Genomic DNA, 72089 nt, shown 5'->3' with positions numbered 1-72089 from the left:
GAGTAAAGGGGGAGGTCATTCTCCCTCTCTGCTTGCCCAACTCTGGGTTCCACCGCTCAAGAGAGACAGGGAAGTACTGGACAGAGTCCAGTGGAGGACCATAGGGATGATTGGAGCCCTGGAGCATCTCCCATACGAGGAAGGGCTGAGAGAGCTGGGACTGTCAGCCTGGAGAAGAGAAGACTGAGGGGAGATCTTATCAATGCTTATACAAGTAAATATCTAAAGGGAGGGAGTCAAGCGGATGGAGCCAGGCTCTTTTCAATGGTGCGCAGCAACAGAACAAGGGGCAGTGGGCACAGAACTGAAACATAGAAAGTTCTGTATGAACATGACAAAAAACTTCACTTTGAAGGTTACAGAGCAATGGAACAAGCTGCCCAGAGAGGTTATGGAGTCTCCTTTTGTGGAGCTATTCAAAACCTGCCTGGACGCTTCCATGTGCAACCTACTTTAGGGAACCTGCTTTAGCAAGGGAGTTGAACTGGTCAGGTCATTAGCTAAGCATTTTCACAAGGGATGAGCAGGAGACTGCAAGCTACACTTCTAAAAATCTGCACCAGCGGAGGTGACCCACTGTTTCACAGCTGCTGTGACGGTATCATTCCTGGAAAAACGTTGCCCATACAGTCCAACCTTTACTGTGCTCACATCCACTGTTTGGTCCCCATAAAAGTTCAGCAGGCATTAATGAATGTCAATGAGTGCCATTTTTTCCACGCGGATGAGTTCTGTGAAACACACCTTTGCTTCAGACATACTTCCATATCAGATGCCATCTGGTCAGACTGCTCCTCTGCTGCCATCTGTCACATAGCAACAGAGTGTACTGCAATATTGGTGGGAAGGTTACACCTCTAAAGCCATACCACCAACATCTGCCTCTGATTTTGTGTGCGAACATAATAAAATAAGAGGCATTACTTTTGGAGCAGCCTTTGTATTATTGATGTTGACTGTGAAGCTATTTAGAAAAGATTCCTAACATCTGCCATGCAACCTACATCCCTGTGCTGGAAAAAGGACACTGTATGTAATGCATTAAGCTATTAGAGACTCTGAAATTATCCTCAGTAATAAATTATCCTGTACTAAAGGACAGATCAAGATAAAACTTCTCTTGAGATTAGATTCTGTAATGTTTTTGGGACGACAATACCAGGAACTGCATAGGATTGGTTGAACAATGACCTATTTGTAAAAGAACATATAACCGGTAGTTCAACACAAGCTCAAAAAAAGAGTAGCAGCTTGTGTGGGGGCGTGGAAATACACCTAAAGTGTGACGTCATTTCTGAGGCTTGTTCCTGACCTCGACAGCCAAAGCTGAAGTGAGTAGTTGGGTTCATCATTTTCACATTTTATCTGTCTGGCTACGGGCCCATCCCAGGGCCTGAGGGCTGGGGAGGGCCCAGGGCACGTGGCATCCCAGGGTGGCGTGAGAGAGCTGCCTTTGCTTAGCTTTGAGAAGGCTCAGGGAGGATCTGTGTGTTGACTACAGCTGCCTACTGGGAGCATGGAAGGTGCAACCTGATTTTTCTCACAGATCCTCAGTGCTGGAAAGATGAAAGGCACTGGGCTCACACTGGTGCATGGACAGCTCCCAGTCAGGCAATAGGAAAGGACTGCCACCGCAAGAGTGCTCAGATGTTGAACTGGCACCCAGAGAGTTTGTGGGTCTCCGTCCTCCCCAGGGCATCCAAACTTAACTGAGCTTCACTGAATCAAATCCACAGAACCAGCAATCAATCTCCAAATGTGTCATCTGCACCAAAGGCCTTCATCAAAAAGGATGAGCCAAAAGGAAAAATGCTATGACTTAGCTGAGAGGTGAAACCTGTCCCCATTAGTCCACCGGCAGCTGCTGCCTCCTGCCATCTCGACAAGGCATGAAAGGGAAACACTGCAAACATCCAGGAGAAAGGGGCACATTGGAATCACCTGGTACCGTGTTAGCATAGGCACAGCAAGCCATCACCTGAAACATGAATACAACTGGCTTAGCTCTTTGTTCAGCGATAGTATGTACATACTCCTGGCACATCGTTTGTAATTTAGTCACTGCATGGGAAAAAAACACCTCAATTTCCTCATCACCTGATGGTAGGGTCTGAACACTTTCACGCTGCTTGAGGTACATAGGGGTCAACTGCTGGGGGACAGCCACCTACACACCTGTGCCCCTGCCCCTACGTACTCTGAGGCTCCTAAAGATTGCAGATATTGAATCTGTCCAAACTGCTTTTGTGCGCTGCCATGGAGGGCCTGGCATCACTTTCAACCACCCATTCTGTGGCCAAGGAGAGAACAGGCTGAGGACAGCAACCACTAATCGGCCTTCCCATCCTCCAGGTGGAAAACCCCAGCACCAGGCCCCAAGGACCTCACAGGCCCTCCAACACACCCCAGTACAGGCCCAGTGCAGCTGCCCAGAGGACACCAGGCCCTCTCCTTCACACCCCTCTCCTTTGGCATCAGGGCAGAAGAGATGCCACCTTCTCATGCTCCGAGGCCAGAGGTGAGGGAAGGGAAAGGACAGCCCATACAACCCTTGAAACTCAACCGTTTTTAATGTCTGCATCTCCCATGGCTGCCTGAGAGGTGTCAGTATGCTTTGCCCACTCTCTGCTACTGTCAGCGCCAGGATGGCTCCACTCCAGGCAGCTGCAGGGTGCTTGAGAACATCCTTCTCTGACCCTCTTGGTATATTCTTGCAGTCGCCTCACAGAAATGGCCATGGGCCCCAAATCCCCAAGTTTTGGACAGCACGTGGCACTCAGAATCCTTTTGCTATGGCCACTGAGCCTTATAAACATGGGGACCCTGCATCCAGAACCGCAGTCACTGAGTGGACAGAGCCGGTGGCAGTTTGTCTCCAAGTGAGATATACAAGAAGTTTTTCTTTCCTGGAGTGAGGATGAAGCATCCACCTTTCAAGAAGAGGTGGCTGATGGAAATGGGCGATGACATTGAGCCCATGGAGGTGGATCCACCTGACAGTGATGGAGAGCCCATGGAGGCAGATCCACCTCCGGAGGATGACCTGATGGAATTGGATCCACCTCCATCAGGGCAGACCACTCACCACACCATCACTGTCAGGCCAACCAGAAAGAGACCATGCCCCAGAGATCATCGCAGGAGTGCCAAGGTCTGTCCACCTCCTTCCAAATGGTTACCTCTATGCCAGTGCTGATCCTTTCATCCCATAAGTTTACCCTTACCTGGGAGAGGCCCAGCTCAGAGCCATCCTGCTTGTTCACGTGGAGCCTCCATTTCCTGGTCATTCTTCTTTTCACAGCCAAGGCTCCTACAAGCCCGTCCTTCCCATTTCTCTCCCTCATCCCTGCCCAGGTCCTCTCATATCTTCTTCACCAAGTCTTGAGGAAGAGGCCAGGGCAGGGACTGCCACCCTCTGAGCTGCTCTGCCAGGGCAGCAGGAGTCTGGCGGAGGGACCTTGAACATCGCAGGGGTACAAGGATCCCATAAGTTTACCCTCAGCTGGGAGAGCCCAACTCAGGGCCATCCTGCGGGCTCACATGAAGCCTCTGTTTCCTGATAATTCTTCTTTTGACAGCCAAGGCTTCCATGAGCCCATCCTTCCTGTCCTCCTCCCTCATCCCTCCGCAGGGGAAAGGAGGGGTGAGGAGGGGTGAGAAGTGACAGAGGCAGCTGTTCCTGTGGAGAAGCAGACTTTGGTTCAGACAGAAAGAAGTGCTAAACTTCAGCAGGAAGATCCAGTCCAGATGCTTCATTTGGACTTTTTTTTTTCAAGATTGGACAATCAACAATGTAACAATACAAGTAAAAATAGCAATTTAAAAAAACACAAAGTAAAATAAACATTTTTTCTTTTATAAAAAGAAAGACAATAATTGTCTCTCTTTTTTTGGAACCTTAGAGTTTTTATGTAGGTTCTTGCATGCCCTCCTTGTCTCCTGCACACAGGAATGCACCCCGCAGCAGGACACGCTGCCCTCATTTCCAGCCTAAGGAACAACAGCCGCAGTACACTGCACACACCACTGAGGCTGTCCCTGCCTCAGCACCCTCTGGTACTTGCAGGGGATATTTAACATACACATCATCAAGAAGGTAGGAAAGAGCCTGTTTTGACTGTAGAAAATGTAGTTCCACAGAATCATAACACGATACTTTACTTTCTCTCATTAACCAGTAATTAACTGGTTAATGAATAGAGATGCTTGAACTGGAAACAAGAATTAGCATTTGTTAGGACAAACACAGGACTAAAGCAAAACATTTTCATTTAAATTAATGACAGCCCCTCCCTGGGTGGCAGTCAGAGGAGGTTACAGTGGCCATGTCCCACCCATGGCCTGGCCCAGCCCTCCCTGCAGCTGCCCCCTGCCCCGCGCCATCATGGCAGCAGCTCTGCCCCACAGAAAGGCCCGGCCCAGCTCAACAACCACCGCACAGTGGTGTGTGATCAGCACTGCCCAGGCTGACACCAGGACACGGAGAGGGCACAGGGCAGTGCTGACTCAGTTATGGCAAAAATTGTGTGCAGTTTGATACATTGGCTACACACAGTCCCGAAAGAGTAAAATATCCTTAAAAATGTCTGATAAATACCTTGAGAGCTCACTGAGAATGGAAGCCACCAGACTGATGCGTTAGTGTTACAAACACAAGATCAAATATCCCACTGGTTCTATGTTTTTGTTGCTCTCTCTTTTTTATGATTTAATAATTTTTTAAAGAAAAGTATTACTTGTGAGGGCTGCTCCAAATTAGAAGTAGAACATTTAGATGTTGTACTGAGGGGTAGGGTTTAGTGGGAAATATTGATGATGGGTGAACGGTTGGACTGGATGATCTTAGAGGTCTTTTCCAACCTTGGTGATTCTATGATTCTACGAAAAGTAATGCCTCCTATTTTATTGTATCAGTCCACAACATCAGAGGTGGATATTGGTGGTGGTATGGCAATAGGGGTTGAACCTTCCCACCAATACTCCATTACATGTTGTTGCAGTATGACAGATAGCAGCAGAGGGGCAGTCTGACCAAATGGTGTCTGACGAGGAACTGTGTATGAAGCAAAGATGTGTCACAGAACTCCATTTGGAAAAAATGGCACCCACTGACATTCACTGATTTTTGCTGAACTTTTATGGAGTCCAAACAGTGGATGTGAGCACAGCGAGGCAGTGTGTGGTACATTTCAGCAGTGGAGACAGTGACAGTGGGTCAACTCCACTGGTGCAGATTTTTTCAAGTATGCCATGCAGGCTCTTGTTCATCTCTGCTGAAAAATGCTTAGCTAATAGTGGTGACTATGTTGAAAAACAGTGTTGTGTAACTGAGAATGTGTTCTATCAAATAGTGTTATTCTGCTTTTCTTTTTCTTTCTTTTTTTTTTTTTTATTGTGCTATTGTGCTTTATTGTGCTTGTTATTGTCTGTTGTAGTTTCCACAAAAATAAATAGGAGGCATTACTTTCAGGGTGATCTACGTATTTTATATGCTACCCCAGACAATTTTTCTTCACTCAGTACAGCCCAGGCAAGAGAAAAGATTGGGCAACCATGGACTAGGTGATCTCCAGAGGTCCCTTCCAACCACTACGATTCTGTGATTTTGTGACTCCCTTGCTCCAGATGTACTTCCGCATTCATCTGACCACAGATGTTATATCAATGTTGCATCAGCCTTGGTACAACAATAGGTTTGGGGAAAGGAATAGATTTCTTGAGATCTACCATATGAAATGCACTATTTGGGCAATAGTGACTGGGGCTGCAGCAGTACTGGTTGACTGATGTCCTTTTCTGCCTCTGGGTGACAACTGGAAATTTACTCTTAAGCACACTATTGAACAACCTTAAAATAACAGAGATGAGAACCCACCAGTAAATTCCACCTATGTCTGAGAACTGAAATATTTTGAGAAACAACTGCAGTATTCTGTCCTGTCTTCTTCCAAGCACATTAGGAAAAAACTCATGAACAACAGTGTGGTGTCCAGCCTGAAATAAGGAGAGCCCTGATTCAGCTGGAGCTAAATTCACCTCCAAGATGGTGCTGGAGCTGTGTGTAGTAGATTTCCAGCTATGATCTCCACAGAATTACAGATTCTGAAGAATTTTGATTAGGAAATGTCAAAACAAAGCTTTGTAATATTTTTCAATTTAAAAAAGAAACATTTGAGTCTCAAATGTTGATTTTTTCACTGTTTCAAAATGACAGTCAAAGCTGTCATGTTTGAAGTTTTCCCTTTCAAAAGAAATCCTGAATAAATAGTCAAAGCTAACATTTGCTGACAAAGGAAAAATACTTCAGCTAGTCGAAGAGATGGTGTTTTGCATGGCCAAAATATTTCAACAGCTCTTTCCTCTTTAGTGGAAACTGGAACTGCCTTCCTCAACCCTAGCCAGGCCAAAAGCACTGTGCAAACACAAATTAATTCATCTTTTTGCCGGTGGGGGAAAGGAAAAGGGGCAAAGGAGATTGAGTGACATGGTTGCAAGAGCATAGGAGGCCTGCTGACAGAGCTAAGCGATACTCCACTCCTTCAGTCCTAAACACGCCTGTCTGCACTGTGCAGGTGCCTGGCTATGAGTGCCAGTGATGCCCAGCAGCTGGACGAGTTCCTTAACATCTCTGTCCCACAGCAAACCCCATCTGGCAAAGAAGGGCTGTCACAGAGGGAGCAAAATACTCTGGAGGCTGACTGCCACTAAACACACATTAAAATCTCAGTCTGGAAAATGTGCCTGTTTGTGCAATCTGGTGAGAGCGTCCTGCCTATACGACTATACACCCAATGGTGTTTTTTTTTAGTCTCCTCTTCTAAAAGGGAAAGAAAATTAAAAAAAACGATGTCCATGAAAAATGCTTTCTTTATGAAGCCATCCAAACTTTTCATTATCTTTCTTTTTCAGGAAAAACTAATAACAGGAAACCACAGGAAGATACACTACATCGTCTCATCCTCCCCGATGTTACTGAGAGCAGAGGAACATGAAACTAAATAAAGATGTTTACTGACAGACTAATAAACAAATGGGCCCATTTTGATGTAACCTTGATGAATGGAGCATCCAGGTGTTTTCAATAATGGCAATAAGCACTACAACTCAAAGTATTTCTGATTCAAGTATAATGCATTATTAGGCCATTAGAGGCTGAGTATAGAGGGCCATTTGTGCTCAGCCCTATCAATAATGCTCCTTCCCAGCCTACATTAAGGCCAGGGGAATTAGTCATACGGATATTCTATTTAATAAAAACCTAAAGAAGACGCATCAAGAATCGCATTACATTTTAACAGGGTTACTGTAGTCCAGGAGGACCACAAGTTTAATTTTCATAAGAGCATTCATTCCTCAATTATGTCAAACATGAAAATGTAAATGGCAAATTTAATGCTAACAATATCCCTCAAAGCACATTGGCAGGTAGCAACCATTATGTTGAGTGAATGCTGACTGCATAACAAGCAGCCCCCAACTAGACGGCAGGGGATTAAAATTGCCAAGCTGAGCTCTGCTGATTACAGCTGCACGCTGCTGAAAATATCCTTTGTAATATGCATGTGGACTAAGGGCGGCTTCTCTCCTTCCCAAGAATTTGCTGACCGTGCAAGAGTCGCTTTTAACACTGGATGAAAGCAGTAGCCGCAAGATGCAACAGGAGCTACCCCTTGGGTTCTTTGAAGCAAGTGAAATGAGCCAAATTCATTCCCAGGTGCAATTCCACTGGAGAGGAAGGAGGTGCATGCAGGAGTGCCTGCTTGGGGAGGAGAAAGAGGCTGGGCACTTGCGTCACACTTCAGTCCCCTAGATACTGCAAGGTGAAAAAGCAATTTAGACACTTTATGACAGAGCCAGACTGTAATCCTTCAAAGTACCTCTGCATTATCTGCCATCCAAACCACAGAGTGAAACACAAACAAGAGGGATAACATCATGGATCACATCCTGTACCTTGTGAGTATGGCCCAGATTTCTACCTCTGCACAAGTGTTTGATTTCACTGTTGTGCCAGGAGCAATGTTGGACTCCAGCCCTGTTCCACATGAAATAATGGAAGAAGTTGGACGTGCAGTGCACAAAGCACTGAGCCGCTGCCAGAGCCCTAAAAGGAGGATGTGCTGCTTAAAATGCTCCTTGCTATTAGGTGGCACTGCTGAACAAATGGAGCAATGTATTTTGGTGACACCTGCAGTACAAACCTGCAAGCTGCATTACACTACAGAGCATGCCGAACTCCTGCCAGCTTACATCCCTGCTAGCAGTTTGCTCAGCATGGAGCAGATTCATCCCTCCTACTGTGGTCGCTAAAGTATGTTCCTGTGTTAAGGTCACCTGACATATGTTCTTGTAGGCATATCAGTGAGACCACATAAATGCACAGGTGTGTGCTTGTACAACAGACAGTTTTAATGAAAATATTAATGGACATTTTCATGCACTCATTAATACAGCCTCATTGTGCAGCAGAAAGAATCATTTCTCAAGATTTGCCAAACAAAAAATCAACTTTGGTCAGATATTGTGGGAAATATTAGTGATAGGTGGTCAGGTGGACTGGATGATCTTAGAGGTCTTTTCCAACCATGATGATTCTATGATTGTTCTGGTTTTTTGAGGTGGGAAATGCAACTCAGGCACATCATCTTTGTGATATGTCCAAACATATTCACAAAGTCAAGTTCTTTTGAAACTAAGCAAGAACAAGATTCTTAACAAAATTATATTTTTCAGTAGCTTATTAAAAGCAAGCATGATTTAATAGGTGGTGCTTTATTTCTCTAATATACTTGGGCTTTTTTTTTTCCATAGAAATTCCTAAAACACATACATAGAGAGATCTGAGGAACAGACTTGTATTTTCTCACAGATATGTCATGAAAACCTCCAAATGCAGCAATGCTTTAGTCCAAGTGGGAAATTAACTCATTACTGTTATGCTGCTTAATTGATACCTAGATTTGCATAACCAAAAATTATGTTAGACATCACTACCGAAAACCACACAGCTGCAGCTACACCTATAACAATAACCAAGGAACACTTATAGCCTACAGCTGAGAGTTAAGGAAGATGTTTTTTGTTGTTATTTTATTGATTTACAGTCAGAGGTAAACTCTGATCATGTGTTTCAGTTCAGTTTTTAGGCTGAGGATAGGAAGATAGTATGAGGAAACTCAAAGTAACTGTCTCACAGTGGTTTTCACTGCAAAACTGATGGATTTCAAGTAACTGAAAACCTCAAGATTAGGTGTTACAATATATCACACTTGTTCAGTATTTTAAATTACATGATTCTAGGTCTTCCACTGTGCTTGGTAGCTCTGTGTGGGACAGGGCAAGATGTTAACGGAGAGGAGCCCATTGGCCTTGCAGGGAAACACACCTGGCTTGAGCTACAGTCGGAACAGATCTCTTGCACTGGTGTTCACAGACTACCAGGAGACAAAGGAGTTAGTATAAAAGCCTGGTCCCTCAGGTGATCTGAATGAATAAGCCAGTACTGAATAACTTCCCAAGCAAAGGAAGGATAAGCAATTTGCAAAGTACCTGAGGAAGAACTGGCAGGAGTTAACACTAAGGTCCTTTATTGTCTGTAAGGAGGGACTGGGGTACTCTGAATTACACTCATGCTGTGGCTTCTGCCTCCAACCTGATCTCCGCAGACTTCTCTTGGGACATCATCCACCAAGCTTCTTCCTGCTATCGGACAGCATAGAGGGCGGCATGACTTGTTACACCCAGTGACTGGCACCAACTCCCCTCACACAAAAACAAAGATTCTGATGCCAAACTATCCCATGTGCTAATTACTTCTAATGCTTACGCAGCGCAAATGGAATAAGCAAGATATGGGTGGGTTTTTAATATCTGTAAATTTATCATTTTGACAAGCTGACAATGAATGAGGCACAACAGCATAAGCAAGATTTCAGAGATGCTAAAATGCACACAGATTTAACTTCTTTATCTCTTGGATGCCTTCCTGCTAACAGGAGGAACAATTCTGCATCTTGGCCAGTAGAAGTGACAATATTTTCCTTTGGATTCTACCTGTTAAGAAGGCAATTTCCAACATGACTTTCCATTTCCTAATCTAACAAACAATCATTTAGAAAATACTGAAGATAAGAGAGAGATCGCAGAATGGCTCAGGTTGGAAGGGCGCTTTGGGGTCACCCGGGCCAACCCTCTGTTCCACCTAGAGCTGGTAGCCCAAGACCATGTCCAGATGGCCTTTAAAGATCTCCAAGGAGAGAGTTACCAATCAGAGATTAGAGGCAAAAGAAAAAAATATACATATATATAACAGTTACAGAAAGCTACTTAGTGAATGGAAACATTATAGAAACAATTATTATGTGATAATCCAGCCATAGGTGGCTAAATTGTTTTGTATGGACATTTTTGTAGGTGTGAATTAAGTTCTGGGAGACTGTTCCTCAAATTTCTGTAGCCACAGAGAGATCTTTATTTTTTCTTGGCATAACTGAGTATTTCAAGGGAACTTGGTTTTCCAGCACCGCAGAAGAGTTTGAGGTTTGTTTAATAGCCCGTAATAAGCAGTCATACTTTACACACTCACTCCAAACCCAGCAGATGTGCTTTCGTGATGATGGGTTCTTGTTATTTCAGTCTCTGTGCCCCAGCTTTCCTCTGAAGACCACTGTGGGGCCTGGCCCAGAACAAGTGCTGCATGGGAGCTGCAGCGTGAGAGCCGCTCCGGCCAGATGCAGCCATGTCATCACCAGCTTTCATCAGCCCCAGGTGAGGACTGGTTCTCATGCTGGTTCAGAATTTCAGCAGAAAAAAAAAAAAAAAAAAGAAAGGTTTTACAGTCACTTCACAAAAGCCCTGAGGCCACCTATTCATCCCTAAGTGCATACGGACATTCCCACAATCCCAGGTGCTGGACTTGCAGCATCAAACGCAGAGTTTGCTGGTGGGTTAGCACCTCGACCTTGATTCTCAGCCAGCCAAAGGGAGAACACAAACATTGACCTCTGAGCTTAGCTGCCCCTTACCAGAAATCCTTCACATGGAGGCAGCCATGTTTTCTTTCCCAAGGTGAGTTATTTTAAGCCTATGTCAGATGCTGTCAGACACCAGCCTAACAGAACTGCTCAGACCCCTGGCTTTGCTTTTGGTGCCCCACAAAGAACTTCACAAGCAGCCCACGGCCCTATTGGCATACGGCTATCACCACTCCACTCCCTAGACATCTTAGGCTAATAAACCTGTAATTGAAAGGCGAGTTCAGTGCTGCTGTTTGCAGAGAGCCGTGACCGCTGAATGATTACCCCAGCAGGCAGTGCTACAGAGGTGTCGAAAGAGTCTATTAGTCTGCTTAGTCTAAGGCAGTACAGAGTGTTAGTGCAAGCTCTCCGCAAACAAAAACCCTGTGCAGTAGCTGGGGGGCACTTTTCTGCACTGTCACCTATTGGGTTGTCATCTGAGAAATGTTACACATGCACAGAGCTAGGTGAAAAGGACTGGAAGCGCAGGTAAGAATGCAGCAATCCTTCCACCTGCGTTTTAGTTCTCATGATGGGGGAAAAGCACAGGAAGGGGAAGATTGCTGCTGTTTGCTAGCAAGGAGCTGCACCCATTCTGCAACATAGTGTGCCTCTAAGGCTGATTCCTATTGGCTAAAAGTCACCCAAGGACACAGGCCATCCTCAGGAAGAGCTGAAGATCAATATAAATATCCTCAAACATCTAGTCATCAAGCAACATTTTATAGAACACATTGGAAGCATTTAAAATTGTTTTAAATCATTGGACAAGATGCTTTACCATATCCAGGTTGGTGCATTCAAGTGGACCCTCATTCCTCTCTCACCTCATCATTTTTCTCATCAAGAGGCTGATCTGACAACACAAGCAAGTTTGGAATTAACCTTGTTTCTGTTTTATCAGCTCTGCTGTCACCATGGTTCTGGAAGAGCTCAGGTCACCTCGCTCCTGGTTGTTTTGACACAAAAGCAACAAGACACCGAGAGCTGCTTTGAGAAAAAGAAGCTGAAATCCTACAGAAGAGCAAATAGTGCAAAAAGTAATCCTTGCTATCTGAAGGAAAAGATTTCAATGAAATTTTACCTCAGGTTAATATTTTAATTGGGAACCTCAGTTACTCAAATGGAAGATCTGGCTTTGGGAAAGCTGGAGTCAAAGATGGACTGCTTCAGTCTACCGTGCCTCAGTGCAGAGACACCTGGATAACCCAGTCTGTCATGGTTTTGTGATTTTCGGTTATTGGTATTCCACATCATAACATCATGTAGTGGATGTACCTGGTTCTCAGAAGAGAAGGACTACTACAGTCCCCACGGTACTTTTCTCCTCTGTTACCATTTTCCAGCTGGAGGGAAAAGATAAAAGCTCGCATTATAAAAGCTTGCAGATCACGAGACCTCATCCCTTTTTCCGCCATCTCTCGTCTTGGCAGCACCTCGCTCTCCAGCCGTCTTATCGTCGGTAGTAGAGTAAGGCCTACCTTGATTTTGGGACATTCTCTCTCTCTGTATTGGATTTATCAGCTTAAATTGTAATTATATTGTATTATAGTGTGTTGTTTGGCGTTCCGATATCTTATTTAGTAAATTAGTTTGTTTCTCCTCAAATTGTTGCCGCTGATCTTTGCTCTCAGGGCCATCTCCTTACCCTTTTCCCCTTTTCCCTTTTCACGGGGTGTGGGTCTGTGGGCCCCCCGTCCCCTTCGTCACGGAACCGGGCCGAACGCCCGTAAACCGTTGACACCAGTCCAAGTCAGATCTGGCAAAATCAGGGATAATTCTTCATTATTCTCCTGCTGATTGTCAGGTGCCATCCATGGAAGTTAACAGAGAGGTGCAAGCTGGTACCGTAGGCAGACCAGGTCCTTGAAACTCAGCTGAGGGCAAATAAAAGTGAGCGCTGCCCAGGGCTTTTAGGAGCAGCAGGCCAGCCACGTGAGCAGGAGAGGCCAAGCTTCTGGCCCTGGAGGCAGCAGGCTTTACCCAAGCCTGGAGCCATTCCTGGGGAAACAGCATCACCTTTCTTCAGAGACCAAGCCACCACAAAAGAATCGGGTTGTTCAGATTCTACTTCTGAGCACAGGGTCCGTCTCTTTTCCCTTTCTCCTCTGTGATTAGAAGCACAGCCTTCTGCAGAACGCACCCCTCCCCATGGCAGTGTGGCTCAGGAGTTGTTTCTTCACAGGGAGGCCCCCCCACTGCTGTCAACCCATGTTACAGCTTGGCAGATCCTGCCTTGTGATTCTGCCCGGTGAGGATGCCCCGTGGCATAAGCTCACCATATGACTGCATGCTGTGCACATTGGGGTAACCATGTGGAAGAGCTAATTACAACACAGGAAATTAGAGCACAAGCTCAGAGGAAGCAATCTTTCAGCACACAGTAAACCCAACCATGCAGTCCTTAACAATTGCACCTCTGGAAAGAAACTGGCTGCACCAGGAGTACATGGGTTAAAAATCCCTCTTCCTCTCTTAACTTCTGTTGTTGCACAGCTCAGGGGAAGTCTAAGCAACATTGTCTAAGATAAATAGGAGCCTCCCTCATTAACAGTTCAGCAGGACACTCCAGCACACTCTTAAATTTAGGCTTATGGGTGATCTTAACTACTTCAGCAGAATGGCTTGCATGCTTTTTATTAGGCATGTGAGCAAGAACCTTGCTGAGTCACATCCAGAGGGTTCATACTTTCTTCAAGATCAAAGGCAGTATGCTAGCTCCTACAGCCGAATCCACATGGCTGCATATTATTTGCTTTACACTGACTACATTTGAGTGGGATGAAGTCCAATCTGCAAGCCAAATTAAGCTCTCTCCCTCTTGTGTTCTTGTGTATTTATTTCTTTTTGTTGTTGTTGTTCAGCGTGCCAGCAGAAGAAGCTGGCTTTTGACAGTGCAAAGATTTGCAAATGAAATGCTGGAATAGTTTGCAAGTTGCTGTAGCACTAGAATACTGAAAAGACAATCTGCAGTAAGGCTAAGTGAGATGTTAAGAGAGTTAGAATATTGTTTTCGCTGGCACCAAGACACCTATGATCCCCCACTCAGAGGTTTAGAAAGATGAAAGTACAAACTGCCAGACAGCAATTCCTTTTGACTTGAGAGTCTACATTTACTACTGTTTGCTTTGAAATCTCTATAGCAGGAGAACAGAATAGCAAAACATCTTTGAAATGTCTTCCCCTTCTGATCTGCCCCCATCCAAAGCAAAGGCTGCAAGCATCACCCTCCCTAGCTAATAGAGAAGCTCAAACAACGTCACCATCATGTGAAAATGAGCTTGGATATAGGTGGCTGCAAATAACAAAAGCTTGCTTTTGGCCTGCTAACTTTGCAAACACAGCTCTAGGTCAAGGGGTGAAAACACATAGAGCTGTCAGATCAAGTTGGGATCTCAGTGGAGCTGTGATTTGGGGAGAGGATCAAAGCCCTCACAGCCTGCTACATACCACTGGACTGGGCAGCAAATACACACAGTACAACTCACCAGGAGGTGCCTCTAGGAAAGGCAGAGAAGCAGCTACAGCCAGCTTGCAGGCACAGCCTGATCTCCCAGGAGCCGTATAGGGAACCTGAAAGCTGCGAGATGTCACAAGGACAGAGGCAGCACTCAGGACAGGACCCTTTGGTCTCCAGCATCAGAGGGGTGGCTATACCCAGACTGGGGACTGACTGGGAGTCAGCTGAGGACATTGCAACAGATAGCAACACAGATCTGCTCTGGAAAGTTTGCTGGTGGTACTCACACAAATAGAAATGCATACCTACATACACACATACCTGTCTACCCTTATATTAAATTCTCATGCTTTTTGGTACAGGTTGAAAAACAGGCAGTAGTCAGGTACAACTGACATCCCGGAACATTTATGAGACATAAATGATGGTCTCGCTCAGAAATATGATTAATGAAGAAGAAATCCTTTGTGGGCTTCTTGCCATCTCAGCAATTCCCAGTTCAAATTGCTTTATTTGGCATGCACCAGCCTTTGCGTTGGGATTTCTTTCAATATGTACTGCTAAGTGAAACTTGAAGGCAGAGGCCAAACTCTTGTATTCCCAATGCACGTGCCATCTGCTAGGAAGTCAAAAACTCCCGGATGCTTCAGACCCAAGATCGCTGACAGCTCAAGACAACAGATTAATACTGTGAGAGCAGAGTGTGGGTTTATGTTAGTGCTTGCTATCTTGCTGCACGGTGGGTGCCAGAAGCATTGCAGGATCCAGCTAATCCCTAAACATAACCCTGCATTTTGGACAAACTATCAACAAGGATCAGGTTTGTCAATTAAAAGGTTGTTGTACAGGAGGGTCACTATTTCAGTGCTATTTCACTTTAACTTTTATCATCTGTGTTCACACAGACTGACTGAATAACCAGAACCAGGGAAAGTTTTCCACTAACACACTCATAAATGTATTTTTTCCTCTGGAGCAATGGAAAACTTTTAAGGCACTTAGATGCCACAATGATGAGCATGGCATTAAAAAATGTAGATAGATAAGATAAAACAGAAGGGATTGTCTGGCAGGAGTCAGCAGCTGTAATTTGACATGACGATAATTCCCCTTGTGAAGGCTGGGGCAGAGGCAATGTGGCTCTCACATCTTCCATTAGCAGAGCAACAAATACAGAATACTCATCAAAGAGTCCTGTAAAAATCACCCTATCTCTCCAGCCAGTGTCTAGAGCTACCAATAGAGTCAAATGCTCTTAAACGGGAAGCTAAGGAGTGAACAGGGCCAGCATCAAGCACTGACCGCTCATCAGAGCTGAGACACTAAGTGAAAGCAGGGTCGGTGCTTGAATTAGGACACTGGTGGTAGAAACGCAGCACAGAGGAAAATCGAAGATTGTTAGTAAGTGCAAACTTTACAGGGAGTTAAAACAAAAATGAACTTCGCTTGTATGTTAACTTCCTTCCCTCTAGCTATGAAGTTTCAGAGGAAAGAAAAATTATCATAAAGCCATCTACTGAGAGCAATGGATCAGTCCCACCTATATCATGGGTGGGACAAGGAACCCTCCTGTCCCAGCCCTGTGTACTCCACAAGCTCCAGTGGGTTATATCCAGAAATATCCCCCCAGGAAAAGAAGTGGCCTGTGGTGGAGGAGAGGGCACAAAGATTGCACAAAGGAAATGCTTGCCACGTGGTTTGGGGTGGTTTTTTTGTTTGTTTGTTTTTTTGAAGAAATAATTCCAGCATAGCTTGTTCTTTACTCCTAGGCAAAATGTCTAGGGACCTTCAAAGTCTTGCCAGCTGTGAACAACTGTGACACAGTATAAATTACTGAAGATCTTGTCACAATTTACCATTACTGCAATTAATAAATAATGCTACAAACCCCACTGCAAAAGACTATATCCTCCACTGATCCATGCACAACCATTTCTCTGCACGTTTCAGAAAATTTGGACCCATTTATTCCTACAGGGTTTCTTTACTCACTAAAGGAAGGACACCTCTGCAGCCACAGTCACAATCCACGCAGGAACACAATTCAGGCAACTAAAACCAGGAAACGCTTATCCCTCACCTCCCTCCCAGCTCCTTGCCTTGCTCAGCCAAGGATCTTCAGTGTTTATGAGGTGAAGTGACTGAACTCACCTCCTCCTGAGCCTCACCAAGGTCTGTTTCTCTTCCAGTTCCACTGGGGAGCTCTCAGTTTCCCTTTGCAAGGCTAAGGTGGATTGGCAGCCCAGCACAACTCAGCAGCTCAGCAGCCCCCAGGCCCCTCTCATCTGTAAACCTTCAGTCCTGTCTGCCCATCCACATTTGAACCTGAGCTCCTTGCTGGCCTGCAGAAGGCATGGAATGTGAGGGGACTGCAACCACAAGACTCATGGATGCACAGAGGGAAGAGGGATTGGCAAAGGCCAATCCAGCTGCTGCTCAAGAAAACTTGTTGGAGGGAAGCAAAGCAGAGTTCCAAAACACAGAACTTAATAAATCCCAAAATCAAACTGTAATAGTACCTTGGCAGAGTGATCCAGTTTCTCCAGCCTACATCAAAACCCACAGGACCTGCCTGCTCCCCCACAGCCAGTGCTCAGGTTCCAAGGGAAAGCCCAGGTCCTGCCCCATGAGAGCACCATCTGGGACAGCCATATGCAGGGAGTTTAATATTTAAGAGTGAGCTGAGCTCAAGGTCTTCAAATAAAAGAACGTTATACCACAGAATCCCCGCTGGCTGGCATTGGCATCCTAGTGCACAGCAACAGATGCTGTTCAAAGTTCCAAATTAATTTCTGCAAAAATAAATGCAGATACAACATACAAATCCTTCCACAACAAAACTGAGACAGAATCTACTATAAAGGCACAGAAGAAGATTGCAAGAAAGACATAAGTGTTTTATTTGTATTCATATGCATTTTATTTATTTTATATATACACATGCATGTATATAAACATTTTACATTAGCAAGAGATTTTAATATGGAAAAGAAATCTTATCTGACTGGGGTAGAAAGGTCAAGGTATTTTAAACTAATTTTTCCACAATTTGTGTCTGACAGAAACTGATGCTGTCTAGGTAAGTACCACTATCTTGGGATGAGCTCAGGGCCAGCAAAACAAGGTGATAAGGAAGGGACATCATCTCAAAACCAATAAATCTCCTTCCCAGATGGCATTTTTATCTGAGAGTGCCAAAAGAAGCTAGACAGGAAATTTGTGGACCTATATAATGGTAAACTTGTTAAGAGTAAGTGAGTTTCTGAAAGACTAACAGCGAGTTAATCTGGTGCCTCTGATTAAAAAAGAACCTCAGCACTTCAGCTAATGTTTACAGCACATAAAATAATTTAATCCAGAGCATCAGCCTCACAAATATCTATGAAGGAGATAGCATAACAAGCTTGCATTTTAAAGAGGTCCTCAGACAATGTGCTAAAACCAGGGAGAACAGCAGTGCAAGCACTGAGGCTTCCCTGCATGGATTGAGAAGATTCCTGTGCCGAGGATCTCTGAATAACCCCAGAGTTTAGTTTTAAGGCAAAAACATGAAAGCATGGGGTGAGCACTGGAGTTCAGGAGCTTTTCCTCTAAAGCACTCCTTCTGTTGTGTTTCAAGAGGTGAGACTTTGGACCTCTGGTTGAGACTGCCTCATTTCATTAGGATAATGGACCAAAAGGACGCCAGGAACCCACATGTGACAGCAGTGCCTGGTGCAGCAGGCTGTGGGAATGCAGGAAGAACAGTATCAGCTTTGGCTCCACAAATGGTGCCACTAGTCCTGCAGTAGAGCTCAGCCATTGCCCTACTCAGACCATTAAATTTCAAGAGGACCACACTGTAGCCGCAGGTCATGTAGCTCAAACAAGGAACTCACCCCTCAGTTCTCATAGAAAAACAATCCCATGCGTTTTTCAGTTTTACCAGTATTATTGTTGGACAGATTCAAGCAGTCATGATGACAACCTATCAAACTTGCAACGCTGATTTTCCTTAGCAATAGGAGAGAGTAAACAAGTGTTTACTCAGCTATATTTTCTAAAGATAATAGAAGCCTTTTTAGTGTACTTTTGCAATTGTAGCGATAAAGTATTTGTACAAGAAGAAGCAAACAATTGGCAGAGAAAACCTATTTTGTTCTTAAAACTGATATTTAACTAATGCTCAGAAATGCTTTTATGTAATCTGCGTTCTCTTACACTGATGTATTAATAATGAAATTGCAGCTCTCCAAGAAAGTAATGAACATTAACAATGGAAGTGGAATCAGAATCCTATAATGCAAGAAATACTGCTGGGTCAGCTGGACACAGAAGGTGCATCAGTGATTTCAGCAAGAACATGAAAGGACCATAATGATAATGACTCTAGTTGTATTTGCATAGTTAGTGTCTTCCAGACAGAAAGTGCTCTCTGGACTTCATAAACTCCCAGGCCAGGAGATGTCAAGCTGTGGTGTGAGAGTGCTTCTGAGGGGCCTCTCTAAACAGGGAGTTAACTGAATGCAGGAGGCTCTGTAAGACTGGTGTTTGGGACTTACAGGGGTATGACATAGCAAGAAATCTTCCTCCCAAAAAGTGCTAACCCTTTTGGCTCCTGTGTAGCACCCTCAGAGTCTGGCAGCAGCTACTATGCACCTCCAAGCACGGAAGAACATGGTAACCTAAAAACATAGACATAAGTGCAGAAATTCATAAAAAACAAACGAATAAACAAAAAAACCTATATCCTATAGAGTCTTACGCACTCAGTTGTAATTCTGCTTGTAGTTTTATATAGTTGGGAGCTTATTAGTGTCTGCAATATTAATACTGAAAAGTGTTGAAAAAAGGTAGGTTGGATTTGCACCCTCCGCACTTTGAAGGGGTTCTGTGGTCACCAATAACTATAGATTAATGACCATCAATATTTCTATAAACCTCTACTGACTTAGAACTCAAATCATGAAACTCAGATATAAATATTTCTAATTTCAGGCTGTAAGAGGTGAGCTGACTTTCTATATAGGAGAACATTAGCAGATCATAATCTTCCTCTATTACACATGTTGTATTGAAGAGAGTTTTCTGGTAGCCTGGAGTTTACTGAGGCTTTTTTAATCCTTTCTCTGTCTCTAAACAGATCCTAATCTTCTTTGATTTTCCATGCATGAGTGGTCAGGCTGAATGAGCAGATCTGTTATCAGCTGCAAGGAGTCTGGGCTCACAGCTGTTGACTGATAAGTCTCTCTGCAAAACCCCCACTCAGTACACCGGGTCTTGCTTCCTCCTACTTATCCCCCAGCAGGAACCCAGGCCCAGGTTGTGTATGAAGGAGCCTCTACTTTGCCTCTTGTTCCTCTCACCAGCTTCCCTGTGCCTGTCCAGCAGACCTGGGGTGCAATAACATACCAAGCACCGGGCTCTGGTGCTGGATTTTGCTGAAGAGCTTTGTGTCCCAGGGTGGAAATATAATAAGATGCTTGCTGGCAAACAATATCCATTATTTTGATCCTTGTGCCTTTTTTTTTTTATTTAGTGAGAAGAGCACCAGATGCATGCAACTAATAAAGCAAACATGTAAGCAAGAACACAGCTTGCACTGCTGCTCTCTCTAGCAAAGAAGCTCTCTGATTCAGATGTACAGACTGTGACTTGAGACAATGCACTGCCTTGGTGGTTTGATTTCCCAGATTCAAAAGGCAGTATTTCCTGAACAAAGAGCAACTGAGGGACATCCCAGGAGAAAGTGCAGTGGTAGGAAGAATCTTGCACACACGCACAAAGCAAAGCCATGTTTTGTGTCAAGGGAATAATTGTCAGCCAAGACCCTAGAGATGGTAAATTGTCTGTTTTGCATATACTAATGGGAACCCAAATGTTAAGTCAAATAACACCCTAAGATGGTGCAATGTTGAAAAGCAAGTTGTTAACAAGGAGAGATGCTGAGGGTGCTTCTCCATTTGAAGCATGCTTCTGTGCTTTTCTACCAGACTCAGAGGATTAGAGTGATAAAGGGACAGGATTTGCCAGGAGTATTTTAGAAACTAACACATGGAAACAATGCAGGTTGCTTGCACCCTGTTTGCAGATTAATCTTTATGACTTCTCTTTTGCTTGCCTGTTGGTGGGAACCGTGCTCTTAAAGAAATTTTCCCAGAACTGAAGTTACCTCTATAAACTTTGTACCTAATTTCTACATAGGAGAAAGAAGGATGCCCATCTGCCTTTACCATACTTGAAAACTTAATATTTCAGTGCAGCCAATTAAACTACAGTTGTTGGAAGACAAAGTGACGGTGAAAACTAAAGTTGCAAACTTGTATTCTCTTCTGTCCTATAGAGAACAAATCCAGCCTATCCAGATCCCTCTGTGAAGTGAAGGTGGTAAGCCTAGGAAATGAGGAGATATAAAATATATTAAGTATTAGAGGTAGAAAGTTTCCACTGTAAAACTTAATTTTTTTGGTCCTGGTCCTACTGAACCCAGTAAAATTTTCATAAGATTCAGTAGGAAGGGAAGGATTTGCTTAGCTTTTCCTCTGTATATATTTGTCTTTGATCAGTAGAAGTGAGTTGATGATTTGCACTTTGTTTCTCCTTGATTTCACGTACCATCTCTGAAGCACAAGGACACTGCTGCTTTATTGGAGATCAATAATTGTCTTCATAAGAAACAACACACCAGTCATCCCAAATGGAAATGTGGTAAATCTTGCATAAACCCATTCACCCTGAAATGAGTATAGATGAAAAAATATATATACATAGAAATATATAAATCAGTAAGTGCTGGTATGATGTATAATTGTACCTGAAGTTAATTTTGATTGTGGCACATACTTTCATATTTTTCTGAACGCATACTTGTGTTTACAGTATATACATACAGATCAAAGATTTCTGCAAAATCTAAGCAGAGGCTCCAAGCCAGGGTGCTGACCTTTGAGCCCACATTCCAATACAGGCCCAGACCCACGGGCAGCTCACTCTACTCACCCTTCGCCCATTTGCACTTCAGGCCATCGCTACACATTTCTTTCACATCTTTGTAATTTGAAACACTCTGATGATCAGGTCCTGCTGAGACAGCAGCCACCACAGGACATCTAGATTTCATCCTTGCCCCCCCGTGCATCAGGATAAGAATACAGCAGACACCTGCCTAAACCCTCAAGAGGGGATTGGAAATGGAGGCATTGCTGCCACAGCACCTTCCCTCTTCCTCAGCACTCTAAGTGACTTTGAAGGGTGCCACAAGAGAGAGCTCTGCTGGATGCTCCCACTGAGACAAGGAAGAGCAAGCCGGGTCCTGTCACGTGGTGGGCATGGGGTGGGAAACAGCTGCTTCCAAAGCTGCAGCCAGAGCTCCTCACCACCAAATATCTGCTTTGTTGCTTGGATGATTACAGCCTCAGGAAAGCTTCCCTACTGCTTTTATAGAGCTTTTGGGCCATTCTTCCAACATAAATCCATGCCTTGCTTGTCAGGAGGAGGAAGGCAACTAGAGGCAGAGGAACAATGAGTGTTTCAGACCACCTACCCTGAGATCAGCTACCCTTGCATGTTCCAGGGAGACAAACACTGCTGAGGCTCAACACAGGCACTGATACTAGTGAGGAAGGTTTCTGATTTATAGCCTTTGTTTCCACGCTGGAGCTCAGCCAACAGCCATCTCGTCTGAGGCTTTTCTTCTAGCCAGGTGCTCATTTCACAGCTCCCCTGCACTCCAAGAGCTGTCCAGTTTAGGTTGGCAACTTTGACTGTGCCTTTTTATTTTTGCTTTGTTATAGGTACAGCTGCTCACTCCAGCAATATTTACATAATGATCTTGTTTTTCCATTGACAGCCCTGTGCATACATAATTCTTTCACAGCATCTGCAAGGCAGAGCTTTGCATAGGAAAGCTTTCTTATGATCCATCTGTCTCTTGGATGCTCTCTTGCTCCAGTCAAGCTCACTGGGGCCTTTGCTGGCAACATCAGCTTAGAGTCTACAAGCAGAGCTTCAATAAAGGACAGCTGGTGGTCAAGGTCAAGATCTACTACAGGCCACCTGATTAAGGGGAGCCTGTTGACAAGGCTTTCTTTCTTCAGCTCTGGGAAGTCTTGCTCTCACAGGCTTTCATCCTGATGGGGGATTTTAAACACCTGGATATCTGCTGGGAAAACACATCAAGCTGCAAGCAGTCCAGGAGACTCCTGGAGTCCATCCGTGATAACATTCTAGTTGAGGTATTGGACAGACTGGCCAAGGGGGAAGTGCTGCTGGACCTGGTGCTCACCAGTGCAAGGGAGATCATTAAAGACATTAAGATTGGAGGCAGCCTGGGCTGCAGCAACCACGCTCTGATTGAGTTTGTGACCTTGAGTAATGTGGACCCAGCAAAGAGTGGAGTCAGGACACTGAACTTCAGGAGAGCAAACTTCAGCTGTTTAAGGAATTGTTGGACAAGATCTCCTAGGAAGCTGTCCTTAGAGACAAAGGAGCGGAGCAAAGCTGGCTGCTCTTTAAGGATGCCTTTCTGAGAGCACAAGTGTTCTATCCCTCAGAATAAGAAAGCAGGCTGAGGAGGCAGTAGACTGGCATGGCTTGGCAAGGACCTGCTGGTCAAACTGATGGGAAAGAAAAGCATGTGTAGGCAGTGGAAACAAGGTTGTGTAACCTGGGAAGAATGCAGGGATGCTGTCTGGACATGCAGAGATAGGATTAGGAAACTCAAAGCACAAGTGGAACCAAATCTGCCTAGGGATGTTAAAAACAACAAGAAGAGGTTCCATAGGTACATTCATGAGAAGAGAGAGGACAAAGAGAGCATACCTCCTCTGATAAATGAGAAAGGAGAACTGACTACAACAGATATGGAAAAGGCTGAGGTACTTAACGAGTTCTTTGCCTCAGTCTTCACTGACAGCCAGGATTCTCATATTTCTCACATCCCTGAACCTCTAGGTGGGAACTGGGAGAGCAAACTCCCCCCCACTGTAACAGGAGAGCAAGTCCAAGGCTACCTCATGAGACCAAATGTGTAGAAGTCTGTGGGGCCAGATGACGCACATCCCAAGGTCCTAAAGGAGCTTGTTGATGTGGTTGCCAAGTGATCCAAGACAGCCAGCACAGCTTCACCAAGAGAAGGTTGTGCCTGACCTGTCTGGTGGCCTTCTATGATGGAGAGACAGCACTGATGGACAAAGCCAGGGCAACTGATGTCATCTACCTGCACTTCTGTAAGGCCTTTGACTTGGTCCCCCATTATATCCTTATCTCTAAATTGTAGAGATACAGATCTGAAGGGTGGCCTGTTCTGTGGATAAGGAAGTGTTTGGAAGGTTGGAGTCAGAGTACTGTGGTCAATGGCTCTGTGTCCAAGTGGAGGCCAGTGACAAGTGGTGTCCCTCAGGGGTCTGTCTTGGGACTGGTACACTTTAGCATCTTTATCAGTGACATAGATTATGGGATTGAGTGCATTCTCAGCAAGTTTGTTGATGACACCAAGCTGAGTGGTGCAGTTGATATGACAGAAGGATGGGATGACATCTAGAGGGACCTGGATAAACATGAACGGTGGGCCCATATGAACATAATGAGGTACAACAAGGCCAAGTGCAAGGTATTGCACTTGGGTCAGGGTAATTCCAGATAAGTATACAGACTGGGAGAAGAACTCCTTGAGAGCAGCCCTTTGGGGAAGGACTTAGGGATCCTGATAGATGAAAATTTCAGCAGTGCATGCTTGCAGCCCAGAAGGCCAATGGTATCCTGGGCTGCATCAAAAGAGGGGTGGCCAGCAGGGCGAGGGAAGTGATTGTCCCTCTCTGCTCTGCCCTCTTGAGGTCCCATCTGGAGTATTGTGTCCAGTTTTGGGGCCTTCCAAAATTTAAAGGGAGATTATAAACAGGAAGAAAATCAACTTTTTACTAGAGTAGATATTAAAAGGACAAGGGGAATAGTTTTAAACGAAGGGAGGTAAGATTTATATTAGATGTCAGGGGAAGCTTTTCACTGAGAGGGTGGTGAGGTGCTGGAGCGGGTTGCCCAGAGAGGTTGTGGATGCCCCATCCCTAGAGGAGTTCAAGACCAGATTGGATGGGGCCCTGGGAAACCTGATCTAGTTCTTGATATAGCAGTTGACAACCCTGCCTGTGGCAGAAGGGCTGGAACTTGATGGTCCTTGAGGTCCCTTCCAAACCAAGCTATTCTGTGATTCTGTGAATCTACAGTTCTATAATTCTATGATTCTGTGAATGTAAGAGATTAACACAGTACAGCCCAGAGGGTAGCTCCTTTTAGTTCACTCTTAAGGCAGTGTTGACTTTTGTGAACAAAATCATTCCTTCTGCAAAGCAGACACTTCTCCAGTTTTCCTTATTGTATTCAGATTTGTGACAGCTTCCCAGCTACCACCACTGATGGTGAAAATGACGTCCATTTTGGGGTGGCCACTGGTTGCCAGGGAACATGTACTGAAAGAGCAGAAAGACTTCTTGTTTAAATTGTCCTCTCACTGTTCCTCACTGAAAGGGTGCAAGTTGCAAATGCACCTGATGGGCTACACTTAAGCTACAAGCAGTATCATAGATAGCAAGTGAGCACTGTTAGCAAGTAAGATATATATTAAACCTCACAATGCTATGGTTAGGTTTCATTAAAAAAAGTAATCATAAAGAGTTTCCTTCACTTTGCTCTATTTCCTATGCAAGGCCCATTTCCTTTTTGCTTTCACCATTGTTTAATCAACACAATCTTTGCAAAGTAAGATATACCACACTATTTTTGTTGGGGGTTTTTTGTTGTTGTTTTATTTTGTTGTTTTTTTTTTAAACATACACACACTGCACAGGTATTAGTAAAAACATACAGGGCTGGAAAGTCACGCCCCTCAATTTTATCTGCTCTTAGAATATTTTTTCTTCATGCCTCAGACTGTCCAAACTGCTCCCCAGTCTCTGCTGCATTCTGCAGGTGCTGCAGTACAGCTGGACAGTCGTCACAGGCATTTTTCACAGCAGTGGTCAGCACCACTCCTAAACCTTTCCAGAGGAGATTGCTGATAATTGCAAATCATGACTTTAAAGATGACCAAGAACTACGATAGTCCCCTTTGCATCCCCCGCATCCCCCAGCCTCAAGTAAAAGGAGGTCTGAAGTCTGTGGGAAAGCCTCACAACCCTCCATCTGCACAGGTTTCAGAAAGAGATGGTCCCTCCAAAGGGAGGTGTTTGCATGTAGCTGGCTCTCACCTGCTTTAGGGCCTCTGTGGTATTACTGCGCCCCAAGAATCTGCCACAGATCACTCAGGATTTCCATTCCTTGTAAATTCTGACATTTTAATAGCCTTGACTTCCTCCTGCACAAAAACTAATCACTTTGATATACTATGCCCAAGGGTAGACCCTGATTTGTTTTTGTTTTTTTTTTCACTTATTTCAGCAGCAGGATGGACAGTGGGAAACCCTGGTGATGTGATGACACCAGTGGCAGGACAGAAATCAAGTACCAGCTTCTTGTTAGCTGAGGCAAACATTTCCCAAACATAGCACCAAACGTCCTAGATCTCCGTGGGTCGGTCAAATGGAAAAAAAACAGATAAGAACCTTTTAACTGACTAACTGAGAAGTATTTCATCAATCAAAATACGGTAAGTACATCGTTGGTGGGAGGAGTCTTAACCAGACTAAACGCTATGCGTTTATCTCATTGTCATGTTGTCTTCTTTTTTTCTTTTTTTTTAAACAAGACAGGCAATTTAAAAGGGGTTTCCCCATTGCAGAGCAGCATCTCACAGAGGAGCTTCATCCTCAGCCTATCACTGATCTCAGCTGTATATCCTTGCAACTCTGTCATCAGACACGGCGATGGTGACTACATCACCATCATCAGCACGCTTGGCTCAGCCTTCCTCCTGGCTCACAACCTGCTTGGAACTAATGTTTTTCCTCTTGTTAATTCAAGGATCTTATTCATTATGCCAGGAAAGGTGTATTATTACAAGCTGAGAGTACTACCCCCGCAGTGCCTATGGATCCAATGGGAATTTTTTAGAGAATGCCAACTGCTTTCAAGAGCACAAGAATGCTTTCACTCAACAGCACTAAGGCCAAGGTTACACTTACTGGGGAATAAATGTTTATAGGCAGGGAGGAGGGGCCAGGAAGCTACTTTACTTGCACAAGTCAAGAAGTCACATTTTTCCTGGCACAGACAGACTGCAGGGCAGCAGGGAGCAGCGTGCTCCAAGTGGAGACCTTGTTACCACACCCAAGACAGCTTTGCACGTGCCTTGCACAGAGGCATTTTGATATGCCCTTTGCTACTGTTTTTAAAATCATAGTCCCTTCTCACATTTTACCACAAATGCCACTGAAATCAGCATCACCACACACATGCCATACACAGCAGGGGACCCCTGCTACTCCTCTGCTATGTAAAAAGCTAAGTGATTTAGAAGGCACAGAAGAAAAAACCTTGCAGTTACATGAGTTTTCATTACAACTTTAGAAGGATTCTTCAGATATCACCTTACTCTTGGTGAAGGGGCTAACAGGATGCAGGAAAACATCACCTCAGCAGTCTGATCCTTTAATTTAAATGCCCAAAATCTACATGTAGGCATAAAGTCAAGTGATAAGAGCTTAATACTATTCTAAAATGAGGCAAGTTCTCTTGTTAAATCACAACATCCTTAAAAAAAAAAAAAAAAAGAAAGAAAAAAATTGCCACAAAATGCTAAGTAATATCTTACAAAGCACTAATGAGAAGTCCTCAAACCCTTAGACACCAGTTTTTCCTACATACTACTGCTCTTCTGTGCTCAGAATATGTGAGGATACCCATGGAATGCAACCCAGATATTATCCTCTTTTCAGTGTGAGTCTTCCTGAAACCAAAACTGCGGAGATGAGTAGATTTTTTTCAGCCACCAATCCGTTAGTTACAAGTGAATTTGTCTAGCTGAGTCGGGAAAGGAGAGAGAGCAGCCACTTGTGCCAGTGAATACTGAAACAGATTCAACTGGTAGTTGTATTTGTCAATATTAATCTTCCATTCTTGATTTTAAATAGAATCATAATTCTCCATCGTCCCATCCAGGGAAGTCTTACTCTGAAGTTAATTTCAGGAAGGTAACTTCTGCAGCTCCTGACTCATGAGGTCCATACCAAAACCACAACTTACATCAGTTATTGGAGCCAACCTGTTGCCAAAGGACTGCTGAGAAGGTGGTTAATCTGAAATCCAATTTCCAACACGTTTTCCAGGTCTCACTTGTCTCCAGGCTCACAGACGAGGGCATGCCAAAGAAAAGAAAGAGCCAGTGAAAATAATTACTGTCATTATTTCTCGGCAACAACTTTAACATGTATACCACTTAATATATTTTTGTATTTTACATGTCTGTAGATAGCTTTATAGGTATTACTGTTGTTTGGACATGTGGAAGCAAACCAGATGCGTCGGCTTGGCACCACCTTAATGTTTTTCTGCCAATTTGCCCACCTTAAGGTTTTTCTGCCAGTTTGCCCACTTCCAGTAAAAGCTGTAACCAAACAGATGCTTGTGATTGTATTATCGCAAGAGTAGTAGACTACGCTCTGAAGTGCAGAAATTCCCTTAGTATGATATTCTCAGCTTTTGACCCCTTTCTCTGGTAGGATCAAACCATTGGCACGGGAGCAGGAATACCTCCAAGCACAGACTCTTCCCCTGTTCCTTCAGGCAGATGCAGTAAATCTGAGGACTGCAAGTCCAGAGCCTTGCTTTTCAGTGCAAAATTGACCTTCAAGCTACTGAGCAACAGAGACACCCACATTGCTTCTCTATCTCTCAGTTTTCCTTCCCAGCTTCCATCTGAGCCCTCTACTCCTCCAAAAGGTTTTTGACAGATTACATTTTCTGCCAGAGGCTCTATTTTCTTTGGTAACACAAAGATATATTAGTAATCCACAGAACAGATCAGGATTTTTACTCCATTGCCTGTTGCTGGGCTTTGGGGAAGGAAAGTCCTTACTCTGTTAGGCTAATATTGCATAGCAAGGTAACGTCTTCTCTCAAAGTACAAAGTCCTAACACGTACAATTACTACACTGTGAGATGGGTTTTTAGTTTGTTTGGTTTATTTTTGTTTGTTTGTTTTATCCTCAAAGGCAAAAACCACACCAGTTATGCGGTTTTGTTTCCCCTTCTTTTTTTTCCCCTCCTTTCTTTTTCATAACAGTCACAGTAATAAGAACACAGCTTAGAAAACACTGGATTGGCATTTCTAAAGTCTCTTGGCTGCATTATTTTGCTCTAGAAGAACTATCTTTTTGGCACTGCCCTACAAAAACATAGTATGTGTTGCATCACAGGCTAATAGCCAGAAGAGCAACATTTATACTACTTTGTATGAATGAGACACAAAGAAAAATAAAATGTCTTATGGATAACTCAACAAGCTATTAATTTAACTGGGACTTAATTTATTTGATCTATAATACCAAAATATTTTCTCCTTTAATTTCATTCTTTAAATTCAACAGATGATGGGAGAATATTGTAAGCAGAAATTCTGTACTAGAAACCACATTCCAGTGGTATTGAGAAATCGCTTTCTTGTGGTATAACTAGAATCCTGCTCTTGGAGATGCAAGGATTTCTTTTTCTCTGCAATAGTTTTCAACGTGGTTGAGATGTAGCATACATTACAGAACAGATCTTATTTTGGATTCCGATGAACTTCATGGGCAGTAAATCTTTTTTCTTAAGCAATTTAATTTCTGGCTTTAATCTTTCATTCCCTTGATAGAAGTGGTTTCTTGGATCAGGCTGGAAGCCAGGAAATAATCTGCAAAACAAAGATTCCCCCAGTTCCAAACTACATTCAATATTTCTCCTTCACTGCAATCATCCCTGCTGTTTTCTTTTTAAATCTCTTTCTTTCTCCACTATATTGGAAGAGACTAACTCTCATAGCTGGGAAAAATGAGCAACTTTTGGGGCACATGGTCTTCAAAGACTCAAAGCATTTAGACATCCATATCTCGTCCTTTCTATTATTATTCCTTAGGGAAAGTGCTGAACCTGGAAGGGATGTTCACAGCTCATGCCTTACTCGTGCCTTCAGAACCTTAATCACAACAACACTAAGCTAGAAGAAACAAATCCATCATTGTCCCTCCCTTCATATACAGATGGAGAAACCTCACTCAATCCTGGCACAGTAGCTCATCTCTTCTATCTGTAATTGAAAGAACACTAAAAATAAAAGCCTGAAAAGGTAGCAGTAACCTTTATGAAACTGAGAGTCCTAAGATATTTCACATGAGCAGTTAAATGAACTAGAAAACATTCATTAAGATACTTACTGCTTTGCATTAACCCTATGCTTTCTGCTCTGTGGCCACACTGAAGAAAATCACATCAGCAGACATTGAGACTTGTAGTACCAGTGGTCTCACCTCTCCCACAGAGGTCTCTTTCTGCCAGGAGCTTTCTGACAGACATCACCACAGGCTATATATCACAGTAACCAGATTGACTTGAGCCACTCCTAAAAACACCAACCTGAAACCTCCTGCCAGACAGCTTGTGTGTTGGGTAGTACATCCAGAATCAGCACAGGTCTCTCTGCACATCCTTTCTGATTTTGAGTATCAATTCTTAGCTGGGTAGCTTCAGAGACAGTAATGGTGTTTAACGGACTTCTTCAAAGCACTTGAATTCTCTACTGGAAGGTGAAAAGAAGTATCACAACCCACACATTAAAAAAAAAAGCATTATGCTCTACAAGACAACATTGGACTATTTAAATATTCACTTCTTAATCTAAAAAAAATCCCACTTCATTACAATTTTGGAAGTACCTAGAGCATTCTGAGGCTTGGCATTTAGAGACAAGTTTTTATTACCAGCGCTACCTGAGATATAGCAACTCTTGGGCTACATTGCAATTCTCAGTTTTCTAGACTTTTCTGTGTGGCTTCTACTGCTTCAGCTTTTTTTTTTTTTTTTTTTTTTCATATTTGATCCACTGAGCTGCTGAGTTTGTTCCCTGTCTTTCTGCTTCAATTGTACAGCAAGTTCAGCCTAATTTCTGGATATCTAGCACTTCAGCTCAGATCCTACACACCTTTAAGCTCTTGTATGAAACTTTAACTTTTGCGATGCTAAAACAAGATGCCCAGGATTTTTTTTAGTCCATATAAAATGCCTGCATTTGCTCTTTATGTCCCATTGCTCAATTGCACAAAATATGAGACTGTATTCCAATCAGTAGTATACAAGGACTTGAAATATAGATGGTGCTGCATACTATGCAGGCTAACAAAAACCCTACAACATATTTCATACCACTTAGAGACTAAAGCCCATGTCTTCAATGCCCTTTCCAGATTCTCCAGCATCAGTTGCTGTTTTAATGTCTTTCTTTTCGAAGCATCAACTCATGCAAAACATTTTCATGAAAGAAAACAACTAGGAAGATGATGAAGTCATTTCCTAAATCAGAGCCAAATAACATCCCCTCACACTTGTTTAAAGTCAGTGAAGGTACCTGCACAGCAGTTGAATAGATTTGCTATTGAATGAGGTGATGAGATTAGACCGTTAGCCTTTATTTAACAAGAGGAATAGTTTACTGACTTCAAAAAGCTCAGCCACTGACAGTAGGATAATTACCTTATTTGCTTACTGATTTCAGGAAAATAAACATCTGTCTTCAGTTCTCTAGCATTTGAGAAACTGAGCAAGCCCTGGTAGTCATCAGTTAGAGGAACTCTTCCTCTAGCACACACCATGCCTTGCACATGGCCAGGCTCCTAAAGACAGGAGCCAGAAGCACAAAGAAATACTTGAGTTTTTCTATCAATTTGCTCAGCATAGAAGATGCTGAGAGGACAGTCAGAACTGCAGACCATGTGCATTTTTAAGGGAAGTATGGCTCTAAAGAGGTCAAAAAAGTAATTGAGTGGTAATACAATTGCATGAGATTCTATTAAAGCCTACAGTTATTCCGTTTATTACATTTTGCTGTAAGCCACTGAACCGATGATCTATCTAGGTTGAAGTTTATTTGGTTAAGTTTAGAAATGCACAGAAAATGAACAGTGCAGTGCCACCACTGGCTTCTCTTACCTAAGGCATTTGTCAGGATACTCTAGGCTAGACTTCAAAGCTATCTAGCCTGTGGGATGCAGTAGGTACTTAGGTGCCCCAAAAGCCTAAGGAAGGGCTACTCCAGTTAAGCGTTGGCTTAAATATAGACTCTTTCTACACATCCCTAAGACGACTGTTGTGTTTTTACAAAAGCACCCGCTCTCCCAGGGATCTACTATGGTGTGCTGCAGCAAGACTTAAGCCTACACTGCATTTTGCTAGGGAGAAAATTAACTCCTATAGAGGTTCCACAAAAATCATCATCCAGCCCAAATCTGGATTGCTTATGTCAAATTAAATATTCCAGCCTAAACAGCTGGACTATTTCATGGCTAGCACAAGCAACCTGTTCTATTACTATAATATAGCCTTTCCCTGAAGATTTAGCTAGAGATTTAAAGTTCAGTGTCCATGCTGCTTAGCTATACCAAACATTCAACTTATTTCTAGGAGACCCAGCAAAAAGCAAGGTTTAACTCAATTTCACTGATCTCTCTGAAAGCTTACCATGAGATTAGCACAAATTTCCATTTTTGAACTAGAGTCCACCAGGTATTCATTTACAGTTGCACATCAAAACCACATGTTTGGAAGGAAGGGTCAGATTAAGTATGTGTTTTTTCAACTGATCATGCTTTTGACCACTGCATTCACTAAGGGTCAATGAAGGTAAATCAGCTGTTGACTATGAAGTTTATCTGGTAATAACTTGAAACCCAAAGAAAAAGAGGACCTAGTCATAACCGACTTTCCTGTGGGTTGGACACACTATTATTTCTTTGCATGACAGGGGGTTCGACTTAGCAAGTCTCTGCCCACATGATGGAAAGAACATTAGCTAGTCACCACCTGGAATGGCTTATGCCAGAAATGCCCACCATCAGCCCAGCACCCTGCTATGTGGAGCCATTTTACCCTACCTATGTAAGTTTAGCAGAATGCACTGGGACAAGGTCTTCTATCTGTACAAGTCTCTCACCTCCAGCTACTCAGAAGAAGCTGGAAGACAGAGTTCTTGCCAGGAATAAACCACCCTTACACTGTTCTGCAGCGCCACAGTTCCCATTTCACAGTGAGTACTGCGAGTGGGCAGCACAGAAGATTCAGCAGCTCCCAGGCGTCTCACTAGCCTGTCTTGCTGTAACAGCAAGGGGCTGTGAACTGCTCCACACATACCTACTGCTTGGTGCAGCCAACATGTGTACATGTACTTCCACTGAGATAGTCAAGAGCTACTCTCCGAACGATCCTGAAAACATTCCAGCGTACTTGCAGGGGGTGCCTAGTTTGTTGTGCTACTTCTATATAATAGAATTGCTATTTGCTATGGCAAAGCCCTAACGAAGTTTGCTGATGGTAAGTCTAGTTAAAAATCACTTGGCATAGATTTCCTTGAGTGGTCCTTTGCTTTGCTTTTCAGTGCAGTGTGTTCCCCAAACAAAGACTGCAGAACATTTTAGCTGCCTGCAAGAAATAGCATGAAATAGCATGAGTTATTTGCCAGCTTTCATACACCCTGCTCCTGGTTACTCCTGACTATGTACACTTTTCTTTCATATCATTTTGCTGAAGGCAAGGACCTTAGGCTTGAGCTGTGGTTCAGTATTGCAGAACTCAAGAACAATGTTCAAGCTAGAGTAGCTTCTATAAGACAGCACTGTTTTTTTCTTTAAGGATACTGTCTAGAGTTTGGGAGTGGTTATGCTGTCCATCAGACATCAACAAGAATCTAAAACTGTCACTAAACAGTGGGAAGTAGATACTGGAAATTATTTGCCAGAATTAGACCCAACAGCTCCTCTCTGATCTGCCTTCTAAAAAGGAGGGGATAATTCTGAGGTAGTTTGAAAAGCAGAGTCTCTACTTACTGTATACCTTGTCTTCTAATGCAGTTCTAATGTTTTTACCACGTGAAAAGGTGGGGAAAAACAAAAGCAGAAACAACAACAAATACAGACAAAGAACTGCAGGAGTTTAAGGGAGGTGTCATGCACTGTAATTAAAATATTTTGTCTCTTTCTCCAATCATACTATTACATTTATTATCGCAGGGCCATGTATTAGCAAATGCCCTGTTCATCTGCAGGAGCTACTTCTCTTATTCCAATGCTTTGCCTGGAACATGAGTAATCAGGAATTGCTGCTGCTCCAAATGAAGGGTATGAAGTTGCACAAATCATTGCTGTCTATCTGGCATAATTACAATATTGTTCAGGAAATAAAGGCTAAAGAACATGCTCAGCAAATTCACAGGCATGCATAATCAGCAAACACACATACACAGAAGTAAACCAAACATCTCTGTGATGTTCTCTCTCATCACTCAGGAGGGAGACGCAAAACTTCACTCTCAATCTTTGCCACAATGATGACAAGAGCATTCACCTTTTGTCCCTGACCAGTGGTGATTTACAAGCCCCGAGCAGCAGCCTTGTTACCGCACACCAAGATGGGCTCAGCACTTCAGCTTGTGCCAGACCAAGCTCCAGCACTCCAGAGGGCTCTCAGTTTCCCTGCATAACGGGAGGTCAGAAACCAAACCAAGGCTGTTTCTGGCAAGATACCACGGAGCCACGCTGGGGAAACAGGTTAAAAATTTGATATATCATTTTAAACATTTAACATTTTAAATATGTTTAAATATGAGGTCAACCTGAAACAGAAGTACAAGCTGAGCAACACTCTGCAAATAGCTTTGGGCTTCATAATGCAAGCCACCCAACCGCTGTCACCAAACCATCAAAATTTAAGCCCTGGGAATAAGAGCCAGGCAAGAATCACGCAACACAAGTCCTGCCTTACTGGTCTACTGGCTTAAAGACAATGAGAAGCAAATGTAAGCAAGCCTCCTCAACTCCAACACTGCTACACAGAAGTGCACTATTAGAGAAGTTTTTATGCAAGTGCTCCACACACACCACTACTGAAAAGTAACAGCATGTCTCTGGAAAGAGTTGTTGCTAAGGTAAGATCTTTTCTCTGAGGTCAGTCCCTCATTCTCCTCTCCCCAAACAGCCAACTGTTTGGTGTGAAAACAAATTCTCCCAGTGTGGCCACAAGCTGAGCTAACACAAGAAACATTTCCTCTTGCTCAACTTCTGTAGATGATGGGGCTTGGTCCCAGGCCTTTGTATTTAGTTTCAGTCTAGAGCTGCAGATCAGCCCGAGGCTGGGAATCCCACCCTCGTCCTGGTATGAAGGAAACAGTGTTGAAAGGAAAGCATTTGGCTCCAAGAGGGAAGATTATTTTTAAGGACTAAACTTTTAGCTGTTTAGAGTATAAGCTGTGTAGAGGAATTTAGCCAGAAGTAGTTATTAAATACTTAATAAATAAAGGAATAACACATAAATGCACTGAGTATATTTTAATTGCTTCTGTTAACAGAAGTTAAAGAAGAAGAGTAATTTAGTGGCATTTCAAAAAAAAAAAAAAGCCTCCTATTTTAACAGAGAAATTCAGATCTGATGAAGTGTACGTGCATTTACTTACTTTTGTCTGGACACAAAACTCAAATCCATCTAAGCAGCTATCCTTCTGGATAGGAGTTCTGTGAAACACACATACTCAAGTTCATGCTGAATTTACAAAATGGGCACCAGATTTTGGACAGATATAAGCCACATTCAAAGAGATCTGGTTTAGTGCCCTTACATCAAAACCAAAAACAGTGCCCAGGTAAGATTGCCCATGTTGCAACATCTGGTACCTCCGTGGCATTGCAATGCAGAGACTCATTCGTCCTTGGTGTCACACAGCCACAGATAGCCAGATATTCTCACTCACTGTACGATCGCTGACACAGAGTTAGAGAAGCAAGACATGCATTTAATGTTCTGCCTTCGCATACAGAGTATTTTTGCACAAGCCCCAATTACTGGGGAAAAAAATACTAGAAATGCAGAAGGCACCCCAAAATACCCAACCCTCCTATACTGAGGGCCAACCACCAGCAAAGCAGCTCTGCAGAAGGGGACCCAGCAGTCCCAGTGAACACCCAGCTCAGCATCAGTCAGCAGTGTGCCCTTCTAAAAAGACTCTTGGCTGCATTAGGCAAAGTACCACCAGCAGATCGAGGGGGTGATTCTTCCCCTCACCTCAGCATTACCAAGGCCACGTATGGAGTGCTGGGTCCAGTTCTGGGCCCCCCAGTACAAGAGAGATACGGACATACCAAAGAGAGTCCAAAAGAAGGTCAGCAGGATGATCAAGGGCCTGAAGTACCTCTGCTATGAGAAGAGGCTGAGAGAGCTGGGCCTGTTCAGCCTGGAGCAGAGGAGGCTCAGGGGGTTCTCATCAATGAATACTAATATCTGACAGGAGGCTGCAAAGAGAACAGAGACAGGCCCTTTCCAGTGGTGCCCAGTGCAAGGACAAGAGGCAACAGGTACAAACGAGCACTGGAGGTTCCCTCTGAACATCAGGAAGCACTTCAGCGCTGTGTAGGTACCAGAGCACTGGCACAGGCTGCCCAGAGACTGCAGGGTCTCTTCCTTGGAGATCTCCAGAAGCATCTGGATGTGGCCCTTGGCGCTCTGCTGTGGGTAGTCCTGCTTGAGCAGGGATTAGTCCAGAAAGACCCAGAAGGCCCTCCACACCTCAGCCATTCTGTGATTTACGGCCTTTTCATTTTAGATGCAGAGCACACACTGAGTTTGAAGACTTACAGCCTTGGAAGGCTTTGGGGGGACTTCAAAGAACCACGGCTGTAACACAGAAAGCACCCAGATGACTTAAATACAGAATTTGTAGAGTATTAGGTGCCTAGTGGGATATTCAGTAATGTCTAATTGTGTCATGCCCATACTGCAGTTACTACTACAATTGCAGCTCAGTGCAGAGGTACTCTAATACAAAATTCAGTGCAGTAACAGGATTTCAGTCTTCACTGAGATCAGACCTAACTTCTGCACGTACTTGGGTTTACAGGTTTACAGTCCAAATACAGCTACAGAGTACTTGAAATACAGCAGCCGTTATGAGAACATTACAGATGAGTCTCAACTTCCAATTTCTATGAAGTTTTGAGGCCCAGCTTAGCGATTCAACTAGGATATGAGCAGGCTCCAAGAGGGACGATTACTCCTCTCCACTATCCATTTAGCTGCTAACAATATGAACTATACAGCAATCCAGCCAGCTGTACATGCTAAACTAGGAGAATAACATTAGGATGTACCATACAACTTCAGTACCTATCTGTTTAGTAAAGCATTAGAAGAACTGTAAGCAATATACACTAGGGAGGCCTACATTTATACTTTCTGAGAATCAGTCACCAAGTTGCATTGTTCTTAGTTCTCCCTTCTGTTAACAGAGTGAAGCAAACAAAGTATGGGCTGAAGGAAGAAGAGCAGAACTTGTAATTTCATTAAATCTACACACACACAATTTTTTTCTTCTCTTCTTCAAATAGGGAAGATTTCTGCTCCTGGTGTTCTGGGACATATGATGGGAGAAGCAGAACAAGTCATTGCCTATAATATATGAAGTGCTGCCATCATACCCAACACCCATACACGCAGACTCACTGGACCAAAGCGAGAGGCCCCGCTAGCGCTGGGATCTGCAGGCAAAATCCTTCATCACTCATTCTCCTGGCACCAGCCAGGAGCCTACAGCTTCCAAAAGTTTATTATTCTTGCTCCCCAGTACACAGCGTCTCACGGATGTGTTTAAACAGCCTCCAGCTCAAAAAGAAAGCAGGCACATGCTTATCACTGCCAGGGTGTGATGTCAAACTAACACCAGTCAGCTCAGGGGGTAAGTCCATGCCTGCAAGAACTGAGGGGAAGGAGCAAGGGAGCATCACGCAGCTCTCAGGGGAGGGAGCAGCCCAAACAGAGCTTGCTAAAGGCACATTTTAGTAGCCTGTTCTGCTGAACCAAATGGAACAACCTACAACATGGCTTTACCTGCTCTCCCTTTCCATGTTGGTTCTGTTCAGTCTAATTGCTTACAGCATCTTCTAGCTCCGCAAGGCATCCTGGTGTGATGGGAGCTAGATGCCCAGGTGCATGAGAGAAGCCTTAACAAGGCAAGTTCAAGCTTAGGATTGCTGCCTTAGTTCTTTGCACTGCGCAGTTCCCTGCCCAGCCTCAAAGTTGCTAGCTGCATGTTGCTTTTACACCTTTCTGTTTCAGGAAAGTATTTACCCCTCTCTCAGCAGCCTCTGTCAGAACCCATCAGTTTCCCACTCACCTGTGGAGTCTCCTTCTCTGGAGATATTCAAGACCTATCTGGACGTCTGCCTGTGCGACCTGCTGTAGGGAACCTGCTTTAGCAGGGGAGTTGGACTCAATGATCTTCAGAGGTTCCTTTCAGCCCTACAGTTTTGTGAAATACTCCAAGGTGGGGACATATCAAAATCCATCCCAAATGAGGAAAACTGCTAAGCCTACACCAAAGGAAATGCTCATTCTCACTGAAGTCAACAGGATCAAAGTGTGCAAGCTTCTCTGAAGTAGACTGCTGAGCCCATAAACACAGACCTTTGCATACCCAGTGGTAGAATTTGGATCTGTGTAAAGCAACAAATACACTTGGGTCAAAATTGGGTCAGAGCTAAAGGAAATCCCCAGAAGGGTTTCTCAGAAAGGGTCTGGATGATTGAGATTTAATAATGGATGATTAGAAAAACAACACCTCTCTTCAACAGCTAGAATAGCGCCATTACATTCCCAGGAAGAGTCAGTCAAATTTGGGTGAACCAGTACTAAAGGAAAACCATCTTCCTGAATTAAGACTCATTCAGTTACTTTTCATGTACAGGATTAAGCTTTACATTTGCTATGACAGACCATGAATGATAAAAGAACACTTTTGTGCTAGGATCACTGTACTGAGACATTAGTTTTCACCTATGTTTTTTTTAATTATTGTGTTTATCCAAGGTCATTCACAGGAAAAAAAGAATGGTTAGTCAAACACATTACTTAGCTGCAAAAATAATAAGGATTTTTGAAAATGACGATAAATGGATGTACTAAATTGACTCAAATTTATTTGACTTGAATTTTCTCCTCATATGGGAAAACAAATGAATATTTACATATTGTAAAATCAAGTGTCTAGCCACCAAAATAATGTCATCAAAAAGTCATTGGGAGAAAAAGGGTTTATTATTTGGATAGATTTTTTTCCTTCTTCTCGAAACCTAAATAAACAATAAGACTGCAGCCACATTCCACCTATTAGAAGTCTGGGGAGACTGTAAGCCCAGAAGTTTTCCTAGGTGAGCACTATGAGAAGGGCCACAGAGAATGAAGGGAGAGACTTCTCAACTCCAAACAGTTACCTATTCAGTCTGATTAAGATGAGACACTGTGAGAAGACGTATTTCCAGTCATCTCTGGCTGCAGCTGGAGAAGAATAAGCAGTCTTGTGCCCGTGACCAGAAGGAACAGACACATCCACCTCTTGCCCTTATCCAATGAGCACGATAAAAAATACATGGCTGGGCTGCAACTACAGCAAGATGCCTATGATACCACTCAGGAGATGCCCCTGGCAAGTTACAGCTTTGGCAAATGAGATACAACTGCATTTATTTTCTTCTGATTCAGGATGCAACAAGGTGATACCCATCATGCCAGCAAAACCTTGTGGTGGCCCAGCATAGTTTCCAGGTGAGAAAGAGCATGGCAACTTGGAGCTGCTGTTGATTTTTGCGTAAGGCAAGGCTTGGGGGATTGTAGGACAAATGGCAATTGCCTTATTGAAATGTCTTCTTAATTAGAAAATTTCAATAGGAATTTTCCCTCCCAGTGTCAACTAGATATAAACATTGTGAAACAAACCCTTCCAAACATCAAAGAGAGAGCAATTGTTTCTCAGTTTCAGGCCAAGCCTGAAACTGGATCCAAATCAGTACTTAGACACATTTCTTTCATTTTTAAGAGCCATTGCCCAATGTAATTCTCAAGGCCTCAAATCTAGGTTCATATGAGCTTCATCTCCCATTTTCCTCCCAGTGGCCAGTCCATTGTTTGTGAACATCTCCAGCAAGCCGTTGTAAATAATCTACATAGCCCTCAGCCACAGCAGAGATGGTACCACCACGACCATGTGAACAGCCATCTCGAGTTAGCTGGGTTACTCTGCACGTGATATGAAATGAAAAATAAAGCCATGAGCATTCCAGTCATACCAAGTGCTCTCCCAGCAGCGCTTTAAAACAAATCTCCACTGTTCAGGGGACAGAGCAGAACTGGAGTCTGTCTGCTTCGATTTAAATCTGTCCCTGAATGATGTCCGTGAGTTAACAGGGAGAATTACAAGGAAAGGAACAAATAAACATTACAAAAGGAAAAGAAAACCAGACTTTTAAACACTCAGAGGCCTGGACAGTTCCCAGGCTAGAATCCATGTGTTAAATATATATAAATATATAACTCAGCAGCACTCAAGTGTTAGCTGTATAGTCTGTGAATCAGACATAGATTTACCAGGGGAGCAGAGAAGGCTAATCTTTGCCGTGTTGCTATCAGCTGTGCCTTGCAGGGTACATGGTTTCAGGTGACAGGGCGCTGTTCCCTGTGGGCACACAACCCCTCCTGTCAGACACAGGTTGTCTTTTGCAGGTTTTCTGTCAGTATGGGCAGTACCTTTAGGGGTTTGGTCAAATGCAAAGAGCTTGAGCTACTGTATGTAAAGGAAATGTCTATCTACTGCTGGTGTCTAGGAACACTTCTGTCCTTACTTTATACTGCAGCAAGGCAAAGACAGCTAACTTTGTTCTGGATGCACCTCAGCTAAAGCCTTTTCAGTTTTAGGGGAACAGCCCCACACTTCTCAGGTTGTGCCCATACTTATGCTACTGCAGGCCAAGAAGAAAAGCTATATAGTCCCATATTCCTCTATGGGAGACATTAGGATTTGAGGCTTGGAAACTCAGACAAGGAGCCACTGATTACTGGTTGGTGTTAATATGCAGTGCTGAAATACTGCAACTCTTCACCTAGGTGGTCACTTAAATGGTGTCTAGCTGGTTCCACAAAAAGCCATCTAGATTCTATTTTGGCCTAGATTTTGTATTTATGCGTTTAAATATATGCCCACAGTTAACACAGAAATTTTAGGTCTCAACTGCAGTTTCTGTTTATACATCTAATAACTCTTGAAAATACTAGACAAAGCAAATAAAATGAAAAGCTTTCCTCTGTCTCTCTCCTAAAGCTTCTCTTCAGCTTAACAAAATTTTCCAAGTCACTTAGAGGCCTTTAAATAAAATGAAATCCTAATGATGTCGCTGCCATGAATAATTAATTGTACTACTACAATCTCTCAAACAAAATCCATTCTCATTAGATTAGAGGTTTTCTCAAGACACACGAGTTCATTATAGCATTTTTACATCCTTCTTGTCTTTTACATTTCTTTGTCTTTCCTTATCTGTGTCTTTTCTTATTTGCGTCTGAGATGTAGGACTCCATCACCTCAGTAGCCTCCAAGCCAACATGCCAGTGGCTGCAGAAGAGGTCTCCTGTACAATCACAGGCACACAGTGGCAGGATTGTGACAGCAATTGCGTCTGTAGCTTATGAGCAGCCTAACTGTGTAGGCAATTCACTGGACACTCCTGCTTCCAGAGTTTAAAAACTCATTTTAGGAGGTTTACCTTCTGCTAAGAGCTCTAACTCTGAATAGTTTAGGGAACATATTTCAAGTTTTGTTAAAATTTTGTTAAAAGGCTTTTCAGTGTTTTAAGTGATAGGAAGCTAAAGAGTAATGCCATACTGATATTAATAACCATGCATCAGGTATTTTTAGGTGGCTTTGTACTTAGATAAATAAGGATAGCAGGTGAGTTAGAGTCAAATCTACTGCACACAGGAACTGATTTGTCTACCGCCATTTTAGTAGGCAAAACTTCCGAGACACTCAGAGCTGCATTTATCTAGAAACAAAATAAACTGTTTAAAAGTATAATATCGGCCATTCTCATTATTCTTAATAATAGGCTTCATCAGGCACGCACGCACGTGCACACACACACACACACACATCCATCCAGACACAATCCAACCTAAACTGCTGCGATCTAGTATTTTTTTTCTATCCAGAGCCAGTCCAAAATCTTCTTTTGACTGTAACAATAGCACAAGAAATGAGAGATCCCTGAAGACCCCAAAGCAATTATTATTAACCTTTTGGAAGATGTGTAAAATAAAATACAGTTCACTGAATGTCTTCAAGATTCTAATTGGACTTTTCACACGAGCAAGTATGACTTCTGGTACTGAGGACAGATTCCAAGACTGATAATTAAACTTCAGCTCTCTCTTGTGCACTGTGACATAACAGTGGGATATGGTGTAACTGGTATGATTTCTCAAAAACTGCAAACTGTGCAAGCAGTAAGAGGACACCAGAATGGAGAACTGAAAGGGTCTTCTGCCCCGTTACAAGATTTCTCCAGAGCCATGTTATACTTACCTGCAACTTTCATACCTATCACTCTTCTTGGGATGATACCACTTTGTAGTTAGGAATAATCCCCTGGCCCAGATTTATATCTTGGAGCTTATATCCATTCTTCTTGATGCCAGTTTTGTTCTTGTCAAGGTTCCGGCCCAGTTAAGCCTGGTTCCGTGACTAATGGGGGATAGGGACCCACACCCCGGGAGAGGGGGAGGGGAGAAGAGGGGGAAAAGGAAGGGAGACGGGCCTAAAAACAAAACAGCAGCAACGAGCTAAGGGAGAGAACTAATTTACTAAATATGATAGCAGAATGTGAGATAACACAATATAACACAATATAATTGGAATTAAAGCTAATAAATCAAATAAAATGAGAGTGTCAAAAAACAGAAGGCCTTACTCCAATGCTGAAGGTGAGATGGCTAGGGAGTACACACCACAGAGATAAGCAGAAAAAGAAGGGCAGTCTCGTGACCTGCAAACAGTTTTATCTTTCCCTCTGAACAGAAAACAGAAAAGGAACAATGAAATCTTCTGGGATACATAGTTCTCTTCTGAGAAAGGTATACCCAGAACTATCGACAATCTACAGAACTGGACCATTTACTCTTTAACTCCCAGTGCACTACATGGTGTTATGATGTGGAACACCGATAAGAGAAATCATAAAACCACGGCAGTTCTTTATACTAAAGAGCTATTTTCCCAGCCGGAGTTTATTCCCTTGACATATTCACAGGCAACAACTATGTCATTTCTCAACCACCATCTTATTAGATGATTTAAGTTTCTTAAGCCTCCCATGGATAGTTCTCAAAATTCTCCTAATCATCCAAGTTTCTTTTCCTCTGTGCTCATTCCAGTTTTGAGATCACCTATGGTGAAAATGGGTAAGTGAAACTGTATATGTCATTCATTGTACATTAACAGCCTGAATAGTGGTGTTAATAATTTCTTCCCTTCTGCCAGTACCTCATCTGCAGTGTCTTAAGATATCGAGATCACACATACTTTTTTTTTATTGTTACTTCACACCTGTGACTCCTCATGAACCTCCGATCATCTAATAAATTCCGCATACTTTGCTGTTTCCAAGTGATATGTTTTTGGCTTATAAGAGCAATTCTTGAAATTAACCACAGACTTTTTCATTCAACCCTTTGCATTGCTGTGTTTCATCCCATTTTCATTAGACCTGTCCTTATTGAAGGGCAGCACCAATTTTTTGATGTTGTGATGATCATAATCTCATGTTAGGAGCAAATATCTTTGGCAATCTGGAGCATGGCCACAGTCATGTTCTGGTGAGAACAACTCTAACTGCAACATAAAACCTAACAGTGGAAAAGACAAAGAGAAAGGGATGTTACCCTCATCATGCTCTGACTGCCCATGTTAATCCGTCATTAAAGATGCTGATTTTTATGCAAGATCATGAACTGTTCAATATGATTTTTTTCCTCAAGGCTGTATTTCAAAACATGTCTCCAGCCCAGAAATCCCCATCAACAAAACTTCCTGCTACCTCTTCTTTATCTAGCTTCTGTATCCCTCCCTATCTTATCCATCTAAACTAATAAATTCTCTCAAAGCATGATAAAATCCCCTCTTCTAGACATGACATTTCATGTTCCAGTTGTCTCTGCAGCATCTCACTATAAAGAGATTCGAAGTCTTCATTCAAAGTCGAGAGAGGTTCTGCACTTTTGCTCTCAACAGTTTCAAAACTCCTCCGCAGTTCAGCGGAAGCCAGTAGTCCTCCTTACTCCACTCATAATTACCCATCATCTCACAAAGTTTTTACTTTTCTTTATCTGCCATTTGATTTAAAGGAATTTGTACGGCATTCAGCCAGTCCAAGGAGGTGGTTCAGTTTTGATGATCAGTTCTCTGGCAACCTCCTTGCTGCTGAACATGAATGAGTTTGCAGTACCACTGACTCCTATCAGACCAGTGCCTCCTTGTGGAAGAAATCTGCCAGTTAAAGGACACAGGAATCACAGAATGGCCTGGGTTGAAAAGGACCTTAAAAATCATCTAGTTTCAACCACCCTGCCAGGGGCAGGGTCTCGCCAACCACTAGACCAGGCTGCCCAGTGCCACATCCAGCCTGGCCTTGAATACCTAGATCCTACTAATCCTAGCTACCGTATTCCCCTACCTTGACTTTTCAGCTCAAATTAAATTACAGAAATCTATGCTTTTCTAAATTTAAGTCTGGGGATCTATCGGATTCCCAGCACTACACCAGTAGATTTTTATTCTAGTCATCCTTGTCATAAAAATTTAATGCAAAGTGGGTCTTCTTGACCAGTGTTACCCTTATTTGTTTTTTCATTTCGTCATATCACAAACACAGAATCACTGATACCTTCAGCTTTCCTAATCTTTCCTGAACAGTGCCCCTAATACCTAACTTTCTTTTACGATGCATTTTTCACACTCATCTAATTCATTCACCAGTAATTCATATGCCTGAATTGCAATAATGCTAATTACATACTTGTGTCGATACTATCCAGTCTTGACACTGCAGTTGTATCTGTTAAGAACTGAAATGTTTTTGCAATTATACATATGCCCTGTTCTTTGACTGTGATAGACTTTATTCTTTTTTAATAATCAGTCACTTCCCTGATTCTACTCTCAAAAAAAAAAAAATATCACTTGAAGACTGTCAGCCCCAGTGTTCCTGTACCTACTACTGTATCCACTACATCTCAGTTTCTTCTGAGCATAGACACCACCCAGGCTCCCAGAGGCCACAATCACTGGGACACTTCTGCTGCTCACTAGTATCTCCTCCAGCTAGCTGCATTGTTCCTCCAAGCAGTGCCCCAGGTGCAGATCTGCAGTGGTGGCCATCACTCACAGAGTCTACGAAAGCTTCCCCGTGGTCAAGTACTCCCACACACACGTATACCAGTGGGCCACCAGCAACAATACTAGCTTGCTTTGCTTACCCATCCCTATAGAGTCATGCACACACACGCTGCAGATCACCAGTGCTATGATCTATTGCCATTTTATCAGTCTGTCAGTCACCTCAATCCATTCCACTGAGGAATGGGCATGAAATGGCATCTGTAAATTTTGAGTGCTCACTACCTCATCCAATCCGTGTGTGAACTACACCATTATGTCCAGCTACACTTATGGGCCATCAGTTGTCTACCATCTCAAGCAACACTTGACGTACAAACAACTTCAAAAAAAAGCGCATCACCCTCGCACCAACTTCATGGCTCTCATTGCAGGACTCCCTTTATTTGTAATTATTTGGGTTTTTTGCTCAGGTCAGTTCCATATTTTCATCGAAACTCAGCAAGTGACAGTTCATTTACTGCAATTAAGGCAGAAAATCACTCAACTTCTTCTGTACAAAACAACAACAACAACACAACACAATGGAAACGTGTCACAGCAGATTCTGCTAATGTATGTGAGTAGATTATACTGAAGTAAACAGTAGCTCCTTCAATATACGTGTAATTGAATGTGAGTGAGTGCATGTGTGTCTATGTGACTATACAGAGTGAGTCAGTCTGTTATCCTTACAAGGAAGGTCACTGTAGCTATTAAATTACAACAGGGAGAAACATTAATGTAGCCATTAAAATCAAAACCAAATTGATTTTAGAGATGATCGTTACCCACATTTGCAATTACAATTTTTCCCCTTAAAAATGGAAAAATTCTACACAGGCAGATGTAGTTAAATAAACTGGAGTTTTTCTGTTGAACTTAAAAAAATAAGTAATAAAAAAATCAAGATAATTCACCCTTAATGTTCCTTGACCTAATTTCTTTGTCTTTTAACATCACAAAAGCCAGATAATGCTAAGTAAGTAGTATCATCTGTGATGTGGGTACCAAGGAAACAGGCTCTCAGATTAAGGACAAAGTAAAATTTCCCAGTACTTCTGTGGAGTCAACAAAGCTCTCCAGAACTTGCTTCAATGATGCTACTACTTGCTCTCAAATACCAGATTGAAAAAACATACTTCTGTCTGTGATCTTGTTGTTCTTTGTACTGTTGGGACACTACAGACCCTTGGTGATGGGTAATTACACTATGGAAACTGAAATAACCTCCCCAAGAACCACAGACATGGAGCTTGACCTGATATTGTATAGGAAGTGCTTTCTCAATCTCCATCTCCATCAGTGGCATTTCACATTGCCAAATTCTTCATAATAGCCCCAATACAATTTAAAGTTATTTGTAAGCCTGCATCTTCAGCTGACACAGAATTGCCAGGAGAGGAGAGAAGGGTACATGGAGAAGGACAGACTTTCCCAAGAAATCATTCGGTGCCTTGATGCATCACAAGAGCCAACTCCCAGCTTTTTGACAGCAGCTCTGAATGCACAAAAGAGGCCAGGATCTTTGTCTACATTAAGAGAGGCCTCAACAGCAGCATAAAGAACTGCACTACCCAAAGAGAAATCACTCTAGATATGAGCAATGGAATAGACAAACAAGGAAAAAAGGCAGCCATTGATAATTTCTTATTTACCACGGGAAAAAAAATCACTACTGTGATTTCCCTGGGCAACCTGATCCAGGGGGTGGCAGCCCTGCCCACTGTATGGGGTTGGAACCAGGTGAGCGTTATGGTCCCTTCCAACTCAAGCCATTCTATGATTCCAGCATTCCAGTGGTTCTGTGATGATTCTATGGTAACAGTTTCTTGCATAAGCTTTTTAGCTTGGTTCTCAAAAACAAACAAACAAACAAAAAAACCTGATGTTACTTTGCTTCAAAAGATATTACAGTCCTACTTCTTAAATAGACATCAGACATCTAAGAATGCTTACAAACACATAGCAAAAAGTGATCCTCTCAATAAAGGGTTCCTCCTCACAACATATTTCCTCAGCTTAGCCATCTGAAACTGTTTTTCACAGCTGCCCAATTTCACGCTGCACCAGTCTAACCAAGAGAGCAATCCAAGAACGAGGAAAAGAAACCTTAACCAAACAGTTGTCATTATAATCTGCCTTGCATTTCACATGTGGAAATGTCCCTGAATTGCAGTCACAAAGAGGAAAATGAAGCCACTACAGAGGGAGACAGAAGGAAATTAGGATCTATTCCCCACTGGAATTCTTTCAAGTGGTTATAATCACCTGTGAGAGGACAGAAAAAGAGACCAACTCTAGACACACAAACAGTCCAAGGCAGAAAGAAACTGAAGGATATGCAGTATTATATATTTCATGTTGTATGGGAACTGCTGAGTCATGGCCTGAACCACTGATTGAGCACCTGGAGGAAAGACCCAGTCAGCCCTGGGAGCACAGGTGAAGGCAATTCACTGTGTGACCAGAAGGGGTGGAGCCTGCCTCTTAGGCCTCATTTAAGGGCTGACTGCCCCTGAGGAAGGATCTCTGGTTGGAGGTCCCTGCTGTGTGGAATTTTGCCCTGTGAGCCTACATCTTCAGAGATAGGTGAGAACTTTTCCTTTGTAACACCTTTCATTTGTACTAGTCCCTTTTGCTATTATACCTCCTGTAACATCATTCCACCACACTGATCCTTCTGATTGTTACACATGTACATGCAAAGTCGTGTATATCTATGATGCTTAAACAGTATTAGCTCAAATAACCTTGGGGACGGACTTTTTTTTGCACAGTGCAAGCAGGCCCAAATCCTCACAGTTTATTTAGCCAGCACCATTTGATGCAAAGACAGCAGATAAGGAAGAGGGCCAACAGTTTTTAGGGTTCTCCCTAGCTTACTCATCTGCATTTTGTTTGAAATACAAAACCAAGATGTTGTCCAGATCAGCTTAGTGCCTTAGTTCCCGAGCTGGACTTAAGAACAACAGCTTTGGCCTCATGAGATAGTATATTTGAGAGAAAAATATCTGAAGATGTTTCTGCTGCTGAGTGGTGCTCATGCCACCTCCTCCCTTAGACTAGAGGATCTGCTGTATGTTCATGCTGGGAATGGGACCAGGTAATTGACTCAGCCTTTTAAGCACCATAAAAATGATAGCCTCTACAGAACTCAGCCCCTCCTGATGCTATGTTGTAACACTGCATACATCACCAGCATTACATGGTACAAACTGGATCACCTATAGGGTGTTACCTTGCTTCGCAATGGACCTCAAATGCTCTCACTGAATTTCATCCCTGACCGAAGAAATGCAATTGGCAAAACAACATCAAAAAGGTGTCAGCTGTCCTTCAGCAGCTGCAGTTTATTTAGGGGAAAAGTTATTTGGATGTCTTGAGACGAATTCAACAATTAAAAAACTTAGTTGCTCTGAAGTGTCATATATCATCATAGCTGTTTGCTAGGAAGGCACAGGCTATCCTTTGCATTATAATTAAGATGCAGGAAGCGTAACTTCAGACAAATCAAGACCAAGTCAGTCATAATCATCCCAATTAATGATGTTCATGCTACAACTTATGTGTTCCACCTACCTATCCTTCTAGCAAGACAAAAAAAAAAATCAGTATTATCAACAGCATACAAACCAGTAAACCAAGAATTCCACATTTCCCAGAGCCAGTTCTGTGTCACAGTCTGGAAGCTGTTTTTCTTTTTCAGGCAGATGAAGACAGCAGGGTGCCTGTCTTGTTGCAGCAATACTTCACCAAGCGGGAGGATTACCACATGCTTCTGAATGGGAAAGTCTAACTGCTACAAATACGACTGTTCAGAGACAGCTTTGGCTATGAAGCCCTCAAGCCAGAAAGGAGATACAATGGAGCAATTTTACAGCTCCCTCACAATACTTCATGCACTTATCTCAAGAAGGATTTCAGACCAAGAAGGGTTTGGTTGGCGGTTCTTTTGTCAAGGGAAAGCTCGCTGGCCTTCCCTCTAAGCGCCAGCTATCTCAGGAAGATGACTGCCGTGCACAGGAAAATATTTTTAAATGTGTAATGTCCACTCAGTATATTTACTACCACGAGTGACTCCCTGATACAAGAGGAGTGTAAGTACTCAATTTATGACTGAGTTTTAATTGCATTGAATGCATTGCTGCTTCTCAGCATCAAGAACTGATTTGTATGTATTGGATGTTTATAGAAAGCAACTGCTGCAGGTGTTTGCAGAACTTACATGCAAATAAAACAGTGATTAGTTCCTGAAGTCAATATCAATCTTGAAATGAAATAAATCACTTAACAGGCTTTCCTTCTAAAATAGGATGTAGTCACACTGAACCCAGGACATGGAAACATACAAAGAACAGGTGCTTCTAGCACAAAGTACCTAAGCTCTCGATATTCAAAAGAAACTTCTCCCTGGGCAAGTTTCACCTTTTGCAATATGTTAGGCCAGTAGGACTACCACTTTGCTCCAAAACAATGCTTCCTCTACATGCTATGACTACTCTGCTATGACCACTCTTGGATATCTGACTGCCACCCAAGGCCAGACTCAAGTTGCCATGCTGTACCTTCCTGCTGTCAGGACCACCGTTTGCACAGGCTAAGGTCTTCTTGCTTAGGAGGAAAGATTAAAAAAATAATTTAAAAAGTGCTTTTCAAGGACCATGCCGGCCTGGTACCCAGCAGGCCGAAGCAGGGACTGTGCTGTGCCACCATCTAGTGGGGAATTTCAGAAGTGCTGCTGTCTTCGATCAGTGCGCTTCCATCTCAGCCAGATTTCTTCTGTAAGGTTTTGCAGCATGAAAACAGAAAAGAACAGGGTGACCTTAGCATCTCGCTCAGGAAAGGCTCATGAGAATTACTCCATCACACATAACATGTTTTCTTTATTTGTCTATTACTCATTTCCCTAATTACCTTGAATTGATTAGAGCATCAAGCTTGCACTGGCTAGGCAAATTGCTCATTAATTTCTACAGCGACGTATTTACACATTACTGTGGCTATTTTATCACTACAATTTAACCTTGCACCAAGTTACTAACCAAAGCACTTCAGGAAAGCTATCTGCTCCAAAAATGATTGCTGCTTCTGCATTTTTTTCTCTGAGGAGAGCTACAGTTAAGCAGGGGTAAGAACAACAGTTAACACTGATATTTCATGAAAAAGCAGTCGAAAAGAACACCTAGGATTATAATCCCTCCTTCCCTTCTGCTCTCCCACAGCCATGAAAAAAATTATTACAGTAAGGTTCCCAGGCCAGAACGCTAAACAGAAGTTTAAACAAAGATCAGCAGAATGACTTTAGCTTCCTCAGCCTGGATCCTAAAAATACTACTACAGTGAAATCACATTGCTATCACAAATACGTTTTCTTTACATTAAATAAACAAATAAAGGAATACTGCACATTCTGCCAGTGGACATTGCTTGCCTCTAACTTTTAAGGTGGATAAAATGTTAACCAGCTTGAGCTACTTTTTTTTTTTTTTTTATGGATAGTTTTTCCAGGTCCAGTTTGCATTTCTCTCTTCTCCAGCAAGCGCTACAGAGCAAACTGTCTTTCAAGTACACGTGAACTGCTAAGCATGCAGGTTAGTCTCCCTCTCTTCTTCCAAAAGCAAGGCCTTCTGTAAACAGCAGCCAGTGAATAACACCAGATGACAGCACGAAGCTGCCTCCCACATTACAGGCACTCTAGGAGCCAGCACTCATGCAGAACCACTGCCACGCAGAATAGCTGAATCTTTTTTTTTCTTTTTTTGAAATGAGAATCTTGAGATTTTTATTACACGCACTATCTTATTACTCAGATGAGCAGCAGCTTTGAAACAAACAAGGGCTGTGACGTGGTAACTCACATTCCAGTCCACATTGTCCTGCCTATGCTTAAACTGCAATCTGTAAGAAATCATCCACATGTAAGTTAAATTAATGTCACTGTGGTCTAACTCCAATACTTACTGCATCAAAGCTTCCCCAACACAAGCAATACAGTATCACCCTGGATGCTTTGGCAGTTAGCTTGTGCAAGAGTAAATGCATTCCTACAACCAGGTGCACAGGCACATCTAGTTTGGCTGCAATCCTGCCTCTGACTGTCCATCTGGACATGCCCAAAAAATTCAAGCAGGTTCACAGCCGCTACGCTGGCATAAACTCTGGACTTCCTTGCAGTAGCAAAGGCTGACGAAAGAAAGCATTATGCTAGTAAGCTTTTAGATTGCATGGAAAACAAGCAGCAGAAACATGATTATTCACACCATATGCCCAAGCTAAGTGCTTTCACATCACTTGTTACCCTTATGAACTTCACACATAACAATATGTTTTCCCTCTACTGCAGCAAGAAGGTAGCAGAGTGCATCTGAGGAAGAAGCTGCCTTTTCCTAGGAGTTGCTCTGTGGCTTATGTGAACATTAGAGCAACAGGGAACACCAGAATGTAAAGGCTGCCCATCAAGGTCTCCAAACTGAGGGGTAATACTAGGAAAAGCTTATGAGCTCTTAAGCTAACAGGAGAAAAAGAATCCCCTTGACCACTAATTTAAAATGAAAAAAGCTCGGGTATACGCTACACTTGTTTGTTCAACAGTGGCATTGCTAAATACAATGTAAATTGTGATCCAAAAGCCACTGCAAGTCCATAGAGACATCTCAGTTGCAGCGGTGTTGGAGAAAGCACAATACCTCTCTTGCACTGTTTCCTCAGCATTACGTATGCTCCTTTCATATACCTCCCACATCAGTAATGGTAATCTCATCTGTCTCTTCACACCAAGCGTTATGGATGGACGGAGCATGCTCCATCTCTACCTTAACACACTATGAGGCTGTTGAACATGCTGGCATAGACCTGCTAGTAGGTGCATGGACTTCCTCTAAACATCAGGCACCTGCCATGACATGTCTTCCTGTAAGGTGAAAGAAAAATAAATTTCAATCACTTCTTCCTCTTCAAAAAATGGTGAGTGATGCATAGGCACGTTACAGGAACATTAATAGCAAGGCACACCCTATGCTGCCTTAATCCGCATGCTCCTCATTCCATCTCATGCTGCAGATTTGCTACTATTCAGAATCTAGCTTTGCATACAGCCACGCACTATATAATTGAGTTTTGTTTTATTCTGTCAGACAGTTCCTACAAGGACATAGAGAACTGTTTTCCTAGGCTTTCCTTCTCTATTTTATCACCACCTATTACATATGCCATGCTGTTCAATTCTATGGCTAAATTACTCAAAACTCCATAAACACAATTTTCTGAACTTATCAACTTTTAATCAAGCAAGCCTACTGGCAGCCAAGACTGCCACTACATGCCATTCCTCATAAGTTTTTATAATAGTTCTTCTCAACTGAAAGCAGCTCTCCACAGTAACGGAGAAGTAAATCATCATACTAAACACTATTTATTCATCATCACTGTCTATCCAGCAAGTAACTGATGCTTTAAAGACGTTTCTATTTCTCCTTTACTGAGGGATTTCTTAAGCAGATTTTTTTTGTAGCTCAAAATAAACATTCTCTTTAAGCTGTTTAAATTAAAAATCACGACTCACATTTATTTCCCCCCTCAAATTGAAATTTGACGCTCAACAAGGCCTAGAAAGCCTGACGTATGTTTCAAGAATATTAAACCAAAGAAGATGTAAATTTAAACCTTCACTGCACAGCTTCAGCAGTTCGTCACTAGCAAGCAGAAAACAAAACCTTAGTTGTTCAGACCTATTTAAGAGCCCGGCTCTATAACCAAAAATTAGAAATCTGGTTTAATTTTGGTCACAGATTAACAGGATCTCCATTCTGAAGTTAGGTAAGACATGATAACTTCAAAGTTAAGGACAAAAATAAGCAAAGCTTCTCGACAGACTGAAATCTGAAGAAAACTGAAAACTGACAGCAGCACTGTGACATTCCCTCACGTAAAATTTTCATTTTTTCAGTTTTATTTTAGAAAGAACACAGAGAGAATACAGATATCGTGATGTTGAGCTCCTACCTATAGTGGTATAGCACTGCTACAAACAGATCACCGTAGCCAGTATCAGTAATGCCACCGTGATTAACTTTATTCCACTCTCAATCATAACCTCCTCCTTAACAATGCACTGTTTAGGTGTCTGCATTCAAATATGCATATAGACATTCAAAAGAGTTGCCATAGTAGTTTTTATTAAAAAAACTAATTTACACGTTTTCCCCCAGTACAGCTATGTTTTTTTAAAAAGTACTGTATGTATCAAACATTTAAGGTTTATCCCATCACTTTTGATTCTCTTTGAAGAGCTGTCAGCCATCTCTAAATTTAATGAACTTCACTGCAGCCTCAAGAAAAAGCTTTCAGCTTTCTAAAGATAGGAAAAGAGGCTTGGTATTTTGTGGCATGAAGACAACGTGCCATTAGCAAATACATCTTGCTTTTACAGCATTCTTTTGGGAATGATGCAAACTCCAAATCCCAATTCATACCTGCACGGAACTAACTCGAGATACACCGCAGTTATTCAGACAGCATTTAGGAAGGTCTGTCAACATTCGTGACTTTTAACAGCTCTTTAAAGAGGTAATGGTGCAGATTAAGTACAAGCTTTTTGCCTCAGTGTAAAACACATCCGAAATTAAAATAAAACATGGAAGACCAATATCTTTACATTTCATTCTTCAGAAAAAGAAGAATCTTAAAGAAAGCATTTAGTAGTCCACTTGTGCTTAAAATACATAATGCATGAGAAAGCCCAAAGAAAAAAATACACATTTTTGTACACCATGATCAAAAAGATACCATTATAAATTTTATGAAATTGCACTGTGTTTAAAACACTCTGAATCTGCTCCACTTCTCTGCGTGGCTACCGAGACTGTCTGATGCAGTTCCTCTTACGTTTTAATTGCCAACCTGTGGAGGCCCTTCAGGGATGAGTGACGTGAAGAAGGTTGTAATAAAGGACCAAGCAGAAGCCATGAATCCAGGCTGCTGCTCTATATTGGCATCTTCACCCGCATCCTCTCCACTGTCTTCATCGATCCCGTCATCCATAAGTCGTTCCTTTAAAAATGGAAATTAAAGCAATTCAGCCACTTCCGTTCAGAGCTCTGACAAAAGCTAACAGCAATATTGTACTGCATTAAGTAAGTGAAGGTGTGCGACTGATGTAGAGACAGTCAGACTGGAAAGATCAATTTAAGCACCTCCCACAGTGTTAACATCTCACACATTCCAAACTCAGGATAGTTTTTTCTATCATCAACAGGTAGTTGCACATACTTTACAATATAATACCTAGAAGTCTTATAAGGTATGCGTGCTCCTACTCACCATCTCTTCAAGATCAGGATTATTTGCATTTTGCCCATCACGGTTCCCTTCCACATTATTGGCTGCTTGTTGCTGGCCACCCTCTTGCCTAAAGGGGAACCATCCAGCCTGGTGTCTACGTAAGAAAATGGAACAGCTGAAAATCTCTCTTAAAAGGAAGGAAAATTCTCTCTTAACCGTTGCATTATTTGTACAAGTGGTTTCAAATGAAAGAAGTTGTATGCACTTTTCCAGAAGTCTTATTTCTAGATAAAATGGCTATTCCTTGGTGTCTGGGTTAAGAAAGGTCTTGCTACCTTCACAGCCGCCTGTGCCAGAAGATGCACTTTCTTTCAATGAGGGAACTGACAACAACAGCACTGATAAATCTTAACAAAAGGGGCAGAGTATAGGGCTCTATGATACACCGTAAAAGAAAGTGTCCCTGCAATTCCGGGCAGATGTTTCCACTGTTTGTAACAAGCCCTTATTTCTGTCTGACAATTTACCATATAAATTTTAGACATTTTTGGAGTATAAATGAACTTGCTCCGCAGTTCTCTCTTCAGATACAAGCAGTAAAGTTTTTAAATTTACACAAGAATACACCTGAGTTATTACATGAACTTCCCTCCCCCACTCCTGCTTTCTTAATTTCCATCCCCAATTCTACATTTCTACAATACCACTCTGTCAATATCACTGATATTTAAAAAGCACTGTGTTTTAAGTGTTAAGTGGTACCCAAGTTACTGTAAAAACATTTAATGAATGCCTTCCCCCACCCTTCAAATCGGCTCCTCTCCAAATCTTAAATTTCAAATGAGAACACACCTTACAATGAAGGAGCAGTATCTAAACTTTTGTATTTGAACCGTGGTTATGAGTTTAAAGACTGTATGCTAGCACTATATTCCCCGTATCTGATCTGTGGTTATATTCAAAGCGTTGTACTCACAAGTAAACCAGTAGCATGGCTCCCACTACCATGACAAACCGACTGAAGGAAGAATAGAAATACACAATGCTCAGAAGAATAGCTGCTCTGGAGAATGTGTACATCCAGTCCAGCCAATCCCGGTTGAAGTCCTCCTCATTCACCACGGGGCCTCCCTGGGCATTCATCTGCACATTTGGGTTCACAGGCCTGTTCTCCTGGATGGCTACATTTGGCACTGCTGCAGGCTCATTTGCAGGAGCGCGTTGTGAATTTACAGCCTGAGCAACTGCAGATCTCACTGGTTCGGTGCTGGAAGTCACTTGGGCTGAAACAGCAGCTTGGCTAAAGATACAAATACAAAGCTTCTGTCAAAAAGCATGAAACAGTTTCTAAACCCACTCTCATCTTCTTCCCTGCACTACTGAAAACAAAATTTCAGACATAATACAGGTCAAACCATTTTTCCCTTAAATCTTTACTTATTAAAACAATAATTTAATTCCAATCCAAAGCCAGATTTCATAATTTTTTGGACAAAGTTTGCCCGTGTAAAAAAAAGCACATCCAGACAAAGTAAGCACAAACATTCTGATGTTGCAAATAGTATTTAAGATCTTCATTTCATTAGTGTAACACAGCACTACCTATTATAACGTGAACTTACTATTGCATGTAGTACTGACGTGCATACATTTGTTGCCACCATATCATCTGTAAGGGACTGAATGCAGGATACACGGGAAATCCAGCAGGAATAGCCTGGCCTGGAAATTGGTTGCCTATATTGCTGTGGAAGGATTAGAAGAAAAATATTCAGTTCTGTATTTCCACATTGATAAGTGCCCTGGAACTAAAACACAGTTAAAGTAACACTTCTCGTTTCGTTTGTCCTTCCAAAGTAATGCACTGAAATAACACTGAAACGTGCCAAGATCACCCAGACTATTCCAAAAGAGCTCTTCATTTTCATACAGTAGATTAGGGAGTTATTTCCATAGAAAGAAGACTGGCATTTCTGAACTTAGATTTCTGTCACTAGCCTCATCTCTGGGATAAAAAACCACCAAGTTGTCAATTCATTAAAGTTTTGCGCATAACTGCAGAAATTCATCCATTTAATTCCTTTTAAGTTCTGATGCCTTAGAGGCATCACAGGAGATACAAAACTTACAAAAGCTTCTGTAGCTTTCTTTTAGAAGTAATACCACTGCGACTGCTGACAAAGGGCTGAATGTAAGCGAAGAGAGCAAAATTAATCTTTCAGATACAGAGTCTGCAGACCACAACTGTTAGAACACTTAAATGCATTATTCTTCCCCCTTAATACTTAACAGCACAAGGTATTCTCCTCCCTACAGGCTTTTAACTCTGATTCACGTGCAAGAGATAGAAGTTGCTACATGTAAGTTTTTACATTTATTTTTGTCTGCTTTTAAACCTTCTGGCCACTCTTACCTCCTAGTTCATGCAGCATGTTTTGGCAAGATTTCTAACTCTTCCCCCAAAGGTTTTCATGCAGTCAACTGCAGTAAATCTGCACATCCTTCAGGATAGCGTTTTCATTACTTACTTTGATGAAAGTCTTTGTCATCTCACATCACTGACAATAACTGCATTTGTTTAACAACCTCGGCCCACAGAGACATCTCATTTACTATTCATTTCACATGAGGCTGGGATATCAATTTCAAGTGCTATTTCAATATCCTCCACTGTGTACTTGCTACTTGAAGACAACACAGCAAGCAAATGCTACGGATGAAGCAAAGCTGGTATTTGTCTGCTGGAACATTCTGTTTGCTGTCTGTTTGTCATTCTGTCGCCCTCTTTCAAACATCAGCATGTACACAATGCAAAAACATTTCTTTAGGTGGGCTGTCCACACTTGACAAATAATCCCACCGCCTTCATGTTTCTCATCTGCTCATTGCTTCCAAGTACTCTCCAATCTGAAATGCAAGTCATTTCAGAACTGAATCCATCTGTTCTGCTTGTTGTACCCACACAGTACAGTGGGGCCCTGAACTGAGTCCATAGGAGCAGACAACGCTGTTCTTGCTCTCTTCAGCAAAAGACTGACTTGGTAGACAAGCAGACTACTTGCCCAGTCCCATCTCAATCTAGATTTTCAGACAATGCAATTTACAAAAACTTTAAGCAAGAGAAAATGTTGAAATATTATAGAAAACAAAATTTAAAAATCTGACTTAGTTGTTTTCTCATACAGGATTTGATTTGTACACCGGAGTTTTATGCCAGGAACTGAAAAAAACACCAGAACCATCACTTAGTTGTCAAATATTCATGTTTTATATTTGTACTTGTTACATTATTAATGAAAACACTAATGGACCTTCGTGACTGCAGACCTTTTCTCATCAGCGGAGTCTATAGTTCACCGTGCAGTTAGAATAAAGCTGTGTTTGGTCACAAAACAACAAGAAAAATCCACAAAGGAACAGAAGTTTTGGCTACACATCTCCACTGTTCATAGCAAGTCCCTGCCTACATAAGAATTACAGTAATGCTAGATTTTATTGCCCCAGATGATGTTTAAGAGAACATCTAAAACACAGAAGGTATTTCATATTGCTGGAACACAGGTAGCAGATGCATCTGTTTTTGCTTCAGCACACTAATTGAGAAGGCTAGTGACAGAACTAAAAAAGGTGTTTCAAGGAGAGAATCGACTACAACAGACACTGGCACAGACCAGCTATTACAGTAGAGCAAAGCCAGTGCCTAGCAGCCCAAAGAAGAGATCTAGTTCAACTTTTCATACTGTTCCGCTAAATCAGTCTTACAAAATGACCTAAAATTATTTAAGATGCATTTATTCTGGCATTTCTGTTCAGATCAGGACTGCACTTGAAGCAAGTCTCCCATTTATTTCCTCTTACTATTCTTTTAACTGCATCAAAGAATGCTCTTGGATCACCACATGGATTTCTTTTGAGTTTCACTGAATTGAAAGACATGCTCCATGTGCATTGCTAATGCACTTCAGCAACAAATGTGCCAGCGTGCTAGCTGATCACAGTAGATGTAATACAAATAAGACAGAAAGCCCTGAAATATGTGCAGCGTTGATGCCAAATCCTCAGTACCTCTTTCAGTCTACAAATCAACTCCTCTCAATCTACATCAACTGCTAATACAGATACAGTCTTAGAATAACTTAAAAATCATTTTTTGAACACTAATGACTTCTAAACTGACTCCTCCTAAGTGTATCTGAACTATTTCACCTAAAGCATAACAACAGATCTGTTCCTTTTTTGAAGTCTGCAGGCTAGTCTGTTAACTGTGCATCCTGACAGAAAAAAAAAAATCATGTTCAGGGTATGCTTATGTAAAAAGCTAATGTAAAAAAACTTAGATACCTTACAGATGAGTAACATAATATGCAAAAACTGCTCCTGGAATTAATTTACAGTACACTGAGCCACAGTCCTGCCAGTCAACCTACCATCACCTAGCTTTGTCATAAAGGCAAGTATAACCACTTCCACAGAGATTGTGGTGGTCAGAATAACGTCAATGCTCCATCAGAAGCAACAAGCAATCTCTTCTCAGGAGAGATCACATTCCATATGAATAATAAAAAGGACTTGAAAGAACTCAGGATGAAAATAGTACAACTGACGTTAATTCTAACAGGACAGTAAACTAATTGAACCAAATCTAAATACATTTGTAACAGTTCTTGGCATCTGGAACCTGTAAAGATCATGCAGGATGAGATTTCTTAAGGTTACTACCTAAGTGCAAAAAAGCAAAAAAAGACAGAGTTTTGAAAGTTAATAGATCTAATCAGGAAATGTACAAATGGGTTGTGTTTTTCACATATGGAAATAAGATACTGTAGGTTCAGAAACACATACTCAAAACACCTTGTTTCTAAAACTGCATCCAGTATGAACAAGTGAAGAGTTGAATCTCATATGTGCCAAAAATCAAGAATCATCATATCCCGGTAAAAATTTAGTCTTGTTGATTACAATACAGGACTAGAAAGAGCAACCAGACAATAATTCGATCAGTTACATCCATTAGCTACATCCATCAGATAAATCCTACACTTGTTCCCATCAACAGAACATCGGGAGCCGCAAGCACGAAGTAAAGAACAGCCTGAAGGAGAGCACCAAGAACACTTACTCTTTGAACAACTCCTGGCTTAAGAACATTAATGGTCACATGAAAAAATGTTTCTAAACGTGACTTACGCTTCAAGACGAAACCGCCAAATCACTCTGAAGACTTCTAAAGAAGCATAATTGTCATGAAACATTTAAGAGTATTTTAAAGAGTATGAAGCAATCCTTAGCTCTTCCAATCTCACTTACCCCTGCATTAAATAAGGAAATTGGTGGCTTGGTACGGGATCACTTTGTGCTTGTGGAAGATTACGATGTCTCACTCCATCTGCACTAGTATTCACAGATGTAGACAAAGCTTCTTGGTTTGTGGGTGAGGCAGCAGTTGATCCAGAGTGGTCCAAACTCTTCAAAATAAATAAAACTGAGGTTGGAGATATTTTTACCACAGTAACAAAAATTACAACTGTGTCCTAAGAAAATTATTTGCTTTAATATTTTGGTTTATATCTGTTCTATTGCGTATATAAGCAACAAGCAAGACTACTGGGGTTTTATCTATTCTGGTAAGGTTTTAGTAAAAAAAAACAATCAAAATTGCACTCAGGCGCACATGAAAAAAGTGAAGCTTTTCAGAAGCAAACAATATTTGACAGCTCCAAGGGAAATACATAAATCACTCGTAAACAAAGTTTTGAAAAGCTGAAACAAAGTAAAGCTTAATTAAAAAAAATATTTAGCAGCAACAAATTCTAGAGGCTATTGTTAACACACCGTTAACAGAAGTAATCATAAACTCAGGTTGTGGCTTTACATTCAGAGACAAGAGGTGCCTGCTGTAGAACAATACACCCTTCTCCTCAGTTCTTGTCTTCAGTTTCCCATTCTACTCTTCCAATCACCAGACTCTTCAACCTGACAGTTAGCCAATCCAATCGAAATTACTGTGCCAACTGCTGGGGTTTGGGGAAGGGAATAACAAGAAAGTACCTAGGAACTATGCAGGCTCCCAGGAATACACCTACACAGGGTCTCAGGCCTTCAATGCTTTCCAGGACAAATACTTAATCTTGGAAGTAGGACAACAGCCGGCACTCCTGGATGATTTGTCACCATAACAAGACTGTAATTTGGTCGCTGAGATGCATTATTTTAGTTTTATTGTATCCCCAAACCCTATTGCTAAGCATCATTATGATTTTTATTCATCAAAAAAATCTTCTTCAAATCTGACAACTCAGGAACTGAGGAGTTGCAATTATTTAAGACATCTTTACTACATTTGCCCTACAAAGGAAAACAAGAAAAAATTACCACCAGAAAGTAGGGGAAAGAAAACAAATGGAAGAACAAAGGCCATTCAAGCTTTGGAATTTGGTTGTTTCCTTCAAAGTACTATAAATTTAAAACTGCAAACACTGACTGCTTTAAGCAGTCATTAATACAGTTATTAACATTACTTGTAACTAATCTAGCACCAATAAGACAAAAGACCCCTTTGTACTTATACTGCTGTTTACAAGTACAACAGTCTTTGGAAAGACGTTGCAAAGACTATCCACTCTCCTACCATTGAAACTGTCACTTTCTATGTCACATAGCAGTCAGAAACAGTACACCATCAGTAAAAGAACCAATACACAAAGCTTACTACTGAAAGGGTATTTCTTGTGTTGATAATCAACACACCACAAGATGAAGAGTAACAGTTTTGTATACTCCCCTTTCTGACTAACCTTCGTGGATCACATCATGATACCACCAGCTCTGGAAAAGCCAAGAAAATTACAGTGACAACCAGCACATTATCAACACAAACATTACTTTCCCTTCTGTTAAAACTGAGCACAACTAAAGAACAACATCACTTCCAGTGCAGGAGATTCGAAGGGTGAAGAACAGAACTCAAAATGCACCAAAAAAAAAAAAAGATTCTGTGAACAACTCAGTAATACAACATTATAAATGCTTTCTATTCCTTATCTCCTTACAGCCTACCAACACTACTGATTGCTTTAGAACTGCCTAAGTATAGGCAAATTCTTGTCAGGCAGAATCAACACTGGCTAAGTTCCACCATTCTCAAAAGGAAGGCGCTAATTTAACTAGACTTCCTTCAAAAAAAGGTATTCACAAAACTAATCAGAACTGCAAAGATATAGGAAGATGGAAAGAAAGGAAGACATACTGTTCCATAAAGAAGTGGAGAAGAAATAGCAGGTTAGAGAAAGTAGTGCTCAATCATCTAATAAACATGATATGTTACAGTTTGTTTACTTAAAATTAAGCGGCACCTTTAAATAAGTATAATTCTATGCATTCATAAGATATACTCTGCTTTCGTCACACACTTTTACAGTGAAATTTTAGAAGTGAGAAGATAACTTGCTGGAAAGCTTCCTCAGCGTAGGAGAAATTAATGTCCTCTATATTAAAAAAACTCACTGAGCTACTGCTGGAGGTTGAAGCTCCATGACCACCTCTGCTGGTGCTCGGTTTTGGAGAACTTGGGGGTGTCCGGGAAGTACACACCAGATGAACCATGTGATATTCATCTTGCTAAAAAAAAAAGTCAAAGAGATAGAGGAGCTAAAGCAACAATATTTGCAAAATTGACAAGCAAAAACGCTGTTTAAAAATCCACCTTCAAAATTCCCTTTTTAATCAATAAAGATACGTTATACAAAATAGAGATCACGAAACAAAAACCAAGCCTAGAACAAGAGATACTTGTTGTTTCAGAACATTTTCTTCATAGCTGTCCACAGTCACATACTAAGCATTCACCTACCCACAGTTTCCCCTAAAGCTGCAGTCTAGCAGAACCAACGAAAGATCACACAAGAGAAACATAAGTAAGCACAGGTTAGGCTTTGGGTTTTATTTTGGAAAAATTTTACTCTTTACAGTGCTCAGTTCCCCAAATGCTAAGAATGTCCACATTTGTGTTACGATTTAATGAAAAGAGTTATTCAGTAACAGAAAACAAAGAATTGAGCTAGAACTCCATGAGCAGGACATGGTAAGAAAAATCTACTCGCCGTTGCAGTTTAAGCTTAACTCAAGCCTACACTGCAGATACCACCCAGCTAAGAACTCTTGCAGATACTTCACACTCTGAAAATGCTATTCAAAGCACCAAACCAGATTTGAGTATCCCTAAATATTTGTAAGTGAGGAAGTGAACCAATAGGACCACTCAAAGCCACGTCAGCCATGAAAGCGATCCAGCTACATCAGTTCTTTGTGAATACGCTCCCCTACAAAACGTGGATGTCATAACAAACTTTGATCTGAATCTGTTCTACTAAACCAAATGAAAACATCTGGCCACAGCAACAAAAATAGCCATGCGTATTTAAATTGCACACTACAGCTTCCTTGTAATCAAATTTTATATACAAATATACTAGAAAAAAAGCTATCACCTACTGAAATCAGTGCAGTGCAGTGAGGCTACAACATATAATGTGATGACATTTAGAAATACTGCTCCTTTTCAAGTATAAATGTTTTTTACATTCTTTTACTTACTTTTCAGCTTTGACCTTTAGCAATAAAAAAAACCTGCATAAATGCTTTTTATATACCACTGTGCATTCTGGCTAGCTTAGCCTCTCTCTATGCACACTCACTGCAACTCCTCTGCATAAATCAGTTCCTAGTCACGAGCACAGCCTCACTGTTACGCTGTCATTTCCTACTAGTTGGTGACTGTAAATGATAATGAGATAGCACTGAACACAAGCAATCAGAATTCTGACCAAGTCAAAAGCCTTGAACCTAACTACTTACCTTCTCTCTACCAAAGAACCAAAGTGACTTAGAGAGGCAAAGGAAGGCAGAAAGGGACTGTTTATTACTACATATTATTCAAATACAGTATGTTGAAGATCACTATGCTCTGAGTCCCACAACATCCAGCCTCCAGGTATTTCATATCAGCAAAATGACACTGCTCAGTATCAAAAAAGCAAGCATCACAGAGCTAATCTGAAAGATTTAGTAAATCCTCTCCGAATAACAGAAATTTATAGTTAAATGAATAGGAAGAATACAGAATGAAATAGAAAATAACATTAATCATACCTTTTTTCTTCAAAAAGCTCAAGCACAAAGTACGCTTCTTCTTTCCACAACTTTTTTTTCCCCTTTAAAGTCTTTGTACTTACGGCTGATGGATACTTGTCTAAATTTAGTAAGCTTCTACAACTGAACCTAAGGCCTATACCAATTAAAACACTCTTAAAAATATCCCTTGAATACTGAAGGAAAACAGTTTCCCCTTTACCAGACTAACAAGGCTTAGCATAGTTTGTATTTCCTGAGAAAGAGTTTGCTGTAGGCAGACCAAGTGAATTTAAGGGATTTAGACTTGATTTTGCCCATCACAATCCACGCTTTGAGCAAAATTAGAGAAATATTTTTATGAACCTTTAAGCTGTACAGGATACTGGTTGGCAATAGTTCAGCTACAGTTCTGTAATAAACTTATACACGGTAAATATAATCACGTTTTTTTGTAAGCAGGTAAATCCAACTTAGTAAGATTACTTTCAGAATTGGGACAATGAAGGAACAATAGCAGCAGCATACACAAGCAATACTCAAGATTCCTCTGCATCAGTTTCTACGTATTTGACATGGAAGTTCAGTTACTCACTTTTACTAAAAAAATTATTCTCCTTTGGAGACTTTACTCTATACAAAATAGAAAAGTGTAAACTCAACTCTGCAGCTTTTATACTCATTAACTTTAGTTTACTCGTTTAGAATTTTATTAAAAAGTATCATTACCAACACTCATGACACATGAACTGTATTACAGACCTTATGTATTTAATGATTAGAATCTGTAACAATTGTTTAGTGACTTAAAACATTTCCCAAATATAGCTATTGATGCATCCAGGTCTGTTTACTGGAAGTTTAAAGAACAGTCAACAGCACACTAGATTATCTGTCAGCATCAAAATTAAAACACAGAAAGCTCTTGATAATCTGCCCTAAAAACATGATATTTCTTTTTCTGCACATTAGGAACTTAACAAATGTAATGAAGTTTCTATTACTCAGCAGCATCCACTTAAGCTATGCGATCCAATCTAAGAACCAAGTGCACATATTTCAAGACTTCCTACTTCAGGTGCCATGGGTATTCAGGATTTGGATTTAATCTACACATTGCTTAAGGAACACAAAGTCAGATAAGCCAGCAAAATAAAGAAATCTGTTGGTTCTTCCATTTTTTAAACTTTAGGAACAGCTAATACCCAAATAATAAAGCCAGGACAACAGATAGCTTTCCCAGCAAAACCATATGTGAATTTAAAAGTCTTTACTTGCATGTAAAATGTTACCCTTAGCTTGCTCACAAGTCCCTTTTGGCTTTCGTGTTGTTGGATTTAAGTAAATACAGGAAATGAAATGACGTCCCAAACTTCAACAGAGTTCTGTTAAATAATCCTGCTTGAGTCAAAGCAGGAAACCCTCCGAGAAGTCATTCTCCATTACACGTCACTTATTTGGGACTAAGGCAGGCTAACTCTCTCTCTCATCTAGCAGAAACACCCCTCAATCCAGAAGTATTACAGTCATACAAACAAGGGATACTTGAAAATATATTTTCCAGAATATATCAACATTATATAGTTGGTCACATGTTGTACCTTATTATTAAAATTTCAAGTAAAACAATGCAAATCTAAATTCCTATTCCCTAGAACATGTTTTTGCTCAGAAATCATATGGTGTTGATATAAAGCTTACTTTTCTGAGAACATCTTTCAGCTGCAGGTGATCAGGAAGCAGTCTGCCAGAATACACCAGTCTCTGATCCTTTGTGGACTAGGAGATGGGACAAAGAAAGGAATTTAGCTTTTTCCAGCTGTATCGACATACAGCTGGTGATAACATTTGCAGACGAGAAAAAACCCCTTAGCATTCCAACCACCAATGGACAGTCTTTAAAACATTTCAGAGGTCTTCCAAGTCCAACTGGCTATTTACTTCTGAAAAAAACATTCTGCTATTATGCACTCACCAAGAGTGCTCTAACATTTAACATCACTTAGCTGGTAAATGCTGCTCAAGACAACCATTGAGTACATTTGAAAAATCTCTTTGTTTCAAGAAGATTCACTCTTCACTCTGCTCCCATTCCCATGCACTTGTTGGGAAAGCAGATAGAGAAGTGACTGGAGCAAGGGAAAAAAATATAGTGGAATTATGGAATGGTCATAAAAATATATAGGAGAAGGACAAGTTTCATTTTTTTTCTGAAAGGAATTTGTTATTAGTCTATCCATTACCAACCCCATCTCCCACCACCCATCATCCCTCCAAAGAAAACATAAAACACATAAGAAGAAACAAGGGGGAAGGTATCAAAGAGCATTTAGAAACAAAAGGACGTTCTGTTTTAAAGGAGCCTTCAAACTTGAATAAGCTTTTTTTGCCTGTTCTTAGTACTTCCACACTTTAGAAATGTTTAATAATATTTATTTAAAAATACATAGTGCTTGAATTATAAGGCAGTAACTTTTAAATACTCTCAGCTGAGGAGATCATGACAACACTGTGTTTGTGGTACCTATCGACAGTAAGATGTCTAGTACAGTAAAGCATTAACTAAGCTGCCAGAACTTAGTGAATAAACAGTTCCTTTCCTGAGAAAAACTTCTAAATGCTCACCAATATAGAAACAAGTTTTTTTAAAAGAGAATCCAACTGTTACCAACTTCAGTTTAGCTACCTGCTCGTACTATAAATTAATCCAGTAGCTTTTATCACTCAAAAGAATGCTAACCCAACTAAATGCTAGATGAAGCAATCTAGCCTAACACCAGTGGAACTGACACGCATTATCAGCATGAAATATTTGAAGAATCTTCCCACCATCCAAACTGCCAGCCTCACACCACTTCTCTCTCTCTTTCTCCCCTCCCCCAGCCCCCCCAGTTGCTTTCTCTGCAGGCACAATAACACTAAGACCCATACAGCTGGAATTCGCACAAACAAGGTAAAGCTTTCACAGAAGCCCTGACAATGTCTTTCCTGGTAACAACCTTTTTGCATTGTCCAGCGACTCAGGAGAAAACAGAAGAGTTACAGAACTTAATTCTTCCCCTGCGTATTCTAGTCACAAGATTTATAGATACTGTAAGCCAAGAATTTTAAGTATTCACTAAATCTGAGAAGTTTCTGCTTTAAAAAAAAATAAAAATCCAAAGTCATACTAGTTGTATATGATTAAGTATGTGGGTTTAAATTACAAGTGGCTCACCTGCCACACGTAGTACAGAACGGTTTCTATCACTTGTGCTGAAGGAACATTTTCTATATTCTTTTTCATCCTACATTTTTAATTAGTGACACAGCAATCCACTTTCCTAAGTCTGACAACACAGAACTATTAACTTCCAGCTCCGATGGCTAAGTAGTGCAATGAACTGAAAGTCATCACTGCACTAATTCTACTTTTTTTTTTTTTTTTTAAATACAGCAACAACAAGAAGCCAGTCTCTCAAACCCAACTGAATTCTTTTGAACCACACCATTTTGTTGACTGCTGGTTTCAGTCAGGAATAGGCTGCTAACAGGAGCCTATTCCTTGCATTTTATATCTGCGAAAGGCCTTCTCAGGACAGCTACAATTTGCAGCACAGCATCAAGATTGCAGAAGACTTGGACTTCCTAAGTAAGAAACTTGTTGCTTTTGAATCATTAGCAGAACCAGGAAAAAGTCTCAGAAACAATGCTTCTAGGCCCTGAGACAGATTCAGTTAAAAACAAACAAAAACTAAGCCAAGAATTAGTTTTGTATTCTGCCCATAACACCATTTCCTACACGGTCCAATTCTGATTCTTTCCTTCAGTATCATAGATACAGACTTCCCCACTTCCCCATACAACAAAGTACCTTCTCAAGCATGATACAAGTACTTTAATAAAAACTTTACAGATAATAAGCAGCTGGATTAAGATGACCCCTCAGATCTGACTGCTATAGTAGTCATGTATTTCAGCTCCCCAGATGAAAAGAAAAAAAAAAAATCACAAAATGCATGCTTATCACTTAATTTAACAAAAATTGAATACTGTTAAACATATTAGGCCAGGGACACTGATGCAGGAAAAAGAGGGCTTGAACTCCATGCTCCTCCCTACATAGCTTTAATATCTAACTGTGCACTACAGGAATTATCCCTTGCAATTCTCAGGGTTAAACCCATTCTACAATCCTGAAACCTGATCGGGTTTTTTTGTTGTTGTTTTAAATAAATGGAGATGGAAGAAAGTGATAAACATGAAAACACAGCAATTCACATGTATGCCAAAGCAAATTGAATAGGCATTCAACTCATCCTCTGCTAGAGAGGATTCACCGCCCCAGGTCCCGCCTGAAAGAACAACACACTCACTGCTGGACCACACATGGAACTGCGATGGAAAAAGACTTCAAAAATAATACCTAGTGGCCCCAATTTGAGAAGCAAATTCAAAACACGAGATAAAACAATTCAAGGACTCAAAAGCTAAAGCTCAAACTTGGGATGGCAAAGACAGTTTTTGATCATAATCCAAAAGCTATGAATTTTAAATTAGCAATTTATCAGTTTTTTCTTCCATTTTTAAAGCAAAACTCCTACAGTGCTTGTTTCAAGTACAATACGCCAAGAACATTTCCAAATCCACTGAAGTGAAGATGATGGAGTAAGATCATAGAATCATAGAATGGCTTGGGTTGAAAAGGACCTCAAAGATCATCGAGTCTCAACCCCCCTGCCAAGTGCAGGGTTGCCAAGCACTAGACCAGATCTTTTAGGAACATACAGCCTCTGATCTTTCCCCAGCTTCAGTTACAAGACATCTGGTTTTCAGGTCATTCAGCCTCTCTGCCACGCTTCCATAGGAAACAAAAATCCAAAGAACCACATCTGGTTAGAACTGTGGGAAAAATACATGCTAGGTGACAGGTACTACAGGAAATGAGAAACAGGAGTTTTAAATTGATGCTATGGGTATAACTGATAACAGTGATTAAGACACAGAATGCAAGATCTGCCAGGTTTGAGATGCACAGATGATTTTCCAAGTACTCTTTCCTTCAATAAACATTTATTTTAGGGAAGTTATAATTCCCTATAACAAATAAAAAATTGGCCCAGTTGGAAGAAAAATTGACAAATATGAACCTTAGTATAGACCCACAAACTAATTAAATGCTGATTTAAACCACTGGCTTATTCACTGACTTATTACAGTACAAATTCCAGCTTTAACAACAACTAACTCAATTTATATCTACCTGTACATGGAATTTATACATACTCACGCAAGTCACCCACACAAATTTATCTAGTAAAGTCACAAACAACACTGCCTCAAAGCCCAGCCTCTCACTTGCCTATCTCAACACAACTGCGTTTTCTGAAGATACACCCTCAACAGACAGTTACTCTGAGTGCTGTTACTGAATTTACCATTAGGTTATCAATTAGAAAAGAAACTAATGTAGACATATGCAGGAGAATAAGGTACAAGTCCCACATGGAAGCTTGCAAGATTGTACTGCAGCAATAGCAGCTGATTCTTATTTTACATCCTTCACTTTGAGAACACTGCAATACTTGCATGAAGCATCTGTGTTCTGATGTACACTCGCACTTTCAAAATAGCATGGAGAAGTTATTTCCAGGACATACCACATCCACGGAATGCAGACATTTTACTGAGAAGTTTTTGACTCTACTCTGTTTAAAAAATAAAAAATTAAAGATGATCTTAAAAGCACAAATGTGTAAATAGCTCATAAATTAAAAACAAAACAACAAAAAAGCAGCAAGACTACATCAAAACAAGCTAAAAGATAAACTTTTCAATTTGACCATACAGATGAGATCCTTTTCTTACACTCCCATGTTATTAATTTGAAAGGCTCTATGAAGTAACAATATTGTGTTTAATTACAAATAAGTTAGTAAGCACACTGAAGCCAAATTAAATTGAAACTTTGAGGTAATTTTCACTAAAGAAACTGCCATCACCTAACCTGGAACGGTTTTGGGAACTCTGAACTATTCATTTTAAATACTGAGCAGTTAATTCTGAACTACATTTTAGTAAGGTAAGGCACACTGAGGAATCAGTTTTTAAACAGGAGACAGACACTTCAGGCAACTGAAATGTAACATCATAATACTGGTTAACACAATGCAACATAAAAACCTCTTGTTCATGAAGGATTCTTCCTAGAAGCCCATTTCAGCAAGCCCATATGGTGAATCAGAAAATGAATGTTTGAATACAAATACCCCACAAGAGGATAGTCCAGCAAGGAAGAGGCAGCAGTCAACTGAAGCAGTGTCTTTGTCTTTTTTGCAGTGGACAGCCACTCAGAAGAGAGCTAATGAGAGCAATAACTAAATCTACAAGTTCTCAAATACAATGCATCAGTGATGCAACTTCTGACTGCTTTTCTCCTGTTTTCTTCTTCAGATGAAATCCCTTTCGGACACAATGCTACTATTTTTGGCATGTTCCACCCCCCCACACAAAAAAATTTTAAATGTCAGTAATTACCTTATTGAGTTAGGTGAACAGTAATCATTCACAACATAAAGGCAATCTTTGTCAGACATTTTGCACAGCAAAGTCCAGGCCCTACATGTCACTGCAGTGTAGAGACAAAGTCAGTCGCTGTCTTTGTACAGTTTTCTGGAACAGGTTTTCAAAAGAGTCAAATACACTGTTCTACACAACTGCCATTCTAAGCAGGTGTTATGTTTCCATTAGCAGGATGGTTTTTCATAACCTCTTTCATTTGCCAAATTCAGAACTTAACTTAGAAAAGAACTTCATTTCCCTTATTGAACAGAAATTCGTATGTATTCACATTAATGGCTGCAAAACACAGCCACTACTGTCACACTGGCCTGAGGAACAGCTGATGGCAGTTCCCAGCCTCACCTCAAAAAAATGGCACCCCAAAAGAAAAGAGGAAAGAATTCGTTCAATCCCACGTCTCAGGTGGCACTACAAATACTCACCTACCTGTTCCACCTGTGAGCTCCCTACACAGTGCTAAGTTTGGCTACGTCACAGGAGCACTGTGATCACTGTAGACAGAACGCTTACGTTTACAGAAATTAGCCTCAGATTTGATCAGCAGAGATCAACACTGCACTAGGAAAGTTAGGTGGAGCACGACTAGTGTCCTCCAGCAGCACACTGAACTGCCACCTCCTTAAGGCACACAGCAGAGCCGCTGTTTATGCTCGGCCTCCCCTGGAAGCGGAGAGCCAATCCCCGCACGTACAGCCCCGGGGAAGCGCGACTCTTCCTTGTTTATTCCGCACAGCGCCCAGCGCAGGCCCTGACCCGCGGTCAGAAGTCGTGCAGAGCCACCTCCCCGGGTCAGAAGCCACAGAGGCCATCTCGCCGGCGAGACGAAGGAGAGGGGCTGCCCGACAACTCACCGGCTTGCTGGGGTAAACGTCGGAGAGGTGCGACTTCAGCCTGCCCACAGTCCAGTCCAGAAAGCAGCTGATGGTCTGGTCGGTGTACTTCTGGTTGGGCGCCTTGATGATGAGGGTCACCGGGTGGCCCACCACGCCCTGCTCCATGCTGCCGGGCCTGCCCCTCTCCCCCCGCCCGGCACACGGAGCCGCTCGGAGCCGCGGGCGCTCGGGATGGGCTCAGCGCGCGGGGCGGAACTTCCGCAGGCAGCGGGGGGCGCCCATCCCCGCGCCGGGCGGGGGGCGGCTCAGCGCGGCACACGCAGCCCTCCCACGGCCAACAGCCACGCACCCACCTTCGGAAAGCCGCCTCCCCGCCCGCACCTACAGGAGAGCCCAAGCTGAGCCACACCGCACCGCTTGGACCTGCAGCCCGCTGCTGTTTGTGTAAAATGGAGGCCGGAAGCGCAGCCTCCACCCTCCTCCTCCTCCTCTTCCTCCCTCCTCCTCCTCCTCCCCCGCCAATCCCCGCGCCGGACGCTGGGGGGCGCCCGCAGGCTGCGCGGGAGGCTCGCAGTGCGCAGGCGCGCTGCGGCCCGCCGCCGGGCAGCGGGAACGTGGGCGGGGGTGGGGGTGGGGAGGAGTGATGTGACGTGGCGGCCATGGGGGCGGGAGGGTGTCTGTAAGGGCAGAGCCACCCTGGCGTATTGGTTGCCTCCGTCACCGTTGTGCGGTGGGGGTGTCTTGGTGTAATTCTTTCTATAGTAAAGGGCATTCTCGCTCTCTTGATCAGGACAATAAATAGTTTATTAAAACACTTTAAAATACCCATTGTAGCAAAAAAACAGCGCCTTCCTTGTACTTTTTTCAGTCTTCACGTGTAACTACAGAAAGCGATAGAGTTTCAAACAGGTTTCATTGTGTCCCTTTGGTGCCAAAGAATCAATAATCTCAGCACAATGAGCAAGAGGCGCAGCAAAGTTTGCTGATAAGGGGAGGACCCCAAGGAACTCCAGTATCTGAAGGGGAAGATGAATGCAGGATTCTGCAGAAAAAATTGTTAGCACTCAGCACCTAATTCTTTCTTTCAAATAAAACCAGGGTGCTAATGTAACAACTTGCAAAGGCAGAGAAAATACTCCGAATTTTTATGTTTATTGACATGTTCTTATTTGCCTCTACAACCACTCCTTCGCAAACCTCATGTATGAGGTGGAGCACGGGACCTCTGTGTTTCTACAGCACCTGTTGTCCTTGAGATGGCTTATCAAATCATAAATGTGGACAACTGGTACTTGACATTTTCAAATGTAATATTTAACATACTCGTATCAGTTTCCCAGTTCTCTCCCTTGTTAAGGAACAACAATTAGTTGCGCTTGGAATTCTGAACATGCTGTTGTTACCAGGCCATGCAACTTAAA

The 72089-nt window shown here is 42.0% G+C and overlaps 1 protein-coding gene and 2 long non-coding RNA genes across 4 annotated transcripts; 1 reads left to right on the top strand and 2 right to left on the bottom strand.

Moving 5' to 3' along the window:
• On the bottom strand, window positions 25256-42230 carry LOC110394984. Its single transcript, XR_002436084.1, has 3 exons — window positions 42020-42230; window positions 29995-30157; window positions 25256-29275 (listed from the first exon to the last, which is right to left on the bottom strand). It is a non-coding gene; the product is annotated as an uncharacterized LOC110394984 (long non-coding RNA).
• On the top strand, window positions 46746-49903 carry LOC110393710. The gene is made up of 2 exons (XR_002435130.1): window positions 46746-47458; window positions 48576-49903. It is a non-coding gene; the product is annotated as an uncharacterized LOC110393710 (long non-coding RNA).
• On the bottom strand, window positions 52916-71146 carry HERPUD2 (HERPUD family member 2). 2 transcript variants are annotated; one of them, XM_021386891.1, is made up of 8 exons: window positions 70687-71146; window positions 64976-65053; window positions 61652-61765; window positions 59456-59613; window positions 55771-55893; window positions 55125-55448; window positions 54188-54302; window positions 52916-53917 (listed from the first exon to the last, which is right to left on the bottom strand). In XM_021386891.1, exons 1-8 carry the CDS (start codon window positions 70831-70833, stop codon window positions 53756-53758), a joined length of 1221 nt encoding a protein of 406 aa, XP_021242566.1. In that variant the 5' UTR covers window positions 70834-71146; the 3' UTR covers window positions 52916-53755. The 2 variants fall into 2 exon arrangements, with proteins under 2 accessions (XP_021242566.1, XP_021242567.1); XM_021386892.1 differs by lacking the exon at window positions 64976-65053.

Source organism: Numida meleagris, chromosome 2 (assembly GCF_002078875.1).
Source record: "Numida meleagris isolate 19003 breed g44 Domestic line chromosome 2, NumMel1.0, whole genome shotgun sequence".
NCBI lineage: Eukaryota > Metazoa > Chordata > Aves > Galliformes > Numididae > Numida > Numida meleagris.
The sequence above is the reverse complement of the archived record's forward strand: the minus strand, read 5'-3'. Positions and strand labels throughout refer to the sequence as shown.

What these genes read in the sequence shown, in the direction of transcription:
- HERPUD2 (XM_021386891.1), bottom strand. Translation starts at nt 70,833, where the DNA reads ATGGAGCAGGGCGTGGTGGGCCACCCGGTGACCCTCATCATCAAGGCG. An exon ending in TTTCCTTATTTAATGCAGGG is followed by an intron (nt 55,894 to 59,455) that starts GTAAGTGAGATT and finishes ATCCTTCCACAG; the next exon opens with CAATATAGGCAACCAATTTC. An exon ending in CGTCAGTACTACATGCAATA is followed by an intron (nt 55,449 to 55,770) that starts GTAAGTTCACGT and finishes TTGTATCTTTAG; the next exon opens with CCAAGCTGCTGTTTCAGCCC.